The sequence below is a fragment of the Capsicum annuum genome, chromosome 9 (assembly GCF_002878395.1).
Source record: "Capsicum annuum cultivar UCD-10X-F1 chromosome 9, UCD10Xv1.1, whole genome shotgun sequence".
NCBI lineage: Eukaryota > Viridiplantae > Streptophyta > Magnoliopsida > Solanales > Solanaceae > Capsicum > Capsicum annuum.
In genome coordinates this window covers 98,750,790-98,822,878 of record NC_061119.1, presented here as the reverse complement: position 1 = coordinate 98,822,878, position 72,089 = coordinate 98,750,790, and the positions used below count along the sequence as shown (strand labels likewise).

At 33.7% G+C, this 72,089-nt stretch overlaps 1 long non-coding RNA gene across 2 annotated transcripts; it reads right to left on the bottom strand.

The window, feature by feature from the left end:
- Nucleotides 1–31,820: 31,820 nt before the first annotated feature.
- On the bottom strand, nt 31,821–56,332 carry LOC124887358. Of its 2 annotated transcripts, none has more exons than XR_007044943.1 (2): nt 55,508–56,332; nt 31,821–32,202 (listed from the first exon to the last, which is right to left on the bottom strand). It is a non-coding gene; the product is annotated as an uncharacterized LOC124887358 (long non-coding RNA). The 2 variants fall into 2 exon arrangements; XR_007044944.1 differs by having other exon boundaries at nt 31,821–32,084.
- Nucleotides 56,333–72,089: the final 15,757 nt, after the last annotated feature.

Sequence of the window (72,089 nt, the reverse complement as noted above, 5' to 3'; positions counted from 1 at the left end):
TGGAAAACTACTAATTAGATAATAATTGAGTTAAATGTTTAGTTTATTTATTATTCAAATTTAAACACATAGTTAATATTAAGTTAATAAAAAATAATTTACCTTTATTTATCATGTAGAATCTCCACATAATATATAAGTTTGGTCAAAATCCATATTTGTGGACCTCAAAAGGTGCTTAATACCTTCCTTTCAAGGTAACTTGAACCCTTATCCGAATTCATGTGAAGTAGACTAATAATAAAAATATTTGTTATTATTTTAGAATAGTTCCCTAACGCACCTTAATTCATTATGTGGTAACTCTTCTCCTTTAAACCATTCCTAAAGAGTTGTCATGCTGAATTTTGCTTTTCTCTAGAAAAATAAGGTGCGATAGCATGGGAAATCTGTTGTGGATACTTAGGTTCAAACCATTACGAGTTTGTGTGTTATGTGGGATTTTATTTTTTTATTTCTATTTTTTAAAACTTTATTTTTTATGTTTGTTTTTTATTGCCCTAGTCCTTTTTCATTTATATGTAGTTTTGGACATTTTGACTTGTCATTATTACATGTTAATCCCTTTTATTTTTCCTTTGTTTATTTCTCTTAATGGTATCCCTACATGTTAATCCCTTTCTTTTTCCTTTGTTTGTTTCTCTAAATTGTATCCCTATTTCCTTGTCTATCCATTCCCCTTCCCCTTATGCTTATCTATGTGTCCAATATCTCTTTAATTGTATATTTGCTTGTTTTTCTTATTTTTATTATTCTCCTTATATTGTTCAACTTGTTACTGCTTTTTCTTACGTGTTATGTGTTATTGCTTTATATAATTTGTATTTCGCTCATACCTTCCTCCACTTGGAATCTCTTTTATTTTTTCTTTTTAAGATCGATTTGTGGTTGCATTGATGTTCATTTTCTAAAGTTTCTTATGAGAAATGTCTCATAAATCGATCAGCGGTGCATCAACAGTCATGAGACTTTCCACGCTCAAGTTGCTCGCTTGAGGGAAACATGTCAAGAAATCACTCGTATTCCTAAATCCTAACAGATTATTCCATTACTAAGGAATATGCCTCTCAAATCCTATAATGTCTTGTTAATAAACCTTGCCCTATGTTTTAAGGGATTTGATAATCCCAAAAAGAAGTCTTCAGATTTATGTTCATTTTAAGAGATAAATATATCTAAATGTTGCCATTTGCTCCTGGGGGTAGGGTAGGGTAGGCTAGCATTTTCTTCTCCAAGTTCATTAGTACCACCAACTTAAGATCTAAGATTTAGTATAGTTTGGTGCATACCAATTTCGAGGTACCATGGGGGACAAGAGAATCAAGCAACCAAATGAGGTTGAAAAGTAGGGACAAATGTTGAGTACCTTTACTAAACATTCTATTCCATGGATGTCTGATTAGTTTCCTAGTGAGGACTTTGTGATATACAATTAGCCCTGAGTTTACTTGATTTTGATCGGACTTTATGGACTTCAACCATATGCTCCTGCGAGGGTGATGAAACACACGGGAAGGAAACAAATAATACCAAAGGTAACCAACATGGATGAACTCGGGCGAATTATCAAGATAATAGATTTTTGCATGCTACTGATATTGCTAAGACTTTGGCTAAGAAGGCTTTTTTGGACCAAGATATCATTGAACCAGGTAGGTATTAAGCAAGTTATGTAGTAGGATATATTGAGTAGTCGCACGTTGACATGAAGAATAATGTGATTTCGAGTGTTAAGAGGGGAAAATATGTTAGTCACAAAGAAGGTGAGGTGAAAGTCCTGTACCACAAGTTTAAGAAAAGATATTTGAAATTTGAGACACGACATCACCAATTACATGATGATAATGCAAAGGAGATAGTGAAAATAGGCAGGGAGTTAGAATTTTGAAGGAAATGTGCTTTAAGTGTAGAAGAAAAGATGCAAGAGCTCTGTGAGGAGTTTGACCAACAAGGAGAGAGTGTCTTGGAATGGGAATTCTAGGGGAACATAGGCATTATCATGTCTACTAACCAGCCACCACTGCTTTGACAAAGCTTTAGAGTCTTGCAAGAAAGAAGATAAAAAACAAAACATTTTTAGAATTTAGTTTATTTTTCTTTATTGTTTCTTTGTCTTTTTAATTTTTGAGAGGATTTAATGTAATGAATTTTTACTTTTGGGATTTATTTTTGAGAAAATGACATCATTTTATGACATATTTATCACTCGAACAATGATAGGCCCACCTCTGGCTCAAAAGAAACCCCCAAATTAGGAAACAACAATAATGTATCTATTGTGTGTTGTCCTTATTACTTCCCATATGCCACTAATGTACTAATTTTAGTTTTGTTGTTTTTCCTTTTTAAAGGTTGATTTGTGTACTCTGGACTATTACACGCGGTCAAAAAGGTGTCATCCTCCTCCGCCTTCTCTTCCTACAAGTCTAGGTTATGAAGGTAAAGAGAAAATGAGAGACCATAACAGTGTCAAAGGCAAAAATGGTGCTAGTACAGAAGGAGAAAGTGTCATAGGACAAAATGCTATTATTCTAAGAATGGAACAACAGATCCTCAAGCTACAAAGGGAGTTAGCGTAGGTGTGCAACTTGGCCATTCTTTCTCTTAACCTTAACACCCCCTCGAACCACAGGTTGACGGTCATACTATTAAAAAATTCCAAACCCCTAGCCCTAGTCACCAATTGCCATCTTATCAACCCTAAAATCTTCCAAATACCACTCAAAATATCTAAAATCCTCCAAATCCCACATATATTTCTTCCCAACATGTTAAAAATCCTAAATATTCAACCCTTCTACCTCCATAAAATCTTTTAAACCCTATATAGACCCCTCAAAACATCCAAAATGTATCCTACAACCAAATATCGGGCAGTCACATTTTGAACCCCATTTATATCAAAACAACACCATTTACCTACCCCTAATATTCATCTGATTCTTCAAAAAAAAGACCCTCATGATGCAATCTATGGTTGAGAGGCTAAAGTAACTTAAGGGAAGTAAGGTATTGAGGTGGCTCAAATATGAGTTTCTATGTGTACACCCTAATGTAGAGTTACCAGAGGGGTACAAACCTCCCAAGTTTGAATTGTATAGTAGAACTAGAGATACCAAGTCGCATCTACGCATATATAGTGATAAGTTAGCAAAAACTAGGAAATATGATAAAATAAGGATGAAAATGTTTATGAGAAGTCTCACGGTGGAGGCTTTAACTTGGTATATTGAGCAGGTTGTAAAGAAATAGACCGGAAGGATTGATATGGCATCTGACTTTATGGAGTGCTTTGGTTTTAACATTGACAATCTATATGCAGACTTGAAGAGGAAGCCAAATAATTCATTCAGGGACTATACTATAAGATGGAGTTCTGAGGATGCAAGAGCTAGACCCCCAATAGAAGAATCTCAAATAACAAAATATTTTATTTAGGAGCAAGAACCGCAATACCTTGAAAAAATGATAACCATCATAGATAAAAGTTTTTTTGAAATCATCAAGGAAGGAGAAATGCTAAAGGGTCTCAAGAATGGAAGCACTATCAATCTAGAAGCTTTATAGGCCACCAATAAAACCTTGTAGTCTAGGGGAATCTATGAGAACAAAAACAAGAAAGAGGTGGGAACAAAGATGGGAGCCTAGGCTTTAAAGAATATTCCTAATTATCAAGCCCCTACTACACCTCGACCACCCTATCCATAATCTCTAATACCATATTTGATATCTCCTTACCTAGTACCTCCTCTCTCCCCTCCTTTCCCGATGCCATATCAGACCTCATTTTACCAAACGCCTACTCTAAATTAAATACATTCACAATTCCAAAGTCCTTCTTATCCCGTGTACAATGCCCAACCTTCTCATGTACGAACCCCTCAACCTTCTCCTCGGGGAAATCACAAACCCAAAGCCAACTTTGTGAAAAAATAATACACCTTTCTTGTTGAACCCATAGCATATATAAATGAATGGCTCAAAGAAACTGATACCTACCATACCTGTTAATACTTAGTCTGAGTGGTAAAACCCTAACCAAGTTTGTCCCTTCCACTCTAGGATGAAAGGACATCCCATAGAGGTGTGTTTCGACTTGTAAAACAAAATTTAGAAGTTAATTAATACCAAAGCTATTCAGTTGAAAGATCCAAAATTAAATATCACCACCAATCCACTTCCATATCATTAAGTGTACAAGCTCAATTTTGATAAAGTTGAAGACTTGGAGAATTCCATCTAGTTCATTGAGAAGGAGATGGATGCATCCATCAATACACAAAAAGGATACTATTTGAAGTTAAGTTAGCACTTCCTAAGCCTCTTTTCATAGTCGTTCTGGTCTCCCCAACTTTTTATAATCCTCATACAATTCTTTGGAACTATGAGTAGAACACTCTAATAAAAGCAAAGATAGTTGAGGCAGATGTCGTACAAGGGGTCACTAGGTTAGAGAGGGTGTATACACCCAAAAATTTAATTTAATGGAGTTCTAGAAAGGGTAAATATCCCATCATAGAAATAGAGTACAATAGAATTTGGAAGAAGGTATAGTCCAAAGAATACTTTGTAGTGGATCAATTGAACAAAACCCCAGCCTAAATATCTATCTTAACACTGTTGTAGACTTCTGAGCACCATAAAAAAGCTTTAATGAGGGTCCTAAGTGAAGCCTATGTACCGACTACCATAAACAATGGAGAAATGGTCCATATGGTTGGGTAAGTGTTTGAGGCATAAGGAATATCCTTTCACGAAAATGAGTTACCACCTGAAGAAAGGTCGCACAACAAATCTTTGCATGTCACAATATAGTATGAAGAAAGATTTAAATACCTAATATTAGTTTATCCAGGTTTGATATTAAACATCTATCCTTTGGGTAAATTAGAAAGGTTGAAGTTGATTTGGCTAAGATTCAAACTTGGAAGATGAACGTGAAGGCATTTGATGGATCTTAGAGATAAACTACTGTAAAAATTATATTGAACATGTTGATAGATCCTGTTATAGCATTCCAGGTGATGGATATTCCCACTTCATACAACCTATTACTTGGACGGCTATGGATTCATATAGTTAATACAGTCCTCTCCATGTTGTACCAATGTCTCAAGTTTGAGTACATTATCAAAAGAGGGTAATACATCGTGAGAGGGTCCATCCCATATCTGTCACTAAGGGAAAGAAGAGTCTTGATGAGGAAATGTTATATACATTAGAGCTGGTTGGAAACATCAAAGAAGAGTCATAGGGGAAGGATAAGGGTGAGAGAATGTTGCTCAACTTTGGATATTAACTAGGTAAAGGTCTTGGAGCAAGGTTATATGGATAATAGAATCTATACATCCACACTCCCAAAAGACCACATTTGGTTTGGGTTATCCATACACTGCACAAGAGTACCTTGACTGGAGGCCACCTAAAGATGGTTACTATTACCCTTTTTTAGATCCCCTGTCACCGATATATTAAACTATTTGCTCTGTAGGATTTCATGACAATGGTGAAGACAAGGTTTTGGAGAACTTAAGGTCCTTATTTCTAATTGAGAAAGGACATTGCAGTGCCATCATCAGTGAGAATATAAGTCCCTAATTGAAGTAATGGACAAAAGACTACACTTAGTAACTGCACCGACACTCCATCTAAGCCATGTCGGGCACTTGGTAGACTTGGAAGATTTTGATTTGTCTTATTATTTGAAACAAATAGACTCAATTTTGATATTAGTAAGCATTTTTCATCTTTATTTTTAAAAGACATCATGTTGGGAGACATTCAACTTCATTTGAATTAATAAAAGCTTTCCTTTTGGTTTATTAATATTCTTTAGTTCTATTTCTTTCAACAAAATCACTTTTTAAAATGTTAAATTTGAGACTGTGCAACATAATATTAGTGAACTAGAAGAGTTGGAAGAAGATAAGGTCCCCAAAGAATTTGTTAGTAAGTATCACATCCAAACCCATCAAGTGTGGCACCCATGTTATTCATCCGATGAGAGAACCAACTCTCCCAAATGACAATCCCATAATACATATTTAGAAGAAATAAGATGAACCAATCCATCAATATATCATCCAATCTAAAACTAAATCATAAGTACAACTGAAGGCAAAAAAATACTTACACGAAAACTATCCTTAGGACCCAAAAGTCATTTATACCAAAATATCTAAGAATAACAAGAAGGGGATGCACCCCAAAACTGTAACAAAACATAAGTTTAGAACAAGAGAACTATCCCAACAAGAAAATATTCCAGGATAGAATCAATATGCATCTTGCTAACTCCTAAAATTACACCTCCTTGGAAGTATAAAGTGGTCACTATCAAAATATAGTAATCCAACTAGGTTGGGATCGATCCCACAGGGAATACGTCTGAAATCTTTCTCGAACTTGATTAAATCTCAGGCAGTACAGAAAAGTAAAAAAATGAATTTGTAGTAACTAGCAAGAAGTAACAAGAATTGGATGCTTTTGGTTTTAAACAATCTAAGATGAACACTCGGTTTGTGTTCCCCCTAGATTTCTAACTTCACAGATTTATCGTGCACTATTAAACTATTTTGATACCTTGTATACAGAATATGATAAGTTATATATCATCAACTATCTTTTGGACTCATAGACGGATTTCACTCTTTACCTTTTGAGTCTCGAGATGTCGTATTACTAACCTTTATCCTAGATCCCAATTAACTATCACCTTTTGAGTCTCAAGTTATTAGATAAATGATAATCGTCTTACGTAGATAATTGTTGATTAGCCTAGAGCAACAATTAATCTTCAAATTACTATTGTGATCTTCTTTTCCTACTCTCTACCTCTCTTGTGAAGCAAGTAGTGAATATAGGCAGGATCTTAATGTTGGCTACCACTATGAAATCAGTAAAGACAAAGAAAACCCAATACATGCAAGAATCTTTATCTAGAAAGACTTAGCACTTCCTCTACTTTGTTAACCTACCCGGGTTCCCATAACCCTAGCTAAAGGAATTAGCCGCTCATAGTTGCAAGTTAATTCATGGAATTCACAAACAAAATTTCATAATCAATCTCACAATAATGAAAGAAGAAATCCTAAAGTCTTAAATTGAATAACAAACCAAGAGCAAACCACGAACAATAGGAGTATATGGTAGCCACAGAAGGCCTCTCTCAGCCTCCCTAGATTAACTCCCAATTAAACAAAGTCTAAAGGGTTTTTTAGATTACAAGAAACCCTAAAAGTTAAATCCTAAGTAAAATAGGAAAACTTAACTACACGTACATAATAAGGACTACAAACATCATAAAAGGATATGTAGATTAAATGGAAACCCTAGGAAACAATTTCAATATGATCTGAAAAAATTAAAGTCGGTGACCACTTACTAAGGTCACATACGGATCGTATGTACCACATACAGACCATCTGTGGACCTAAGGAAGTGCCAGAACTCTTGTACAGCTCCTGCAACTCTCTAGACTTGGACCTCTATCACTTACCTTGGTCATATAAGGCCTATATATGCCCTTTGTAAGTGACAGATTCTTCTTTTTCTGCTTCTAATCCTCTGGACTTTAAGTTTTGATACCTACTTTGATCACCTACGCTCGATAAGTTGCACATGCGCCTAGAATTGCCTAAGAAAGTAGCCAAAATGTTTAATTCTCATCTTTTTCTTTAGTTTTGCATCCAAACCCATCTTTTTCTTCCATTTAGCATCCAAAACTTGGTTTCCTAAAAACCACTCCAAAAACACATCAAATCCAAAAAAATATCCTTAAGTACATACATATTTTCCAAGTTTAAGCATCGCAAATGCTATAAATTCATAGCAAATAAAGACCCTCAACTTAGAATGTTGCATGTACTCGGGCAACAAAAACATAACACAATGTATAACGATGCTTAACCAAGAGCATCCTAAGATACCTATGGCAGTCAATCATCAAATTTAGCTCAAAAACATTACCCTCTCCAAGTTCAATACTTTAAAACCAACTATGTGTATCTATGAAGCACAATAATTTTACAAAAAGAAATCAAGCTATGGCATTTTATTAGCAACAAATAACCATGCATATGTACAAGTTACACTACCTAAAAAGTAAGCAGCTAGCAATACAACCCATATGCCCTTACAACAAAGAAGTCCCAATTACTCATATGAAATAATATTTGTCAATGCAGGGACGGTCAAGAGACACTCACACTCACAAAGTAGTTTCAATCAATGTGCGTCAAATACCATAGGCTTGTCCTCATTTTCTCTACCATAGTTTCATATGGTCAGGTTAGGATCACTATAGGACTTTCCTCAGCTTGTAATGTAGGATTGGGGTTGGTATGATATATATATATGGATATTTAGGGTGACTAAGCCTCCTTGGTACTACACTTACTTTAGGTGTCCACTTATCAACCAATTTCTTTTATATTCCCCTTATTTCTCAATTTTTTTTATTTTATCGTACATTCAAGTTGGGTGTGGTTTTTTATTCTTTTCTCTTTTTCTTTTCTTTTTATTTTTCTCTTTCTTTTTCTACCACACGTAGCCCTACTTTTTTTTCTCTTATTTTACCCTTCTTCATACCCATTTCACATACACACCCCTATGATAGCCACCCTTAACTTAGGAGATTTACTTGAGTTGGGGTACACATTGTCTAAGGAGGACTAGCGCCAGAATAGGTTCATTGTAAAAAGAATGAGAAGGTGAAAGGTGTAACAAGAAAAATAGGTTATAAGGCTCAAAAATCAGGATCAAGGGATACTTATTCATACATGGAAGGTCATTTAGGCTAAAAGTGGACTAATATCAAAAACGTCTATAACCCTTTCCTAACCGACTATCCTACAACTTATGCAAGACTAACCGAGCAAGTTCTGAATTCAACACATAAAGGGAATTAAGTAGTATCTCACACACACATGGAACAGGGTCACATCATGAGCTACTACCTATCCATTTCATTCAATTATTAACAATGACTATCATGTCTCTAATCTTAATGTCATAAAAAGATTCACAATAGTCACATATATACACATATCACATAATTCAAAAACAAGCTATTGAAGGGGTATTATTTTCTAAAGAATCAACAAAAATATGTCAACTTCCCTAGATACTCATTTTTATCCTAGTTAAACACAAAACATCAAAAAATAAAACACAATACGCCTTAACATGCTGGCTCTACTAGGAATAGAACTCCGAGGAAAAGAGGCACGATAACAAAAACTCCAAGAGGACATCAAATCCCACAAGAAAACTCACACTCAACTTAAAATCATGCATTGTCCTTAATGCATTAGACCACTACACAACAAGAGAGTTAGAAACATACTTGTGGCATCATAGGTGCGAAGATCTTACATCAATAACAATAACACTTAAACAACAAAATACCTTGGGTTGCCTCCCAGGAAGCTCCTGTTTTAACGTCTTGGCATGATGAGGCTTGGCACGGTACTTAGACTTCCCCAACAAGCCCATGGGTACCTTGATTACTCAGACTTCATCAAGGTAGACCAAGAGTTAGCTTCCAGTTTTCTTTTTCCACTTTGAACTCATAAATTTTCCCATAATTATTTTTCTAATTTTCCATTATGCTCATAGGGGAAGGTATAAAAATAAAGGATCCAAGAAATAGATGTGGCATGTTGTGTTTCTTGACCCTTACGTGAGAAATGTAATTATTTGTTTCCGGCTCAACAAATTCAAGAATGCAACATACATATATTTCCTCCTTCTTGAACTTTTCTTCAGGTTTGGATAGCTCAATCAAGATCTGACTATCCAAACACAATGTGGAAAAATGCTTTGAATGAGGTCAAATACGTCCCAACTCAGGAATTGCATTCTTCTTTACATCCCCACATAACTCTAGTATGCTCTCCTTAAGCTGACACCGTCTATAAGAGTATGAGCAATTTTTGAATCCTCCAATTTTAGCTACTAAAGTTGTCTTCTCAACTAAGTTGTTGGGCATTAAACCCAGTAGCTTTTGCATTCAACTCTCTTGTAAGTGATAAATATCCAAGACAAACCTATTAATCTTTTTAATAAGCTCTTGATTATTGTGGACAAGGTGTGTTAATGTTTCCAACAAGATATCCTTGTGTTCACACACTATATCTGCCACACTCTTGCAATATCACATTATATCAAAAGGATAAGGATCAATAATAAAGAAGTCTTCATTACTCCATACTTTCTCTGGCCAAGTAGTCATCTCAAGAAGAGTAGGCATACACTAGCATATACCTAAAGAAGAATAGAAAATAAAGACCTAACAACTTCAACAACTCCAATTAGTCAAAACAGTATTCCCCGACAATGCGCTAAAATTTTGATGACACCCAAAAGTACACCTTCTTAGAAGTGTAAAGCGGCCGCTACCAAAATATAGTAACCTAACTAGGTTGGGGTCGATCCCACATGGAATACATTAGAAATTCTTCTCGAACTTGATGAAATCACCAGGAAGTTCAAAAAAGTAAATAAAAAAGGGGGATTACTAGTAACTAGCAAGAAGTAACAAGAATTGGATGCTTTTGGTTGTAAACTATCTAAGACGATCACTAGGCTTGTGTTCCCCCTGGATTTCTAACTCTGTAGATTTATCGTTTACTGTCGAACTATTTTGATACCTTGCATGTAGAATATAGTAAGTTATGTACCATTAACTGTTTGTGGACTCATTGATGGATTTCACCCTTTACCTTTTGAGTCTCAAGATGTCACATTACTAACCCTTATCCTAGATCCCAATTAACTATCACCTTTTGAGTCTCAAGTTATTAGATAAAGGATAATTTTCTTACAAAGATGATTGTTGAAAAGATTAGATCGACAATTAATCTTCAAATTACTGTTGTGGTCTTTTTTTCCAACTCTATATCTCTCTTATGAAGCAAGTAGTGAATATATTTTCTTGGTTCACTCATGGAACCATCAAACTCACCTGACTCTCGTATATACATGCTAAGGGATATACAACCACCCTCTATCCATGACCTGTAGGGATAATTACCATTCATGTAATAAACCCCAGACACAAGTGTCTACCAACCTTGTTCCACCAAAAGCCCGTGTGAACCGAACATTCTACATTTAGAAAGTAAGGTAGGTCAAACTCATATAACAACTGCAAATTATTTGCAAAGACCACACCAAAAAATATCCACTAACAATTCATACTACAAGGTATTTAACATGCACATAAAGCATAAACTAGATTAAAGTACAATGCCATAACGTACCTTGAACCAAGCTTGCACAACTCCTTTATGCTGGAGCTTTACCCTTCCGTGCAATTTATACTTACTTGCGGTCTAAAACATGAATATAATACATAATTAAAGATATGACCTAACATGTTGGGATTAATAACTCACACTCAATCCTAAGGTCAAATTCATGATCATTCTTTTCCCATTCTAAGGCTTTTCCACTGTAATTCACCTAAATCTATCAAATTCATGGATAAATTAGTGAATTAATAAAATGCAAAGGAAAATTAATAATAATCAAATCCCATTAAATTATTCCTTAATTTTTCCCCAACCAAAATCAACCCTAAAACCCTCCTCAAACTCTATGAATTAACAATTCTAAGGCTTAACAATTAAATACGAGTTAATGAGGAATAGGGATGAATTTCTTACCTTAAGAAAGCCAAAGAAAGAAACTTTGGTGTATCTCAACCTAAATCGCCCTTCCTTTTCCCCAGAATGATTTTTAGAAAAATAAACTATGTTGGAGAAAAATGTTAATAAATCTATGATTTTCACTGCATTAGCGGTGCCGCTATAGAAGTACCCACTACTATAGCAGTCGTTACCGCTTTTGACTGTCGTTATAGTTGAAATTCCTCTTCTACGTCTCTTTCTACTATAGAGGTGTTTTGAATGCTTTGGAGTTTACTGCTATAGTAATGTGTCGACTGCTATAGCAGCGTCGACAGGACTGAACATCCGCCCTCACTCAAAAATCCCAATTTTTGCAACACACCATAAACTTGGGATATTTCAAATAGTTCCCACCAATTTCGGGAGTTCTACTTACCCAAATTTGATTTTATACGTTTCTATGGGTTCCTTAGAGTCTTAGCTAACTAGAAATCAAGATAGATAACACTACCCAGGTTGAATCATTCCCAATTTCCCTAGGATACACCTCACCCCAAAATTAATCAAAACTAGCCTAGCCTGAAATTTGTAACTTCCAAATCGGGAAGAATTTGGACATGAGATTTTAAACATAGGGCTAATATATAATGATGGAGAGGGTCATTACAATAGATATCAATTTACCCTTTTTTTATCCTTAAATGATCAAATGAGAAATATAGGCTAAATAAGAAAGAAAAAGAGTACCTTTATCCCCTAACAATTGAGGGGACTTATCTCGCATGTCCTTCTCGATTTCCCAAGTGTCTTCCTCAATCGGATGTTTCCATTGCACCTTTACTGAAAGAATTTCCTTGATCCTCAATTTCCAAATATCTCAATGTAGAATAGCTACTAGTTCTTTCTCATAAGCCAAATCATTTTCTAGAATCACTAAATCTAACTTAATGATGTACGCTCCATCTCCATGGTATCTTTTTAGCATTGAAACATGAAATATCAAATGAACTCTTGACAACTCTAGAGGTAGAGTCAACCAATATACAACTGGACCACTTCTTCAAGAACATCAAAAAGACCTATATATCTAGAGCTGAGCTAGCCCCTTTTACTTAACATCATGACTCCCTTTATTAGAGATATCTTGAGTAAAAATTGCTCACCAACCTTGAAGTATATGTCCCACTTGTTACGGTTTGTATAGTCTTTTTGCATATTTTGAGCAGGCTATAACTTGGCTTGAATAAATCTTACCTTCTCATGAGCCTCCTAACCAAATCCATGGCCAAAGGATTAACATCTCCCATCTCAAATCACCAAATAGGTGACCTACACTTCCTTTCGCAAAGTGCCTCAAATAGTTACATATCAATACTGGAGTGATAGTGGTTATTGCATAAGAACTCACACAATGGAAGAACCTAGTCCCAATGACCGCTAAAATCAATCACACGGGCCCTCAATATGTCCTCTATTACCTGAATCATCCTCTCCCACTCCCTATCAATTTAAGGGTGAAAATTTATATTAAACATGAGCTTGGTGCACAACTCCTCATACAACCTATCCCAAAACTTGGAAGTGTACTTTGAATTTTTGTCAGAAATGATAGTAAGTGACACCCCATGAAGTCTCACAATCTCCTTGACATAAATTTTAGCTTATTGTTGAGAGCCATATTCTACCTGAATTGGAAAGAAGTGAGTTGACTTCATCAGCTGATCTACTATCACCCAAATAGAGTCATACCTCCCCAAAGAAGTGAGTTGACTTCATCAGCTGATCTACTATCCACCTCCTCTCTACACACCACTTTATTTTAGAGCACATTTAACTTCGTGTCCTCAAATTACTTAGTCTTAATCTGCTCTAAGAATATTGGATTTACCTCTACACTAGCCAACACACCACCCCTATTCGATACCTTAAATTGTATGCTAAGAGATGCTAAAGTTTGAAACTCTCTAGCTAATGGTCACCTGGATGCCCTAAAAATAATTAACTACCCATACTTACAGCTTTTTAGCTCAGTGTGTCTGCCACTATATTGGTCTTAACTAGATGATAATGAATACTCACATCATAATCCTGCAATAATTCTATCCACCTCTGCTACCTTCGGTTCAAATCATTTTGAGCAAATACGTAATGCAGGCAATGAGGATCTATGAAGACCTTATACTTGACACTACAAACATAGTATCTCCAAATCTTTAAGGAAACACCACTGCTACCAACTCTAAGTTATGGGTTTGGTAGTTCCTTTTATGAGGCTTTAACTGCCTCAAAGTATAAGCAATGACATTCTTATCCTGCATCAACACAGCACCCAAATCTAAAGTAAGGCATCACAAAATACTATAAAGTCCTTACTTTCAATCGCCAAAGAAAGAATAGGTACTATAGCTAAGAGAGTCTTGAACTTTTGGAAGATCTCTCACATTTTTCTGACTAAATAAGTGACACAACCTTTTGTGTCAACCTTTCAAGTGTATTTAAATAGATGCAAAGTTCTTGACAAATCTGCAGTAACAACTAGCAATGGAAGACAAGCAGAATTCACATTTTGAAAACTTAGTAAATAACTGCTTCTCTCTTAGAATCTCCAAACTATGTAAAGATAGACTGCATGCTCTTCCTTTCTCTTGGAGTACAAAAGAATATCATCAATAAACATAATAATAAAAGAATCCAAGAATGACTTAAAGATCCAATTCATTAAAATCATAAAGGTTGCAGGTGCATTACTTAAACTAAAAGGCATCATTAGAAACTCATAATGGCCATATCGGATTCTAAAAGTTTTCTTTGATATGTTCTTTGATCTAATTTTAAAATAATGATAACCCAACCTTAAATCAATTTTTAAAAATATTGACACACCCTATAACTGATTAAACAAGCCATTTATGCGAGGCTAGGGATTTTTGTTTCTGATAGTAACCTTATTTAGCTGTATGTAATCAATATACATCCTCAGGCTACCATCATTCTTCTTGACAAACAAGAATAGAGCACCCTAAGGTGAAGAACTAGGACAAATAAAACCCTTTTTGAGTAGCTCATGCAATTGAGTTTTGAGCTCCCTCAACTCTACTAGAGCTATTTGATAAGGTGGAATAAAAATAAAGTGAGTCTTATGCTCTAATTCAATGTAGAAATCAATATCTCTATCATGAGGCATACCCAGTAAGGCTGAGGAAAACACATCCTGAAATTTAAAGACGACCAAAACTTACTCTATAGAAGGGGACTGCACGTCTACATCTTGAAGATGAGCTAAAAGTATTGAACACCCCTTGCCTACTAGCCTCCTAGCCTAGACATACGATATAATCTTTACTGGTCTAGCCTTATACACTTCCCCCAACTTTAGTTTCTTCATCCAAGGCATATCAAGAGTCACTATTTTAGCATTATAGTTTAAAACAACATGATAAGGAGATAACCAAGTCATACCCAGAATTAAATTGAAGTCCAACATATCCAGAATAACCAAGTCTACCCAAGTCTGAAAACCCATAAATAATAAATAACAAAAATGATAAATATGGGTTACTATCACAAACTCACCCACTAGAGTAGAAAAATAAGTAGGATTACCAAGCACATCACAAACCAGATACAAACCCACACAAACTAGACAGATACATAGGAATAAGTAGACCCTGAATCAAATAAAAAAGAAGCCATCCGGTCACAGATAGAAATAGTACCTGTGATGACTGTGTTAGAATCCTCGACATTAGTCTTTACCAAAAATTCATAACATGAGCCCAACCATCAATTTGAGCTAATTCTTTTCTTAATTGTGCTCCTCCCCTGACACCACCATTTCTTAAATAACTCCAACCACCTATCTGATTTCCCTATCTTTCCTGTGGATGACCCTTGTCGCCATCTCCCTTTATTCTACCCATTGGGATTATAGCCCGACTCTATTATTATGTTTTGTCACTCACTTTCCTTATAGGATACTCCATCTTAAAGTGATAAGTCATAACAAAATGTAATATTGCTTTCCAAGAGAAGGATTACTATTAAAAGAGTAAAAAGCCCCTTGGCCCCTAACAACCTATGCCTAAGAAGAACCCTTAGTTGGAATCACAGTAGAAGCTAACAAAGCTGATTGAATAGGTTGGGTTGAATAGGCGTGATAACCATGGCCTTTAGAGTAAGACCAACTAAAATTCCTAATATTTTGAGATTTCTAAGCTAACATCTTAACCTGAACCGCTAGGATAACCCCTCTAACTTCTTCACATAATCAAAAACTTTATTGAACCCTTTTTATTACAGTCATATGTACAGATAATACCTGAAGGGCATAATTCAAAAATTTAATGTAGAGGTGAGTATCTCCTCCTAAGAAGTCAATATCTATGTAGAATAGTGACACAAGGCATGGAACTTAGCCTCATAGGACGATATCGACATGTCACCCTGCTCCAATGCCAAAAACTCATCTTTCTCACAATCAAAAAATGAAGAAGATTAGGTACCAATTTGGATCACCAGATACCAATTGGAATCAAGTTATAACACAAATGAAATAAGAATGATAGATTTCCTAAAGTCTTATATCCTTCCAAAGAAAAGTGCAAACATCTTCGTACCGTTCCGCTTGACTCTATTGGACCAATTTTGGTACGACGAGATCGATGAACCTAGAAGTTGTGGTACTAACATTGTCACTACCCATACTTCTTATGAGCGGGACACACGCTACTTATCTGGTGGGAGAACTAACTATCCTGAATAACAATCCCATAATCCATACAAATAAGCCAAATTAATACATCACTCTATCATCTAATCTATAACCAAATCATAAGTACAACTGAAGATAGAAAAGTACATATGCAAAACAACCCCTAGAACTTAAAAGTCATCTATACTAAAACATCTAAGAATGTCAAGAAGGGAATGCAGGCCAAAATTAAAATAAGATAGAAGTTCAGAATTAGAGAACTATGCCAATAAAGAAAGATTCCATGGTAGTGCAAATATGTTGCTCACCCTGAAATCTAGAATCAACCACTGGAATTGCAAGTAAGGTCTCGTAGAAGCCTCTGGAATGCACACCGCACTCACAAAAGTAAATACAGGTGTAGTATCAGCACACAAGAACAATAGTGTACTAGAAGGGTCATTTGGCCAACCTAAGATGAGAATATGAACATATAACTATTTTATAGTACAATAAGTTAATCCATGCTTAACATACACACACTTAGAATAACAAATAATAATGAATTGTTAAGAATCAAACCAGCAAGTCAACATATTATCACCGAGTTGATTTTACTCAAACCAAGCCAAAAAAATAAATTAGGACATTTATTAAGTATAAAAATATATTTCTCTTACTTATGGAACCATCAAACTTACCTGACCCTCATACATACATGGTAAGGGATATACAACCACCCTATACCCATGAACTGCAAGTGATAATTATCGTCCATGCACTAAACCCCAAACACAAGTGTCTGCCAACCTCATTTCGCCAAAAGCCCATGAGAATATTATAAATATCGAGCATTCCACATTTAGCAAGTAAGGTAGGTCAAAATCATGTAAGAACCACAAATCATTTGCAAAGACCACACCATACAAATAAAATAACAAGTCATACTACAAGGTAGTTAACATGCACATATAGCACAAATTAGATTAAACTACAATATCATCACCTGCCTCGAACCAAGCTTGCACAACTCCTCTATGTTGGAGCTTTGCCCTTTGATGAAATTTTTGCTTTCTCGTGGTCTATAACATTCATATAAATACATAATTAAAGAAATGACCTAATATTTTGGGATTTTTAACTCACACCCAACTCCCAAGGTAAAATTCATGATCATTAACTTCTCATTCTAGGGATTTTCCACTGTAATTCACCTAAAACTACCAATTTCATAGGTAAATTAGTGAATTAATAGAATGCAAGGGTAAATTAAATATTAATAATCAAATCCCATTAACTTATTCCTTAATTTTCCCCTTATACCAGTAATTATCCAAATTCATCCTAAACCCTCCTCGAACTCCATGAATGAATAATTCTAAGGGTTAATATATAAATATGAGTTAATGGAGATGAATTCCTTACCTTAGCAAAGACAAACAATGAAATTTTAGTGCATTTTTTCCTAAATCACCTTTTCTTTGGCCTAGAACGAGTTTTAGAAAAATAAATTATTTTGAAAATTACTTTAATAAAGATGTAATTTTTATCTGTAGCATTAAGTTACCAATATAGGGGTATCAACTATTGTACCAGTTGTTAACCACCTTTGGCCCCTACTATAGCGAAAATTTCTTTGTTATGGTGTTTGCTACATAGTGGTGTGCTGACTGTTATAGCAGTGCTACTGGTACTAAATGTCTTTCTTTTCCAAAAAATGTAATTTATGTAACACACCTTAAACTTGGGTCATTTTGAATAGTGCCCTTTATGCTAAGACCAGTTTTGGGAGTTCTACTTACCCAAATTCAACTCTATAAATTCCTACAAGTTTCTTATAATTTAGATAACTAGAAATCAAGATAAATACACTACCCCAGTCTATTTCCATATTTCCCTAGACCACATGTTGCTCTGAAATTTATCAAAACTAGGCTAGCTTGAAATTAAAACTTTCAAGCCACGAAAAATTTGGACATGAGATTTTAAATATAGGATTCATACATAATAGCGGAGAGGGTTGTTATAGTAAGGTTTAGTATTTTTAATATAAGCCCAAGTAAAATCTAATAGAATTAGAAATAGTATACATAGGGTATTCTAAGACAGTAAAAGAATCCTTGTCAGAATCTATTTGATTGAGCATTGAGAAAGAGGAATATGTTCAATTCTTGAAAAAACATCCAGATGTACTTGCTTAGTCATACACTAACATGACAGGACTAAGCATTTTAATAGTAGCCAACCGGTTGCCCACTGATCCATCTTGTCCCATTGTCAAGCAGAAACTTAGAAAATACAAGCCCAATCTAAGTTTAAAAATCAAAGAGGAGATCAAAAAGCAAGTTAAGGCTGGTATACTTGAAGTAACAAAGTATACAACTTGTTAGACAATATTTTTTCAATTGCTAAGAAAGATGGAAGGTATTTGTATAGGTTACCTAGATCTCAACAAGCCATTCCTAAGGATGATTTTTGAATCTCAAAGATAGATATTTTAATTGATAATTGTGCTAAGCATTAATCACCAAAATTTGTGGCTTTATTTGTTGGTTATCATCATATTAAGATGCACAAATATGACACTGAGAAACCCATTTTCATCACTCTATGGGGGGTTTACTACTATAAGTGTATGCCATTTGGGTTGAAAAATATTGGATCCATATACATGAGGGAAATATACATGTTAGACCAAACTACTCCATGACATGATCCATAAGGAAATCAAGTTTACATGGAAAACATCATCATCAAGTCTAAAGAGGGTATAAGTCATTTGGCCAATCTTGAGAAACTTTTTAAATAGACTGAGGATGTACAATTTGGCAAAGTATTTCTTAGAGGTCCCTACAAGAAATTTATAAGGATTTATTATCAGTCATTAAGGTATATAATTATATTCAACTAAGATCAAAGCCATTCAGGATCTTCCATTACACCCCTCCCCCCAAAGTAAGAAAAAGGTAATAAGTTTCTTGGGCTGCCTTAACTCATTAGCCATATCATAGCTTAGTCTATAATTATTTGTGAGCCAATTTTTAAGATGTTGAAAAAGAATGCTTCTATAGAATGGACAACATAGTGTTAACAACCATCGGTAAAACCAAGGATTATTTGCCAAATCCTCCCATTCTGGTTTCTCCCGGATCTAAAAGACCATTGTTATTGTATTTGTCTTTGATAGATAACACTTTTGGTTATATTCTTAGGAAACATAAGAAAAATATACAGGAAAAAGCAAGCAATCTATTACATAAGCAAGAAGTTTACATTGTATGAGACTCAGCATTCCTCATTGGACTACACATGTTGTGCTTTGACTTGGGTAGGCATAAAGTGAGACTCTATATCTCAACATACACTACTTACTTAATCTCCAGAATGAATCCATTGAATTAATTATTTCTAAAATAGATGTCTATTGGAAAGCTAGCTAAATGGCAAATGCTATTAAGCAAGTTTGACATAGTTTATTCACATAAAAGGCTATCAAAGAACAAGAACTAGTAGATTATTTGATCAAGAATCCAGTGGATAAAGAAAATAAGTCATTGAAGACTTATCTTCTTGATAAAGAAGTGGCATTCATGGAGGAAGATAACTTTGAAGAATATGATGGCTCGAGATTATTATTTGATGGATCGGAAAATCTATTAGCATCAATTTGGTCTTGGAGCTGGTCAATATTATCATGTGTCAACAACTCAGATTCCCTTGCACCAACAACATGGCAGAATATGAAGCTTGTATTTTAAGGCTTCGTTTGGTAATTGATTTAAATGTCCAAGAAATATTAGTGATTGGAGATTAGGATTTGATCTTTCATTAAGTACAAGGTGAGTGGGCCATTAAAAATATAAAGCTCCTATCATACTAAAGTTATGTACACGAATTATGTAAGAAGTTTTGCAAGAAAAAGCTCAAGCACGTTCCAAGGGTCCAAAAAGAGTTCATAGATGCTTTGGACACTTTGTGATCTATGATTCAAAATCCAGATAAGAATTATATTGATTTTACTCCCTTCAACATACAGAAGCAACATGCGTATTATTTTTACATTAAAGAGGAACTATATGGAAAATCATGGGATGTGGATATACATGGATATTTGAAGAATAGAGGTTATTTAATGAATACGACAAGTGTACAAAAATGCACTATTTGGAGGTTAGACAACAAATTCTTTTTAAGTGGACGAATCTTATATAGGAGGACTCCTAATTTGGGGTTGTTGAGGTGCGTTAAAGTAATAACCCTTTAGGTCATTTTCTATATTTCCCCTTATTTTCATCATTAGATCTTTCCTATTGCTTCCACAAGTCATTTATGACTTGTTGGAACTGATAGTTTGGTTATTGAACAGTTCATTTAGTTCTTAGAGTCAATTCTCTATTTTAGAGTCTTCACTGGTTCAAATTGACTACCAGCCAAAAACTTCAGTCAAACGACCTTGTGTGCTAATTTTGACTATTCCAAAATCTCTAAAATATTGATTTTAGGCTAGGAGGACTTTTGATTTGGGTACCGAGGTACCTAAGGCAATTTTAACCTATTGGTCAAAAAGTTAAGAAAATAGAATATGGGTGTGGGACCTGCTTTTAGTCGAAACAACCTCAAATGGAAATTTTGACTGCACTATTAAGTTTTAAATGTCAAATTTGGTATGGTAGCATAGTCTGTTTGCATATATGATATTCTAAATGAATCTCGAGGAGTTGGTAGAGACTTGGAAAATTCCAAGTCTCAACTATATGTGGTGTTATCGCTAATAGCGAGCCTTTGATCACTAATAGTGATCCGGTAACCTTCTAGCAAGTATGGCAATCACAATAACATTGTTGCAAATGTAAAAAATGTGATGGTCACCAGAAGCCACAATCGCGAGGTAATAGCGACTCTCGAGCACTTGGAAAGGGTATAAATACCCTATTTCTTGCCCATTTTTGCCTATTTTTCATCCATTCTCTTGAAACATAAACATAATGAGTGAAAATATTTGTATTAAATCTTGTGGGTGATTTGGAAGCTTGGGTAATGATTGTTATGCGATTTTCCTTCAGATTTGAGGTAAGATTTCTCTATTTTCATGATTAATTTCCCCTTTTCTTCCCTAAGATCCCAAAACCTTGGAGGCTTGATTTTAGCACCAAAATAGCTTGAATTTCACCCATTCTTGAGGAGGAGTACCTCAATTGTTGGACATTATGGACACTCATCCAGTAGATATATCCCATACTAAGATGGTCCAATATTGACTATGCCCGAGCGTCGGGCTCAGAATGATGAGATCACAGCCCGAATGTATGGGTTACGGCTACTACTATTGAGGATAGGGGGAAGCCCAGCGATACAATAAGTGATTCGAGTTGTTGTGCTTAACTATTCTCTTGGTCTATATACGAGGATAGTGATGTGGCTTGGTCCAGACTTTCTAGAGCCAATAGATGATGATGTACCTACTGGCAAAGAGCATCGGCTGTATGATTCATATATAGAGTCGGGGGGAGGATGCCGATGACCCAGACATAGGATTTGAAGCCTATGGTCTAGAATCTAATGATGACATGGATGAGATGTGACCAGGGAGTTACTCTCCACCTCATACTTGGTTTACTTTGCAAGCACTGGGATATTACTTCATTTTAAGTGTGGGTGGTAGTATCTCATTCATTGTACTCTTATTATTTTATTTTTTGAATATTTTTATTCTATTGGATGTTTTTCTTTTTGTATGTTGGATTTAGTCATTCTAACTATTTGGAATGATACGATCTGTAATAGTTAGTATTTAGTAGTAGTTTGCTTATTAATTGTGTGAATAATAGGAACAAAATTTTTGTTTTTGCCCTCAAGTTAATTCTCAATAAGTCGTTATAGTTAGGTGCACTCCCCTATGATGAATGGATGACGACCGTCTTAAGGGAGGTTAGTCATAGAAAATTAAGAAGTGATAAGAACTGAAGTACAACTTTAAGGAGAAATGCTTTGTATTGGGCCAAGTGGTATCTTAATTTGGAATAGAATTGTGTTGAAATAGAAGCATGTCATAACTTAAAAAGGGAGCTAATGTAGACACTTACTCTCAATGGGTTAAATGTTTAGTTTGTGGGCTTAAATTTGAATTTGACACGTGCAAGATCGGAAACTATAGGGATCCGTCTTAAATCTAGCATGCACCAAGAGTGAGAGAGGTGTTTAATCATTTTACATGCATAGTGATATCTATAACTTGCCTGGTGTGTTTACGAAGCGAAATAAAGGATTTTGGGATTAGGAAATAATGTAGGCATTTTGTTGATAGTCGAATTTGTAGACCATATTTACCTAACCTTGTGTATATCCCTAGTTAGACCAGTTAAGCCTATAGCTTAATTTCTTTGGTAGCCTCATAAGTAGCCTATTCTTCTTTTGTTCTTGAACATTTATAAAAAAATCCTAAGAACTTTAGCTGAAATTATAAGAGTAAGGAGTAGAAATTTGAATAAGGATGCTGGTGAAATTGAAGCCCTTAAAAGATTTCTATTGAGATAGGAAGTTAATATCTGTGGTGGGTAAGAGTATGAAATAATTAGAAGAAAAATAAGGGAATGTTAAAAGAGAAGAAAAAAAGTGGTGAATAGATGACACTCCCACCATAGTGTGTAATAAGTTTAAAATACAGGGCTAAAGCAAGAGAAAATGGTAAGGTGTGAGGAGAGAATTTGGTTGTTAATCTGATGATACAAATGTTTATGTAATGTGCTAAAGCTCTTAGGGAGATTGGTCACTATTTACCTAAATAGTTCCTACGGGTCCCTTAACCTGCATTACAACCTTCGAAGACCTAGTTGATCCTTCATTCCAACATTCAACTATTAGTAGAGTAGAACACTAAGGGAAAGCTTATGGTTCATTGTCTATCATGTATGAATCCCTTGTTGAGAGTGAACACTTTATTTTTGATATTCCACTTCCATTATGTATTGTAAGATTGTGAATGAATGTGGGAAACTTTCTTGTTGTGAGGGTGCATGTGGATGATAGTCAGGTGACTTATAAGGTTCTTGATCGAGTAACTTGATTGAATTTGCCTGTGAATTGAAAGTTCACCTTTGAGGTAAGGATGTTTTGAAAATAACAATCTCATGCTCATGCAAGTTAATTGGCATGTTTTGAAGAAAAAGTCGTTGTTCGATTCATGAGTGCCCAACACAAGTATTTTGCCTAGGTTGTGATGTTAAGGTAAATTGACTATAGTGTTGCGTGAAGTTGTTCGAGGATGAACAAGGTTCTAAGTGTACAATATGCACAAGCCTTCTACCTACTCTGAGTTTCCCTCAACCTATCCTGAATGACCCTAACTCTATCAAACAACACTTAAAGCAAGTTAGTATAGCGTGGTCTAATTTCGTAGGTCTCAGACCAACCAATCAAAGAATGACATCATCTACCATATAATGCCTCAAAAGGCGCCATCTCAATACTCAAATAGTAGCTGTTGTTACATGCAAACTCTACCAAAGCCAAGTGTTTCTCCTACTGACCTCCAAAATCCATAACATTAGCTAGAAGCATATCCTTAAGAACCTAAATAGTCCACTCTGATTACCCATCAGTCTGAGGGTGGTAGGTTGTGATAAGATCCACTTGAGTACCCAACTCCTCCTGAAAAGCTCTTAATAATCTCTATGTAAACACTGAGCTCTAGTGTAAAAATATAGACATAGGCATACTTTGCAAACGGACTATCTCAGAAACATAGATACGAGTTAAGGTCTCGGTACTAAAAGACATCTGAATAGTAATGAAATGTGCCAACTTGGACAACCAATCCTTAATGACCCAAATACCATTAGAACCACGGTAAGTACAAGGAAAACCACTCACTAAGTCCATGGTAATCTTCTCCTACTTGTATTCAGGGATGTGCAATCTCTCAGTCAAGCAACCAGATCTTCGATTCTCAACCTTCACATGTTTACAACATAGGCAACGAGCTACAAAGTTTGCCACATCTCTCTTCATACCCCTCCACCAATAATGTTACCTCAAATCTTTATACATCTTAGTTGTACCTGAGTGAATAGAATATTTGGAGCAGTAAGCCTCATACAAAATTGAATAAATCAAGTCTCCAACCCTCAGAACACAAATTCATCCATCGAATCTCAACACACCCTTAAAATCCATGGTGGCCCTATTGGACTCACCACTCAACACCAGATTATGAATGATGCAAAGTCCCATATTCTCCAACTGACGACTATGAATCTGCAGAAATTAAGTAGACATTGCCTCAACACTAGCAAGAATTCTTCTAGGGTCTAAAAAATTGAGTCGCATCATCAAATTGGCTAAGGACCAGATGTCTTGTGCTAACAGGATCTAAGAAACTAAGATAAAATCCAAGCTACCCATACTCATCGCTTTTTAGCTCAAGGCATCTGATACTACGTTTGTCTTGCCTGGATGATACAAAATAGAGATGTCATAATCCTTAAGCAACTCCAACCATCTATGTTTCCTAAAATTAAGCTCTCTATGGATCATAAGATGCTAAAGACTTGTTGATTCATCAACATCTCACAATGCACTCCATAAAGATAATGCCTCAAAATCTTAAGAGCAAACTCTATTATTGCCAAATATAAATTATCAGTGGGGTAGTTTCACTCATACACCTTTAACTGTCTCGATACATAAGCAAATAATTTAACATTGTTATATCAATACACAACCCAAACAAACACCAAAAGTATCACAATACACTGTAATCCCTCACCCTCAATAACAAGAGCCAATATAGAAGATGAAGTGAGAAATCCCATAAGCTTTCCATAACTCGACTCACACTCCTTGAACCACCATAAAGGAACCTCCTTCTGGGTCAATCTAGTTATTGGTGCTGCAATAGTAATGAAATCCTCAATTAACAGCCTATAATAATTGGACAAAATAATAAATCAGCGAACCTTAGACGGAGATGTATGCCTAGCCTAATCATGAATAGCCTCAATCTTTGCAGGATCTACTATAATCATATCCTTAGACACCACATATCCTAGCAATGTCATCGACTCAATCCAAACTTCATACTTAGAGAATTTGGTAAAAGCAAATGATCTCTCAAAGTCTGAAACATAATCCTCAAATACTGCATATGCACCTCTCTACTCCTCAAATACACAAAGATATTATTATCAATGAGCACAATCATGAAGGAATACAAATAAGGCCTAACACTCGATTCATCAAATCCATAAACACGGCTAGGTCATTGGTCAACCCAAAAGACATCACCAAAAATTCATAATGACCTTAACGGATCCTAAAGGCTGTCTTTGGGATATCCTCAACCCAAATCCTTACATATGGTAACCAAACCTTAAATCAATATTAGAACACACTACCACACCCTAAAGCTAGTTAAACAAATCATCAATTTGAGGTATAGGATATCGATTCTTCACCATCACCATATTAAGCTGCCTATAATTAATACACATACTCATGGAGCCATTCTTCTTTTTCATGAACAATACAAAAGATCCCCAAGAAGACACACAGAGTCTAATAAAACCCTTACCCAGAAGATCCTAAAGCTGAGAATTCAACTTCTTAAGCTCAGCAAGATCCATACAGTAAGGTACCATAGAAATAGGTAGAGTGCCCAGCTCAAGAATAATAAAAATTCAATATCACGCTCATGAGGAAGACCAGGTAGATTGGTAAAGAAAATATTAGAAAACTCACAGACTCTAGGAATAGAGTCAAGCAAGGGACTCTTCATACTAACATCACGAATATAAATGAGATAAGACTCACAACCCCTAGAATAAGTCTTTTATCCTAAATATAAGCAATAATCCCCATCGGTTTACGGCTAATAGATCCCTGCCACATAATTAGTGATATTCCCAATATGGTCAAGGTAATGGTCTTGGCAAAACAATCCAAAATCGCATAATAGTGGGACAACTCCATGCCTAGAATCACATCAAAATTTACCATGTCTAATATAATAAGATCAGCTTGAGTATCAAACTCTCGAACAGTCACAACACATGATATATAAACCTGATCAACTACTAAAGAATCACCCACGAGAGTAGATACACATAACAACATAGATAAAAAATCCCAAGATAACTCTAATCATGGGGAATAATAATCAGATACATAAGAATACATGAATGATTGATCAAATAAAGCAAAAGCTAACTGATGGCACACTAAAATCATACCTATTATAAAAACATTTGAAGACTAAGCCTCAGGTTTATCATGTACGGCATACAACTGACCACGCTCGCCACCTGGCTAGGCTCCTAACCGATCTTCTATCCTACCTACCTGAGGACCTCCATAAGCACCCTAAAAAATACCTCAATGACCATGCATACCACCTCTAGCTGGGTAATATATTTCCCTAGTTGGTTGAACACTCTGACCTGAAGGAGTTATTACACTATGATTGGGGCACTCTCTCGAGAAATGACCATAGGCCCGACAACCATAATATTCCTTAAGCATTGTATGAAAACCAAAATATCTCACTGACCCAGAATAACCACCATAGCTCAAATAACCAAAAGATGAACCCCTCCGAGGCTGACCGCAACTCTAGACAGAGTAACCACTGAAATAAGACTGGAACCATTGGTGATCTGAAGAGCAGCATAAATAGTCCTACTAGACTGACCCAGATACTAATAAGACAGACATGGAGGGCACCTATCCTAAGAACCACTACCTATGAACCGTGAGCCACTACGGCTCTAACTGAAACCATCCTAATATTGCGGCCTCTTATTGTTACCCCCTAGGGAATCATGATACATCTCTTCCATACCTTGAGTATGATCAAAAACCTCAGAAAAAGATCTACCAGCAAAAACCAACCTCAGTGTTGCTACACAGAGAGGGAGTCTCAATACCCTAACAATCCATCAAACCCTACTCGATAGTTAAAATGGATGTGGCATACCTAGCCAACTCATGACAATGAGCCTCATACTCAATAAATGTCATAGAGCCTTGCTCCAACCTCAAGAATATTTGCTAGAGATGATCTCTAAGTCTATGAGGCATATATTTCTCCTAGAAGACCTTGGAGAGTTGAGTCCATATCATAAGAGGTGATCCAGATAGCCTAGAATCAAGATAACCTCTCCACCAATGTTGAGCCACTAAATCCAACTGAAAAGTAGTTTTATCTACACCACGAGTCTCAACTAGGCTTAATTATCGAGCCTATCCTTGTAAGTAATCAAGAACTCATAAGCATCCTTGCTAGGTGCACTAGAAAACCTAGGCGAAGCCATTATCAAGAATCTACCCAGCATCTTCTACTTCTTAAAAGACAAAGAATATTGGGAAACCACCAGCTGAGCAACTACCAACTGAGCAACTATTGGCTGATCAACTGCTGGTAAAGGAGGGACCTAAACTCTAGTAGCTACTTCTACAGGATGCGCTTTAGTCTCAGTACCACTCTAATTCAAAGATTGTGCACCATTAGATGGTGCAGTACAAACTAATCCCAAGATCTAAACTAATGCATCCCTAGTGAAGAAGAAATAAACCTTGATGAACCTGGGTTGGTCCCTGACCTACCACTGGCTATAGAGCAGGAATAGGGTCTGGTGAAGGTCCCCTATTCTCGACCCTGGCTGGGGTTATATCTATATGTTGACCTCAACCTCTATTTTATCTATGGACAGCGATAGGATCCCTAGTCGCAGGCTCAAGGTACTTGTCTCGTATAGCGGTAGCACATGTCCTAGCTATTTGTAAAAGAGTAAAACCAAAGAAATTTTTAGAAACCAACTCATACTATTAGCACCAAGTGAGTAAAAGAAGCGAAGAGCTCATAAAAATATCTAATGGCCTCTCAAAGGTAAGAAATAGACGTCATCATTATCTGCGGGACTTTACTAGATCTTTCTTTCTACCAACAATATTGGTGAACCTAGATGTCTAATACTAATTCGTCATGACCTGATTTATAATTCATGATAGCACCTACTTTATTCCACTAGAAGCTAAGCCAAACTGTAGCTTGGGAGCTATGTGCAATGGGCTAAGAAAGGCATAAAAGCCATGAAATTGCAAGTAAAGACATACAATAATAATTTATGTAATAATAATAGTCTGAAAGATAGATAAGATAGAAATAATATCCCACAACCTAGTAGTATAGGTACAAGAGCCACTAACAAAAAGGAACATGAATACTATAATATTCAAAAACAAATCAATCTCAAATAATGAAAGACTAGATATAGATAGTAGAAGGAAAAAGAAAAACTCTGACTCCGAAATCTCACCCTATCTATGAACCCAACTCAGCATGATCTCAGCTTCAATGCCAGCTACTAGTACTCAAATTTGCATTAAAAAGGTACAAAGGTGTAGTATGAGTACCAAAACCATGGGTACTCGGTAGGCATCATCGGTAAACTAAGCTAAACCATAATATAAATACAAGAATATGCAAGACACATATGCTAAGTCAAGGTAAAGCGGAAAACCCAAAATGGTTCTCTAATACTATAAATAAATAACCAATACAGATATAAAATATAAGAAAGTATAATTAATACTACAAGACTACCCTCATAAGCTAGTACGTGTAGAAAAGTAAATAACCAAACGGGGCCCCTAATAATCTTAGATGGTGCAATAAAAGATAAAAAGTAACCAAAAATATATGAAATAACTTCATTTAAAGACATAACCAAGAATCCTTGCATATCATAAACCTCGTATTAGAACCAACTATATAACCATCATAAATAATCCATAAATGTCGGACTTGAACCAAAACTCGTATAACCAACTGTTAGAATTAAACTGGAACTCATATAATCAAATGTCGTACTTAAACCAAAACTCATATTATGAATAATACCAAACGGTCTTAAGGTCATAAATTGTTGGACCAAAATCGAAATCAGTATCAACTCCCAAGAACCAAACTAGCATAAGTACCATGTAACCAACATCTTAAGCTACCAAAAGTACAATTCTAAATATACAATCCACCTATAAAGTTACAAGGAACTAATAATAATCTTGGCCTAAGGTGGGCTGGAGGGGCCACTTCTAATTACTGAAATCCATTCTAAGGTAAACTCTACCCCAAACAAGGTTAAGTTATCTAAACTCACTTTTAGCTATTAAAAGAGTCATAATAATCCCTACAATAGAAATTCTACCCTAAACATAATCCATTAAGTCAATTACACCTAAATTATGGTTACCTAATTGGCTAAAGGCCCCAATTTATACTAGTTACACCTCCAAGACCTAATTCCCAACTCATATCTAACATATTATCATAAATATACTATGATTAATCTCAATATATAAGAAAGGTAAAACTATCCTACATCAACACCAAAGAATTCTTGATGAAATTTGTTTATTCGATGAATTTTCCTTTCGAAGTGCTTCCACAAGATGCCACTCTATCAAATTCATAATCAACCATCAGAATAAGAACAACATTACCCATATTGCATTTTTGTTATTCGATCCAAAATTATGTAAAAATATCATGTGGGGACCGCTTGTAGAATCGCACTTTCAAAACTATCAACGCGTCCTAATCTTTGGTGAGTTTATGCACCTAAGGCTTGTTATCCGATCTTAATGAGCCTTATTTTGAGAACTTCTTGTGTAATTAATGAGTCATTAATGATATATTTTATCATATAAGTGCTAAAATACTTTATTATGATGTTTAAGGTGTGTTTTGAACAAGTTTGGAATCAATTTGGCCACTTAGAGTTTAGACGAGAAAACTATTGTTACTAGCTTGAGTAATGTGTTGTTCTAGTTGATCTCGATGGATTATAGTGTATGTAATGGGTTAATAATGGTATTATTGAGTAATTATATGTGTAATAACTTGTTTATAATGTTTAAGGTTCAATTGAAACAAGCCAAGAGACAAAACACTAAGTTAAAGATCAAAAGGATAGAACTAGTACTCTTAGCTTAAGTTACTAGTTCGTCGTCTTGGATTGTATATTGTTTTGAGATTTAATGTGTGGTTTTTGATGTTTTAGTAATATTTTTGAGTTGATAATTATGATATATAGTTGATTTAAGTGGTGTAAATTAAGTTTAAACAACACCACAAGGATTGGAAAGGATGGACAAACACTCGGAACAAGAGTTGACCAAAAATGGATGTTTTGGAGTCATAGGCATGTCACAGACCTTAGGCACCACGTTAGGGACATGAAATGGAATTGGGAGCATCCTAAAAGACCAATTAAAGTATATAACCTCTATTATGGCATTCCATGGACCTTATTCACCATGATAAGGGCGTGGCACGCCCCCTAGTGAAAATCGGCAGCTTATGTCCAAGTATAAATAAGACACTTAGTTGTTATGTTTCATATCTTGAAAAACCTAGGGACTTTAAGGGAGGATTTATAACACTTAAATTAGGGTTTTTATCCTATTACTTTGTTTTTAGTATGGCTTATAACATGTATTCATTCATTGTGATTACGGTTATGAACATGAGTGGCTAAACTCCCTTTTTTGGTGTTAAGGCAAAGAACATGAGTATTATTGTTATGAATTGACTTGGTTATTGTTGTTTATAATTATTTGTTGTTTATGTATCCTTTTTATTACTATTTTTAGACCCTTATAATACATACATAATCATCTTGTGAACCCAGAAGAAGGAGCAAGAGGATAGAACGTGGGATAAATAGAATAGGATTGTAATCTTCTAATTGAATGAAGTTATAATTTACATCTAGGATAGGAACATGCCTTAGTTCCCTATTTGGTTCAATTATGGGATGAAATATGAATGTATTTAACTTAGTTCTCACATTCCCACTCAATAATATAGTTGTGGGGCTAAGTTAGATAAGTGATTAGTAGTTCGGAAGACCGTAGTCAAAATATCAAACTCGTGAACCAATAACCAAGATAATTAACCTACCCAATAAAGTTATATAGTGTAGTATGATTTTTCACAGTGCCTTGGCCTTGGGATTTTCCCCATTGATTGTTTAACCTTTAATTACCATATTTTTTAGTTTAAGGTTACTTATAACTTTCACACTCTCATGGTTACGTTTGCACTAATTGAATCTTAGTAGTTGAACTAAAATTAGATAGTTTCTTAACACTAGTCCCTGTGGGATCGATACTTGTCTTTGTTAAGGCCACTATATTAGTTGGGTGGACCATGTACACTTGCGTGTATGCTTGGGCGTAACAGGCTTTTGGCACCAGTGCCAGGGACTTGTATTTTGGCAACCATCGTAGTTCTTTTTTATTTCTTTAGTGCTTTTCACTTGATCTTGTTTTTTGAATTTGCTGTTTCATGACCGAAAATTGATAAGTCATGATAGCACTTGTTGCGGCAAACCTTAACAAGTAATCTTATCACACAAATTGATACACAAAGGTAAAAAGATAGACATAACCCTAAGGTAAGGATTCTAGAATGAAGTCGAACCATACAAGTATAGTTAATGTAAAAAGAACATAACAATGCAGCCATAACTCTCAAAACTAGGTGTCAACAGTATAAGAATATATCTAGTACAACTCGAATCCAAGGAAATACATAAGATATCTAAATACAAGAGAAAATCTATCTCTGAAATGAAATCAAGACATAGTCTATAAAGAAAGGTAGCAGTAGACATCCGGATGCCTGAAAATCATCAACTACCTTGAAAGCTCCAATAATCGCCTGAGTTAAACAGCAATGTAGGGTGTACTCAAACTTGAATCTGCACTAGAAGGATATAGTAGGAGTGAGTACGGTCCACTTGTACTCAATAGGTATCATAGGCCGACCAAGCAAACCAAAACATAAGGTACACAAAAGACACACTACGGACATATCACCTGCAATCAAAAAAATGTCCCATAACGGTAGTCTACACCACTTGCACTAACAGTTCTAATATATATATCACAAATACAACAACAATATAAAAAGTATAACACAACCATACATTATATCACATGCAAGTATATATAGAGAAAAACATGCATATACAGGAGGGTCAAGTATAAGTAACAGTATCTAGAGCAAGTAGACATATAACAAGTCAATCGTAAATTCAATCACAACATCAACCCAATAAAGAAAATGAAATGTATTACTTTACTTCAAAAATATGTTCCCCATACTTTTAGAAACCTATAGCTGAAAACCCAAGTCAAATCGAGTTAAAATGAGGTCCAAATTAAAGAAAAACCATTTTTGAGCTTTATCGGGTAAAACCTTTAAAATTCATGTTAAAATCAGGAATCAAAGTTTTTTTGAATGTTAAATTGATGAAAACTAGTAATTATAAGATTAGGAGCATTATGCAAGTGAAAAGGAGTGAAATTTGGGGATAAATCAAGTAATAAGGTTTTTAGGGTTTTGAATAATTAAATCAAGAATTAAAGTAAGAAAAGGATGAAATCTCACCTTAAATCCGTAAGAGAATCAAGAAATCGATGATAATCTAGCTTCCCAAGCACCGATAAGCTGCACTTTTTAGCTCTCACACTATTTTAGGATTTAACTCTCAAGAGGCGAGGTGAAAGAATGAGCAAAATTAGGAAAACTGGGCTATTTATACTCAGCCCAGTTACAAGGCATTAAAAGCATAAATCGGCCTCCCTAAATGAGATTTACCCTTTATTTTCCAGGTTGCACCCGCAACCTGGTACACCAGATTTTTAAGTCCCAAAATGGACTTCATTCAAGATTTGTTTGGAGTCTGATATACATAAATGGACTATGTAACCATACTAAATTCGATGCTTCGAACTCAATGAAAATATCAAAATTTTAAAAAGTATCATTTTCACAAAGTTGACCCCCAAAATCCAAAATCATAATTTTTCAATCGAGGGTTGAAATAATATTTAAAAGCCACAAAATCATAACAAATATGTTACCACCCTAAAATTGACGTTCTGAATCTGGTGGCATAGTCTATTCAGTCATCTATCTCACAAATCAAAAGATAATCACAGAAGTCCAAAATAAGGCTCTCAGACCCTCCAAAAATCACAATATCGCACAAATGGTACCAAAATACATCGAGAATTATGTCAATCATCCTCATACCCCAAAAATACCAAAAGCAACTATGGTAAGGGGTAAATAGTCAAATCACGCAAAAACACATAATTTATCAAATTTTTAGGTCACCACATACTGGCACATGTTAAAAGAACTAGTAAGCTAGCTAGGGATAGGGAGTTGGTTGAATCAGACCTCGAGTCCAAGCAATGCTTTCACCAATAAAGAAGAAAAGAAGCCCTTCTCTACCATATCCCATAAATTCATAAGGAATAAGATATTCCTACTCCAGTGGCTGAGGATCCACCAGCCCATAGGATAATTTATGATGTGGCAATCCTACTTGTGACTAATATGACCTCCGTATTCATTGACTAGCCATTGGAGGTAGATTTGAACTAAAGAAGAACATGGTGCAACTTTTGCACAGCAGTGGACAGTTTACTGGGCTTTCACATAAAGATCCACAAGTCAACCAACAAAACTTACTAGAAATAAGTGACACATTTATCCCGACAGGTGTGTCAACTGATTATGTAAGGTTGACACTCTTCCCTTTTTCACTTCTGGGGAAAGAAAAAAATAGTTGAATGCTGAGCGGGCAGGTTCAATCACAACTTGGGATGACTTAGCCCAAAAGTTCCTCATTTATTTTTTTCTACCTTGCAAGACCACAAGACTATGCACTAGATTTTAAACTTCAAGCTGAGGCGAGAACCTATATCATACTTGGGAGAGATTTAAGTCTCTTCTTAGGGATTGTCCATATCATCAGTAGTCTAATGAGGTATTAGCTCACATTTGTAGAAGATCTTGACTTTACACAAAATTTTTCTAGATTCATCTATAGGTGGTTAGGGTATGGAGAAAACTTATAATGAGTTTTATACTTTGTTGAATCGCATTGCTCAAAGGAATTCCAACTGGCATGGTGACATGTGTAGAAGCTTAGTGAAAAATGTTGCGGGCATAATTGAAGTTGATAGTATCACTGCCTTAGCCACTCAATTGTCAGCCATGCAGAATAAGATGATGACCCAAATCAACCTATTGGGTGTGAATCAAACTCTGGATCAGTTGAATACAGAATAGCAGACCCCAGGTTGGTATGAGATTTTTGGCAATAGTGGCCACTCTACAGACTTGTGTGGTGTAAATCCTGTATCCATCAATTTTGTGGGCAATGCACATAAGCCAACTTATACAAATCCCTACAACCAAAAGTGACAGTATCCTTGGGGTAACAAACAACAATAGCAATTTTAGCAGCAACAATATAATACTCAGTCCATTAAGAGTAAAGAGACTCTAAAAAAGAATTTGGCCAACCAAGAATAGATGGTTGGTGAATCAAAAATAAGCAAGTAGCTCAAAAGCAGTAAGAGCAGCAGTTAGGGAAATTACAGCAAGCATAGAATACCAGGCCTCAAGGTAGGTTTCCAGGTGAAAATAAGGATCAGAAGCAAGTTATGGCAATCACTTTGAGGAGTAGTAAGTATCTTAGTGACACACCTTTGAAGAAAGCTAAGGAGGTAGATGCAGAGTTAGTTCCATAATAGGTTGCAGAAAAAGTTGTTAATAATTCAGGGAATCTGAGTACCTGAAAATAAAGATTTTTATGCAAGTGAATGATAAACCACTACCACCATTCCCATAGAGATTCAAGAAAGCCATAGAGGATGCCTATTTCAAGAAGTTCTTTGACACGTTCAGAGAACTCCATATTAATTTACCTCTTTTAGATATTTTATGGGGAATGCCCAAGTACACCAAGTACATCAAGGATGTGGTGACTAACAAGGTGAATCTATAGAATATTAAGATGGTGGCATTGATAGAGGAGTGCAGATCTATGGTAATAAAAAAATGCCCAAGAAGCTTAAGGCCCAGGGAGTTTAACCCTCCACTTACAAATTAGTGATAGTGAAGTGGTCCACACCTTGATTGATTTAGGGGTAAGTATAAATTTGATTCATTTGTCTATGTTCAATACTGTTGGATTAGGTAAGCCGAGACGATGTTATTTGATATTGTAATTGGTGGATACGACTATAGTGGAGCCCAACGGAATAATTGAGGACGTCCTCATAAGGTTTGGAAAGTTTATAATTCCTACTGATTTTATTATTTTGGATTATGATGCAGATAATAGGGTACCAATCATTTTGGGACGTCTATTCTTAGCCATAAGATAAGTGTTGATAGATGTGAGAGAGGGCACTCTCACAATGTGATTAGATAACAAAAAGGTTCCACTTAATATACCTTACTACTATAAGTATTTGTGTATGATTACAGTGATAGAAGTGGATAAGTGTGGGGTGATAGCAAGTGCACTACCAAATACCTCTTCGAACAGTCTCATTGAGTTGTCCGAGCCACCACCTAAGCCTAAAGTAATGATGATCGATAAGCCTAAAAAAGATATTATAGATAAAGCTATTGACCTGGAGAGTACACACTCTAGAGGTCAAAAACAAAAAAGAAGATGGCCTCTAAGTATGAGGAAGAAGATGAAGGAATTCGGCTGAGTAGTGATGTTGGGTCGTGCCGCGACACTAAATTAGGTGTTACTTGGGAGGCAACCCAATTTAAGGTAGGTATTTTATTTTCAAAATATTTTATTTTTTCATTCACATAGTGTTTTTTTTATTGATTCACAGGCTGATGGGAAGTCTGAGTATCAGAAACCTGAGCTAAGAAGCATGGCAGAGACTAAGTATGGGGTCCCCTGACCCTCTTGATGTTAAAAATAAAACTAGCTAGGACTAGAGGCCTCAAGGAGTATTTTGATCTCTACTTTTAAGTTTACTTTGGGGACAAAGTAAGTTTTAGGTGTGTGGTGGGGAAATTCCCATGGTTTTGGGTGAAGTGATATTGTAGGGTCTTAGTTTTAGTTGTAGTCTTAGTGTTTTTTTGGGTTAAATTTGAAAATTTTAAAAAATTACAAAAATAATTTGCTTTTTAGTTTTTAGTTTGTGGGTGTAAGTTAAGTAGGTGCACACTTTACCCACCTGGTGGTTTGTTTTATTCTTTTACATGGGGGCGCCCTTTGAACCTAGTATCTATTTTATTTTTAGGAGTAAATTTTAAATTTTTGTGTTAGGATAAGTGAGATATTCTAGTTTGTGTTGTGCATGATTGTACGATGCAAGTGGGTTTTGTGAGTAAAAGCAAGTTCTTTCTGTGAATTACTACTTTTGAGACTCCTAGGCTCTAGTTTATAACTCTTAAACATTATTGGATTAGTATTTAACTGATTTTATTGTTTGGTTGAGGGTTTATGATGATCCTACTTGAGTTGAGCATGTGCTATGTGTGAACTGAAGTTTTTTGTATTTCTTGTTGCATTTGATTCCTAGAACTTGACTGGTGTGTGTGCAAAGTGAAATAAAGAGTGTGGGTTTAGAAGATGATATAGGTATTTCTTTGATAGCCATGTTTCATACCCTTTGATACCTACCCTTGTTTATAATTCTAGTTAGCCCCATTGGACCTTTAGCCTACTCTTTGGTAGCCTCATATGTAGTCTATTTCCATTTTTTGTTTGACCTAAAATTGATCCAAAGCTCCTAAGTGCTTTAGTGAAAACTTACTGAGTTAAGGATGTGAAATACAAGAACAAAAGAGGTGAAAGTGAGACCCCAAAAAGTAGCTATTGGTGTAGTAAATTGGTTTGTTGTGATTGGAAGTTATGAGATAAAAAAAAGTGTTCAAAATTGAATAAGATGTGAATGGAAAATACTCCCACTGCATTGTACGTGAACTAGCTTAATGAGATGAGGCAAATAAAAAGATCTGTGCGAAGGTATATGAGGTGGAATGTTGGTTGGTAAAGGTGAATTGAATGACAAATGTGATGCTGCTCTCAAGGAAGATAGTCACTATTACTGGCCAGAATAGTTCCTACCCATCCCTGAGCCTACATTACAGCCCTCAAAGACTTATTTGATTCTAAGCCTTAACATTCTGATATTAGTAGAGTACTACACTAAGGGAAATCCTATGGTTCATCATGTGTAACTTGTGAATTCTTTGTGAGAGTGAGCATAAATTGATTCTTATACTCGTTCTTGCAATAATTGTATCTTTGTGAGTAAGTATGGGTAACTCTTGTTATGAGGGAATATTTTAATGGTAGTATGTGATTTGTATGATCTATTTGATTGAGTAATATGCATTAGTTAGCCAACTTGGTGAGTCAATTCTTGAGGTTAGGATGTTTTGAAGTAGCATTCTTGAGCTTTCACTTGTACAAGACATGTTTAAGGTAAAATCTTGCTCTCTATGTAGTCATTGTAGTATTAGCTTGAATATCTTTCTTGTAATAGAAGTATGGAGTCTTCTATTATTACGATTCTTATAGTAAAGAGTTGTTTGAGGACTAACAAGGCTTTAAGTGTGGGGTGATGATCTTAGGTGAGTTTATGCACCTAAGACTTATTATCCGACTTTAATTAGCTTTGTTTTGAGGACTTCTTATATGAGTAATGAGTTGTTAATAATATAATTTAACATCTAAGTGTCAAACTACGTGATTATAATGTTTAAGGTGTGTTTCAAACAAGTTTGGAATCAATTTGGCCACTTAGAGTTTAAACGAGAAAACTAGTGTTACTTGCTTGAGCTATGTATTGTTCCAGTTAATCTCGATGGATTCTAGTGTGTGTAATGGTTTAATTAAGGTATTTGACTAATTATGTGTGTAATAACTTTTTTATAGTGTTTAAGGTTCAATTTAAACAATCCAAGAGACAAAACACCAAGTTAAAGATCAAAAGGATAAAATTAGTACTCTTAGCATAAGTTACTAGCTCATCGTCTTGGATTGTATGTTGTTTTGCGCTATAATGTGCGGTGTTTGATAATTTAGGAAGCTTTTTGAGTTTTTAATTATGATATATAGTTGATTTAAAAGCTGTAAATCAAGTGGAAACAACACCACAAGGCTTGGAACTGATGGACAAATACTTGGGACAAGACTTGACCAAAAGTGGACGTTTTAGAGTCATTGGCATGCCACGGACCTTAGACACTGTGTTAGGGCCATGACACAGCCTTGGTAGCATCCCAAATGACCAATTTCAGTATCTAAATATGATTACGGCATTCCATAAACCCTAGCCACCGTGATAAAGGCATGACACTCCCCTAAGTCAAAATCGGCAGCTTGTGTCCAAGTATAAATAGGACACTTAGTTGTTATGTTTCACACCTTGGATGACCTTGGGACTTGAAGGGAGACTATATAACACTTAAATTAGGTTTTTTATTCCATTAATTTGGTTTTTTTATGGATTTTAATATGTATTCATTCATTGTGATTACAATTATGTCCATGAGTGGTTAAATACCCTTTTTTCGGGGTTAAGGCCAAAAGCACGAGTATTATTGTTATGAATTGACTTGGATCTTGTTTTTTATCATTATTTGTTGTTTAATTATCCTTTTTATTAATATTTTAAGGATTCTCGACCCTTATAATACACACATAATCATCCTGTGAACCCAAAAGGAGGAGCAAAAGGATAGAACATGGAACAGATAGAATAGGATTGCAATCTTCTAATAAGATGAAGTTATAATTTGAATCGAGGATAGGAATATACCTAAGTGAACTATTTGGTTCAATTACAGGATGAATTTAACTTATTTCTCACATACCCACTCAATGGTGTGGCGATAAGTTAGCTAGGTAATTAGAGGTTGGGAAGACTGTAGTCATAATATCAACCTCGTAAACCAACAACCAAGATAATTAACCTAACCAAAGAAATTCTATAGTGTAGCATGATTGTTCGCAATGCCATAGCCCTGGGCTTTTCCCTGTTGATTTTTCAAACCTTTAATTTATTTTATTGTTGAGTTTACGGTTACTTATAGCTTTCAAACTCTCATGTTTATGTTTATACTAATTGAATCTTAATAGTTGAACTAAAATTAGATAGTTTCTTAACACTAGTCCCTGCGGGATTGATACTTGGATTTCTTAAGGACACTATATTACTTGGGTGTACCACATACACTTGCATGTACGCTTGGGTGCAACACATTCCTCTATACTCAAGAAATATTTATCCTCAAGAATGGGTAAATTTTGAGCTCAAACGGTGCTACAATCAACCCACCAATATTCTAGGGATTTTGAGATAAAAAAGGAATTTAACTATGGAATTGATGAAAACTCACCAAGAATTCGGAGAAGCAACATGAAATCCACATTCACAAACATCCCAAAATCACCTACTAATGTTTCTCTTAAGTTTTCATGCCTTCTAGGGTTCTACACTCTTGAAAATGGAGGAAAATGGGTGAAACGGGCTAGTTGGGGAATATATGTGTACCAGGTGTCGCTTTAAGTGACTAGACCACTTAAGTGACCATGTGACGCTTTCGCAACATTGGCTAATACTTCATGTTTTACTTAAGTGTCCATCGCTTAAGCGACAAAGGCATCATTTAAGTGACACCAGCTGGGCAAGCCAAGTCGCTTAAGCGACTGACTGGCTGCTTAAGCAGCCTTCACTTAAATGACCCAATGGGCGCTTAAGTGAATGCACTAGCTGAGTCCACTAGCTGAAAGCTTAAAATTTTTTGAGTCTCCACCAACCCCTCAAAATTTATCTGGAATCCCATATATGTTAACAAACTATGCTACCCTATCAAATTTGATATTTCGAACTCAAATGAACCATCAAAATTTTCATCCAAGGTCATTTCAATGAAACGTAAGTCCTACAGCCATATGTCATTTCTCTTAACTTCTTTCCAATAGCCCAAAATGAGTATGGAAGCCACGGGACCCAAACCAAGGGTCCTCCTAGCCTAAAATCAACATTCTGAAGTGTTGTAACTGTCAAATTGGCATACAAGATTGTTTCACTGAAGTTTCTACCTAGTAGTCAATTTTAACCAATGAAGAATTTAAAATAAAGAATTAGCTCTAAAAACCAAACGAACTACCCGGTAATTGAATTGTCAGCTCCAGTAAGTCATAAATGACTTGGAGCAAAAAGATATAAATGGTAAAAGTAAGCAGAAATATAGAAATGGCCTGGAGGGTCCTTACATTTATCTCCCCTAAGACTGGATATACAAGGTACGCCCTCCCTATAATAGAATATATCGGGTTTGTTCGTCCTATAATAGAATATATCGGGTTCGTTCATCCTAAAATAGGATATATCAGGTTCGTCTGCCCTATCATAGGATATACCGGGATTGTCTGTCCTAAGATAAGAATAATTGATTTTACAGGCATACAGTCATTATGATCATTCTCCTTAAAAGATTAACTGGGTAGATTTATTAGTTTCCTGAAAAATTCTAGTCAATAAGTGCAACGTCAAACATATATGCTTCCTTATCTCCTCTTATTATTATTGTTATCTATTACTATTATTTTTCTCCATATTATTTAATCTTTTCTATGCTATGATCTAATCATTTTATCTAGTTGGTAGAAGCTGTAGTTATGCTCTTAAAAGCATAAAGAAAGATGTTTGAGAATTATTCTCCTCTCACTTTTGAAACATAATTCTTTAGACCTATATCTCAGAACAAGATCAAAATATTAACCTTCCATCTTTTATTAGACTCTTACTCTAATCTTGTCAACTCAAGCTATCTTCATCCAAAATCAATATTCATAAATTTCTGTAGGGATCTTGTTCGTTCCTAAATCTAGAACTATACACAACCTAATTTTGTAAAATCAGATATATGTAGGCAACTTAAAACTAAAGTCTCGGTCACATTATTTTAACAATTTCCGCTTGCTTCTCCCGATTATGAATATTCATCCTTTCGATCAAAGAAAATTTGCTACTACGTCAACATTCTTTACCCAATTATTCATCCTTCATTCTCGAGCAAAGAAGGGGTAGTTATTACCACCCAATTTTGACCCTCCTTTTTGACATTTTGCTCATTCGAGCATCTAGTTTGTTCACAAGGACAAAATCGTTATTTTTACATGTTTTCATCAAAATTTTTGATAATAGATATTATTCACATTATTTAAGTATTATTATTATTTACTTATTTATTTATATATTTATAATTATTATATATATTTTTTACTTGCAAAAATTTGTTTAATTTATTCTTTTCATGTATCTTCTAGTTTATTTCATAAGTAGTTGATCAAGCATTTTTAGAGTTATTATTCTTTTATTGTGACTTTCTTATATATTATAAAATATAATGATTGATTCAATAATTTGGTATTATTTTTCTTCACTTAGTAATTTAGAAGTTATCCAATTTATTTATTTTTTTGATATAAATTTATTTTGTCCTAAACTAGCTCAAATTCAAATTTTATCAAATATATTCATAAGTAGAAAAATCCTTCTCACTATCTTTCTTTTCTCATGAAGAATATTTTATTCTCAAAATCTGCAATGCCCCAATATTTAATATCAGGTAATTAAGTTAGTAAAAAATAGAGAGCGATAATATTTTAAGAAGGAAGAAATCAAAAAGGGAGTTGAAAAAAAAATTAAGTCATGGGCTTAACCCATTTGTGATCTGGCAGAACCATAAAAAAAAGGGGCAAAGACCCATACTCCCTAACGATTCAACTCCATCAATTTCACGAATACTTTGAGCAGCAAAACAAAAATAGGAAATTTGGTTAAGGAAATCACGAGTTAATTTCTCAAGTTGCTGGAAGTTTTAAAAAGGGAGTTTTAACATCTTTGATTTGAACCACCATTACTAATATTTAAGGTAAATCTTCTTCTATGACTTTTCATAATTTCTAATTAGATAAATATCTTGGGATACTGGTACGGAACTATATGAATAAGCTAAATAAACTAGTCGACGCTAATTTAATTCTACAAATTAAATTACTCATAGCAGGGGTGATATATATTGGCAAAATCAAAGGCAAGGGTGATACTTCAGGAATGAGTATTTTGAATTAGTTAGAAATTAATCTAGACAAAAGAATTAACATGAGTTAAATATGATGTTATTATAGATTAACTTAAGAAATTCGTACAGAGTGCATGAGGTGGTGAGTTTCGTATTCCGACACGAGTATTGTGATAGTAACCTTACCGCAATTTATGTTTTCATAAATTGCATAGTTTATACATGATTTTAAAGAAAAGGTGTTACCTAATGCTTTGAAATTGTACGTGGGAAAAGTCTTCAATTGATATGATACTAAAATGGTTATTAGAGATGTTCACACTATTATAAGACATATTTATTGCTATATGAGATATGATTACTGCTATTGTGAAAGTTCATTCACTGACTTGAGAAATAAGTTTTTTGACATATTTTGTTCAAGTTTATATACAATATGATTTGATATGACCGTAAATGCCCTAAACTATTTTGAAATGCTTCCAAATGAGTACCTATTATTTACAAAGAAAGTATAAATAGGATTAGACCTTGATTTGGATCCCGTAGCTAAATGCAGGTTTGTTAGACCTAGTGTACCTTTTATTTAGAGATTATTGTTATAGCCCTCGCTAGTGGGAAGGTAGAAGTAGCATACTGTTACTGATCTCCCTCGAGTAAGGACCTACTAATAAGATACCTGACTCTTTTATAAGGGGTTCACTGTTAATGGCTATTTTTTGAAGTAGAATACCACACAAATTACATGCTTCATTCTTGAAAACCTCACAAAGGATAAAACTTGATATGATAGTATTTATTGGCTGTTATTAAATTGTTGAATTGATTTCCTGGATAATGGTTATAACTTTCTAAAACGGTATTGTTTCATGATATTTTCTAATTTTCATGCTATTATGTTTTATGACTTATCTTCATCAAACAGTTATGGTTAAGTGTTATTACTCACTGAGCTAACATCTAATGAAACCCTTTAGGGTTGCTCTACACAATAAGGGACCAGGTCCCTTAGAATCAATCACAGGTAATCAAACAATAGAGTGCAAAAAAACTAAAGAGAGTGCATAAAGAGTAAAAGACACAAGGATTATTTACATGGAAACTCAGGATGGGAAAAACCATAGCTTGCCCTCAAAAGCACCAACTAAATCCACTATAATACCAACTAAATCCACTATAATCAACCTCTTGATTGCAGTCTAGATTTCAGCCTAACTCTAGGCTCCTTGCTCTAGCAGCAACTCTACTACCAGCTTATTTTGGCAACTCTACCAAGGACTCTCTCTACACTGATTAGCTCTAATCATACTCAAGCTCAGGAAACTCTACCTAAGCAGAACTTAAACAAGAAAACGCTACTCTTTTAACATGAGTAGTTCTTTTAAAAATCAGCACTCAAGAACATTCACTCACTCTTTAAGTATATTTCAAAGATAGAAACATGAGCAATACTTGAATTGTCTTGAAAATGGAGTTTTTGTTGCCTCTCTTTTCACTCTTTAGAATGTGAAAAAACATCATTTGATAAAGAGGAGTCTCTTTTATTTTATAGTTAAGTGATTATTAAGGATGGAATATCATTGGACCAGTTATCCAAGTCGATATAAAATAGCACCTGTAAGTTTGTTACATAAGAGGAAAAAATTGTGTAGATACCGTCTGCCAGCTGTACAGTACTTTGTATATTCAAGGACCTGGTCCCTTACAGCTTAGCTGCTCATCATCAAAACTCCATATAGCAATTTTTACCTTTTTTAATAATGACAAACCAAACCATACAATTTGAGCATCAGTGCATATTCATCATATTTAATCAAACTGATTACCACCTAAGGATGAATGTTCCTCTTATCATCATGTTTCCTCTATCATACAACACAAGGACCTGGTCCCTTGTTGTGATTTTGCATAAAAAAACTTCCCCCTGTCATTATGCACCTTTCAAGTCTACATCTCAATTTACCTGGTGCCATGAACTCAATATCCCCCCTTTTGGCACAACAAAAAATAATTAACAGTAAACAAAGAGTAAGGATAAGCACAAATTAGTTAACTCATGGCCATTAGGGAAACACTATCATGAAGAATAACTTTGCAATTTAAAGAGAACAGATGTAATGCACAAAGCAAAGATTCATTTATAAGTAGAGTAAGTATCAAGCATTGCATAAATTAAATGTTCTTTACGGAAAAAACCACAAAAATCAAGAATAATTAACAAGAGAAGGACTGGGAACAAGAGTTTGAAGGAGTAGGGTCAGATTGTTATTGAGATGCCTTATCTCTGCATTTGACTTAAGGATTTCATCAGTTAATATTGACACCCTCTTCTTCAGTTTAGCATTCTCAGTTTTGAGTATTTTATTGTCACATGGAATTTCTTTGGAGAGATGCTTAATTGTCTCTCGAAGCTTGTTGATTTCTTCATCCTTGGCAACTAATTGCCCTTTAGTTCCTCTATTACCTTTCTAAGATCCCTTTGATAAATGTTGTCTGACTTGGCACATTCATTCTTGATTAATGTCTTCATGCCAAGAATTTGAAGCATAGTCCCTTTGGTTCCATTTTCACAGACAATACTATACTGATCAAATACTTTGTTAAACCAATATCCATATGGCATGCCATCTTTCCCTTTTTTCCAAGAACTTCTTTGTAAATATGTGCCATCATCAATGCAGGTAGATTAATGAATTCAAAGCTGCTGAGGTATTTCATTACAAACAAATCAGTGAATGAGGCAATGATTTTCTTTTTTGACCTAGGTAGAATCACCTTGTTCAAAAAGTCAAAAACTAATTGAAACTCACTTTTGAATGATTTCCTATTCACTATCGCCACAGATTTCCCATTAATTTTGGATGTATTTGCTAAGAATTCTATTAAAGGCATCTGCTTTGTGCCAGTTCTCACCCCATATATAGAACCTTCTGAAATCTTTTCTAGTGTTTCCTCATTCAGTTTTATCTTTTTTTCTTGAACTTGTGTAGTCAGACGCTTTTTATTTTTTGAGAATTCCAGAGTGAGATAGAATTTCCTGACTATCTCATCAAAAATAGTGGGAATAGTTCCTTCCATAAGATGCATCTAACCTTGATGTTTAACTAGCTCAACAAGTTCCGCCATATTTGCTAGCACATTTGTATCAAAAATCCTTACAGTTAGAATATTTTGCTTCTTCAAGAACCTGTTTCTTTCTTTCTTAGATATATTATAATACCTCGTACTATTCTTATCTCAATTCAGTTTCTATTTGCATGTATAAGGGGCTTAAGTCCTGAAAATTTCACTAAGTATTGGGGACTTAGTCATATTTATGGCTTCTAAACTTGGAGGATTCTTAACTTGGTCTTATCGACCTTGAGATATTGGTTTTGAGTTAATTCATGTTCAGGGATGTAAGGAGCATGTCTCAGAGAAGTTTTGGATTTTTCAAATGGGGTTTGGGTCATTTTTGGATCCAAAACTAGTGGGTTACCGTGATAATCCTGTGACGCTGCATTAGTCCCGATGGCATACACATCGAGTTGTGGTGGGGGAAATGCACTACCCTAATAAGACCGTATCGTGGTAAGCTTGTTACGTCTAGTTTTAAATTTAAATAACTAAGGGGAAATTAGGCCTTTTTCTCCTCAACCCAATCATTTATAACATAAATTGGGCTTCAGTTAAGGCATAATTTTGCCTTTTTTCTCCAATTTTCCTCTCAAAAAAACCCTCTCTTTCCCTCAAGAACAAGAATTCAATTCCTTTCTCCCTAAAAAATCAATAATTCAAGTTTGGTAAGTTTAAGAACCTTCAAGAAAGCATCAAGATTGGTGTTTCTCATTCAAGTTAAAAGCTTAAGGTAGTGGGGTGTTCATCCATGGGTCCCTTTCACCCATGGAGCCCAAAAACCCTCTTTTCAATTAAAGAACGGATTTTTCTATCATTATTGTATTTTATATTGCTTAAGATGGGTTAAATTCATGTTTCCATGGTAATTTAAATGCAATTAAGTCCATGTATGATTCCATGAAAGATTTGAATTCCTCATGCTACGAATTTCAGTTTCCCATGTCTTAGCCAAGTGAACTTCATGTTGTTGAATTCTCATGTTTAAAATACCCACATTTACATGTCCATGCTTTCCACATGTTTGATGAAATACCTATGTTTTGAGTTGAACCATGATTCAATGTTATAGTTTAAGTTTAAACATCATATTTTTAATGATCACTTAGTGCTGGTGGGTTATGTATACCCGATACCTACGTGTCTTGCATGATTTTCAAATTTTTAAGTGTGATTCAGTTAATATATGAATATCCTTACTTATCAGTTATTATGATTAAGATGAGTACTATCAAAAATAATATTCAGTTAAACTTAATACAGTTCAGTACCAGTGTCAGTTCAGTTGGCAGTAGGATTTAGCACCAAGCAAACCTAGGGATGAGGGCTCACCCGCCAGTTAGGACTGGGTCCTTAATAGCAGTCCATAAGTTTTAGAACTATGTAGCTAGCATAGGATTATGAGATATCACCTGCCATTTTAAGACTGACACTCTCTTAGGGGCCACCTGCCAGTTAGGACTGACTCCCTAGTCCTACGAGACATCAGCCTTTTAGAATACACATCGTCAGCCAATGTTAGTACCCGTGGCACAGTACTGACATTCTTCAAACTAGGGTTATAGGTTAGACCCCAATTAGCTCATATTGGAGAATGTCAGTTATATGATACCTCCCACAGTCTCAGTACAGTATTCTATGTATATTTAGTTCAGGTTTTCTTGACCAAAGCATACAGACTTATAGTTATTCAATTATATAGATTTTAGTCTCTTAGTTTACAGATTATTTCATAAATATGTATATGCTTGGTATTGCATTCTCAGATATTATAGTTTTCATGCATTCATGCATAATTATTTATGTTGCTCAGTTATTCCTTATCTCATTTGTATAGTACCCCATCCATTTCAGCTAGATCTCATCTCATATACTAGTACATCCAAAGCACTGATTGCATACTCTTATTTGTGCTATGATGTCTTATATCATAGGTTTAGATGCTCAGTTTTCTAACCATGCTTAGACAGTTCAGTGTACTCAGTAGCAGTAGTGGTGAGTCCTCATCCATCGAGGGAAGGATTGATTATTTTAATTATTTCAGTAGCTCAGTACATTCAATTAGTCGAAGTTAATTAGAGGCTTGTCCCATCAAATCCTCAGTCAGTCTTAGAGGCTTTTCACACAATTAGACAGTCAGTTAGATAGTTTTTAGCTTGTCAGTCTTTTCAGTATTCGCATGTGTTTTAAATAGACAGTTAGATTTTTAGAATTTTCATTAGACTTATTATTGAACCTTATTTTTAGTATTCGAATTACTATTACATTCAGCAGACTATTTTATGCACATATGTACTATTATCATTTTATTCAGTGCTCACAGCAGGTACCAGCTCATGGGTTAGCTTGTGGTCATTTGTGACTGTAAGCACCCTTGTCACGATAAGGGAGTAGCCTTGAGTCATGACAAAACTTAGTATTAGATCCTAAGGTTTTGCAGTTTCCTAGGGTATTTAAAAGCCGCATTGAGTAGAGTCTTATGCATGGGTATAAAGTGTGCCACACTTCTGGACAAGAGGATATGAGATGCTTTAGGAAAAAGTTTCCTTTATTTCGGTATTCATTCCGTATTAATGAGCATGAGATCTATTTAAACTCTCTTTCTAATTCATCCTTCATTCCATTTATAGACCATGCCTCCCAAAAGAAACAACGAAAGAAGGAATGAGGATCAACCCACATTTTTGCCTGTTTAGAAAGATTCCTTGAATGAGCATGTCTTTTATACTGAATTCAGAGATGCTTTCACTACCTTAGCTCATTCAGTAGTGGCTCAAAACAACTAGCAAGTTATTTCCCCATCTAATCCAGTGGCAAATATAGTTACAGCTAGGATTCGAGATTTTACCCAAATGAATCCCTCTTTGTTTATGGGATCCAAGTCTGAAGAGAATTCGCAGGAATTTCTTGATATGGTTCAAAAGGTGATAGATATTATAGGCATCACTTTGAGTGAGAGTACAGAGTTGGCTGTATATCATTTGCAGGATATAGCTTACACCTGGTTTAAGCAGTGGAAAGAGGGTCGTAGTGTTGTTGCAGGGCCTCTTGAGTGAGAGCTATTTGTCATGACTTTCTTAGACAAGTTCTTTCCATTATAGTTAAGGGAAGCTAAGGAATAGGAGTTCATCAATTTGAAGCAAGGTAATATGAGTGTTAAAGAGTACTCTCTTAAGTTTACTCAGTTGGCAAGGTATGCTCCTAATGTGGTTGCAGACAATAGGTGTAGAATGAGTAAGTTTGTGTCAGGTGTAGATAATAGTGTGGTTAAGGAATGTAGGACTGCCTAGTTGATTAATGAGATGGACTTATCTAGACTTATGGTTCATGCTCAGCAGATAGAGGAAGAGAAACATAAGGAAAAAGAAAAACAAATAAGAGTGCCAGAACAGGTAGTTTTAACTTTCTCAGCCAATGTCAAAAGGTGGTAATAGTTCCTAATTACGGCAAAAATTTTTAGCCCCAACTCCCTCTTCAGCCAGTGCCTAAGTTGAGGCAAGACAGTCAGGGTAGGGTGCCAGGCTCTAAGTCCTAGGGTAGAGTGAACAGTGGTCGCACTAATCTGCTTTGCCAAAGATATAGTAGAAATCATCAGGGTGAGTGTAGAGCTGGTAGTGATGTGTGCTTTGAATGTGGCAAGCTAGGCCATAGGATTCGAGAATATTAATTAGTTGCTTAGTGAGGAAAGAATTCACGCCATCATGGTCAGTCTAATCTTTTATCAACTCTAATAGGTCATCCGACTCAGTAGAGAGCCACCTCCAACACAACCAGTGGGTAGCGTAAGAATAAGTTGTATGCTCTCCAGACCTGGCACGATCAAGAAAGTTCTCTGAACGTAGTTACGGGTACATTAAAGGTCTTTCATCTCCATGTTTATGTTTTATTAGACCCCAAAACTTTACTCTCCTTTGTAACTCCCTATATAGTTGTCAACTTCGGTGTTAGTCCCGAATATTTAGTAGAACCTTTTTCAGTGTCTACCCAGTGGGTAAATCTATTATAGCCAGATGGGTATACAAAAATCGCCCAATTATAATTTCTCAAAACATTCACCTCAGTTGATCTTGTGGAGTTAGAGATGACTGATTTTAATGTCATTCTAGGCATGGATAGGATCCACTCATGTTATGCCTCAGTTGATTGTAGAAATAAAGTCATTCAGTTTTGGTTTCCCAATGAACCTGTCATTGAATGGAGGGGCAGTACCTCTGTGCTTAAGGGTCGGATTATTTCTTACCTTAAGGCAAGAAAAATAATATCTAAAGGGTATGTTTACCATCTTGTTCGAGTCAAGGACTCTAGTTCTAAAACTCCAAGTTTCGAGTCAGTTTTAGTAGTAAGGTAATTTCTAGATATGCTCACTAAAGACCTTTCCGAAGTTCCTCCCAAAAGGGAAACTGACTTTGAAATAGATCTCCTTCTAGATACCTAGCCTATCTCTATTTTGTCCTACCAAATAGCTCTATCTGAGCTTAGGGAATTGAAGGAACAATTGAAGGATCTCTTAGATAAGAGATTCATCAGGCCTAGTATTTCCCCATGGGGCACTCCAGTCTTGTTCGTGTGTAATAAAGATGGTTCTCCCAGAATGTGCATCGATTACCGTCAGTTAAACAAAGTCACAATCAAGAATAAGTATCCACTCCCCAGGATTAATGACTTTTTTGACCAACTTTAGGGTGCTAGTTATTTCTCTATGATAGACCTCAGATCCAGCTATTATCAGCTCAAATTCAGAGAATGTGACCTTCTAAAGACAGCTTTTAGAACTCGATATGGTCACTTCAAATTCCTAGTTATGTCTTTTGGACTAACAAATGCCCCTTTAGCTTTATGGATTTGATGAACAGAGTGTTCAAGCAGTACTTGGACATGTTTATCATAGTCTTCATTGATGGTATTCTTATCTATTCCTATAGTGAGAATGATCATACAGACCATCTCAGAATTGTATAGTAGACTCTTAGAGCCCATTAGTTGTTCGCCAAAGTCAAAAAGTGCAAATTTCGAATAAGATCAGTAGATTTTCTTAGCCATATTATTTCAAGTGATGGCATTAGAGTTGACCCTTAAAATATCAAAGCGGTGAGAAACTGGTCTAGACCCATCTCTCCATCAGATATCAGGAGTTTCTTGGGTTTGGCTGGCTATTACAGATGGTTTGTTAAAGGGTTTTCTTCTATTGTATCCCCTATGTATCGATTGACTCAGAAGAAAGTCAAATTTCAGTGGTCAAATTTATGTGAGAAGAGTTTTCAGGAGTTGAATACTCGAGTCACTTTATCCCCAGTATTGACTTTACCAGATGGTTCAGATGGATTTGTAGTTTACTGTAATACTTCTAGAGTTGGTCTTGGTTGTGTATTGATGTAGAGAGATAAGGTCATAGCATATGCCTCTAGACAGCTTAAGCCCATGAAAAGAATTATCCTACCCATGATCTTGACTTGGCAGCTATTGTTTTTTCCTTGAAAATTTAGAGGCACAATCTTTATAGGGTTCTTGTTGATATGTTCATGGATCATAAAAGTTTGCAGTATGTATTCTTGTAGAAAGATTTGAATCTTCAACAGAGAAGGTGGCTAGAGTTGCTATAAGATTATGATATGAGTATGTTGTATCATCTGGGCAAGGCCAATGTGGTGACAGATGCCCTTAGCTATAGATAGTGTTGCCCATGTTGAGGATGATAGGAAGAAGTTGGTCAGGATGGTTCATCAGTTTGCTAGATTGGGTGTCCGATTGGTTGATTTAGCTGAAGGTAGTATATGGGTTTAGAATTTTCTTTAGTTGCCGAAATGAAGGAATATCAAGATAGGGATCCCAGTTTAGTTAGATTGAAGGAATCATTCAGAGATCAGAAAGTAGAGGTTTTTTCCCAAGGGGGAGATAGTGCATTGCCAGGGTAGGTTATGTGTTCCATGTGTTGATGACTTCAGCCAGTGAATTTTGGTAGAAGCGCACAGTGTGCTATATTCCATTCATCCAGGAGCCACAAGGATGTACCGTAACTTACAGGAAATCTATTAGTGGAATGGTATAAAGAAGGATATTGCAAAGTTTGTGGCTAAGTGTTCAAATTGTCAACAAGTTAAAGTTGAGCACCATAGGCCTAGTGGTTCGTTGCAAGAGTTTAGCATCCCCACTTGGAATTGGGAAGTGGTGAACATGGATTTTGTGATGTGTTTGCCTTGTACACATTGATAGCATGATTCGATATGGGTCATTGTGGATATAATGACTAAATCAACTCATTTCTTGCCAGTTCATACTTTGTACTCAGCTGAGGATTAGGCTAGGCTTTATATTAGAGAGTTGGTTAAGTTGCATGGAGTTTATTTATCTATTATTTCAGATAGAGGTACTAAATTTACCTCTCACTTTTGGAAGGCTTTTCAGAAGGGTCTTGGTACCCAAGTTTATCTCGATATAACTTTTCATCCTCAGACAGATGATCAGGCAGAGAGGACCATTCAAACCTTATAAGACATGTTAAAAGCATGTGCTATTGATTTTAAAGGTATTTGGGATGACCATATACCTTTGATTAAGTTTGCCTACAACAGTAGTTATCACTCCAATATTCAGATGGCTCCATTTGAGGCTCTCTATGGGAGAAGATGTAGGTCTCCTATTGGTTGGTTTGAAGTAGGTGAGGCTACTTTGATAGTGCTAGATTCAGTGTTTGATGCGATGGAGAAAGTTTAGTTAATTAGGGAGAGGTTTAAGACAGCCCAAAGCTGTCAAAAATCTTATGCAGATGTGAGGAGAAGAGATCTTGAGTTTGATATTAGTGATTAAGTCTATTTTAAAATATCCCCCATGAAAGGGGTGAAGAGATTTGATAAGAAGGGGAGTCCCTGATTTACTGGTCCTTATAGAATCTTGAACCATTTTAGGAAGATAGATTATGAGCTAGAGTTGCCTACAGATTTGGCATCAATTCATCCGGTATTTCATATTTCTTTGTTAAAGAAATGTATTGGCGATTCAGCTGATGTTGTTCCTTTAGACAGTATAGATGTTTAGAATAGTCTTTCCTAATATGAAGTCCCAGTTGAGACCCTTGATCGTCAGATTCGTAGACTAGGGAACAAAGAAGTTCTCTTGGTTAAAATCCTATGGCAGAATCAGTCCATTAAGGGAGATACTTGGGAAGCAGAAGCAGATATGCATACCAAGTACCCTTATCTTTTCTTCGCAAACTCAAGCTTAGCTTGAGGTAACTATTTTCCTTAGATTGAGTTTTTTCCATTCTCAATTCCAGCTATTTAAACATCCTCGTGTATTGCATGCATTCACGACATCAGCTCAGTTCACGTATCATGCTTCAGATTCAGTTATGTAATCATGTTTCCAGTCATGCATGTTTAGTATGTGATCTTATTTACCTTAGTTCAGTACTCTCAATCTAACCAGTCTCATTCGAGGATGAATGTTCCCAAGAGGGAGATATTGTAATACCCCATATTATTCTTAGCTTAGTTCAACTTCTAGTTGCATGCATAAGGGGATTAAGGCCTGCAAATTTCAACAAGTGTTGGGGACTTGGTTATTTTTAAGGCTTCTAAACTTGAAGGATTTTTAACTTAGTCTTCCTAACCCCGAAATGTTGGTTTTTGAGTTAATTAATGTTCAGGGATGTGAGAAACATGTCTTAGAGAAGTTTTGGGTTTTTCAAACGGGGTTTAGGTCATGTTTGGATCCAAAACAAGTGGGTTACCACGATAATACCATGATGCCACATTAGTCCCGATGGCATACAGACCGCGTCGCATTGAGGGAAATGCACTACCACGATAAACCGCATCATGGTAAGCTTGTTACATCCAGTTTTGTATTTAAATGACTGGGGGCAATTAGGTTTTTTCCTCCTCAACCCAATCATTCATAACACAACTTGGGCATCAGTTAGGGCATAATTTTGCCTTTCTTCTCCAATTTTCCTCTCAAGAAAACCCTCTTCTTCCCCCAAAAATAAGAATTCAATTCCTTTCTCCCCAAGAAATCAATAATTCAAGTTCCCCAAGTTTAAGAACCTTCAAAAAGTATCAATATTGGTGTTTCTTGTTCAAGTTAAAAGCTTAAGGTATTTGGGGTGTTCATCCACATGTCCCCTTCACCCATGGAGCCCAAAAACCTTTTTTTCAATTAAAGAATGGACTTTTCTATCATTATTGTATTTTATATTGCTTAAGATGGGTTAAATTCATGTTTCCATGGTAATTTAAATGCAATTAAGTCCATGTATAATTCCATGCAAGATTTGAATTCCTCATGCTATGAATTTCAGTTTCCCATGTCTTAGTCAAGTGAACTTCATGTTTAAAATATCCCCATGTACAAGCAAGTCCATGCTTTCCAAATGTTTAGTAAAATGCCAATGTTTTGAGTTGAACCATGATGTAATATTACAGTTTAAGTTTAAACGTTATATTTTTAATGATCACTTAGTGTTGTGGGTTATGAATACCCAATACCTACGTGTCTTGTATGATTTTCAGATTTTCAAGTATGATTCAATTAAGCCACGAATATCCTTACTTATTTAGTTATTATTATTAAGATGAACATTATCAAAAATAATATTCAGTTAAACTTAATACAGTTCAGTACCAGTGTCAGTTCAGTTGGGAGTAGGATTTAGCACAGAGCGAACCTAGGGATGGGGGCTCACCCGCCAGTTAGGACTGGGTCATTAGTAGCAGTCCCTAAGTTCCAAAACTATGTAGATAGTATAGGATTATGAGATGTCACCTGCCAGTTTAGGACTGACACTCTCTTAGGGTTCACCCACCAATTAGGACTGACTCCCTAGTCCTACGAGACATCAGCCTTCTGGAATCCACATCGCCAGCCAGTGTTAGTACCCGTGGCATAGTACTGACACATTTCCAACTAGGGTTATAGGTTGGACCCCAATTAGCTTAGATTGGGGCATGTTGGTTATACAATTGATACCTCCCACGGCCTCAGTATAGTATTCAGTGTATATTCAGTTCAGGTTTTCTTGACCAAAGCATACAAACTTATAGTTATTCATTTATACAGATTTCAGTCTTTCAATTTTTAGATTATTTCAGAAATATGTACATGCTTGGTCTTTCATTCTTAGACACTACATTTTTTATTGATTCATGCATAATTATTTCATGTTGTTCAGTTAGTCCTTATCTCATATGTACAGTACCCCATACATTTTAGCAAGACCTCATCTCATATACCAATATATTCAAAGTACTGATCACATACTCTTCTTTGCGCTATGATGTCTTATATCATAGGTTCGGACACTCAGTTTCCTGACCGTGCTTACACAGTTCAGCGTACTCAACAGTAGTAGTGGTGAGTCCTCATCTATCGAGGAAAGGATTAATTATTTTAGTTATTTCAGTAGCTTAGTACATTTAGTCAGTTGAAGTTAGTTGGGGGCTTGTCTCATCAACCTTTCAGTCAGTCTTAGAGGCTTTTCAGACAATTAGACAGTCAGTTAGACAGTTTTCAGCTGATTAGTCTTTTCAGTGTTCACATGTGTTTTAAATAGACAGTTAGATTTTTAATATTTTCATCAGACTTATTATTGAACCTTATTTTCAGTATTCAAATTAATATTACATTTAGCAGACTATATTCCATACACATGTACTATTCTCATTTTATTCAGTACTCACAGCAGGTACCAGCTCATGGGTTAGCTTGTGGTCATTTGTGATCATAAGCATCGTTGTCGCGACTAGGGGGTAGCCTCGGGTTATTACATATACTCTTATTTTTCTCCCTATTCTTTCTTTTGGTTTAAGTGATTACAGATTCTCTTTTAGCTACTTTTCTCTTCTCGGGACCAGGTCCCTCAAGAGTCAGTTGTTTCTCAGTAAAACTTCTAGACCATTCTCCTGAAATTTTTGGTGGATTACTTATATCAGTTTTCTTGTGATCAGCAAATCTCTTTCCTGGGCTATTTGACAACAAGATGAGATTTTCAACAACCTAGGATTCATCCATCACAACATCATCAGAATACTTTTTTCCTATTTTTTTATTTATTTTTCTATATATTAGAAAAGGAAGTTTTGACATGTGTGTTTGTTGTCATTATAAAAAAGATAAAGGGTAAATTGGTCACCAAACCTAATTTTCATAAGACGTATCTTCCCGTCGAATTTCCACCGCATAAATTTTTTGTTCAAACTCTTCTCCTTCTCTCTTTGCCAAATTGGGTCTTACCATCTCTCTAAGCCACCTCAAATCAAAATAACCAACCCGAACAAAACCAAGTTCAAACGACCTGTTTGATAACAAAACGACCCATTTTGGAGCGGCCGTAGTCGGAGTTCGAGGGATGAAGGTGAGGGTGGATTTTTCCAATGAAGAAATAGGTGGAGGAAGTGTTCTGGTAGGATCCAGAACTGGTTCAAAAGAGGAGACGATATTGGTCATTGTTCACTGAAAAATCAATGGTGGAGGGTGGTTTCAATGGTGTTTTCTGATGAGAAAATTGGAGTCGAAAGGAGTGATGTTGCTGATTGTTGTCAGTTATGGTTGTTAATTGTTGAAATTGTTAAGAATGGGTACAGTATGCTATTGTTAATGGAATCGTTTTGTGGAGAAGCTCATGGTGCATTCATGGAAGTTCCTCCCTCCTGTTTTCTTCTCCCTTTTCGTGTGTATATTATTGTTATGGGTCGTTGTCGTGTATTGTTAACGGGTGGGTCCACTTGGTTGAGGGAATATTGAGGTCACTTATTCGGTGTGGGTAGGCTACACCGATATGGTGCGATAAAGGGTGAGATTAGTTTATTTAGCTTTAGAAAAATATTCATAATTGGATAAGAATAGCAATAAATGAAAACTAAAAATATTTTTTTGGATCAATGAAATCGCAGCAAGTTGCATAATTTGATGTGTCACTAATTTTGAAATTTTGAATTCTCATATAAAGAGAAGCTAACTAAAACTAACGCAATAAAATAAATTATGAAGCTCTGGATGATCAAAATTATGTGTCTACAATTTATAATATTTTTTCTTCTATTTCAATTTAAGTGGCACTAATATAATTTTGAAAGTCAATTAAATTTTATGTATTTTAACTATTTTAAATTATTAATTATTTAGAACAATAATACTTTTACATAAATTCTTTTTAAGTATATAACAAATTAAAAAGAAAATTTACATAAATTCTTTTTAAGTATATAACAAATTAAAAAGAAAATTGGAAGCAAAGGAATGACCAATGAAATTACGTCAAGACATGTTGACCTGTCTGCTTGGGTTCAATTTCATTAACTCCTTCTTTTATAAGTAAATAGAATAGAATATACCACAAATTGTGAAATGCAAATGTATTAAATTGAAAAGGCAAGCTTATTACTTCCTCCATTTTAATTTGTTTAATTTACTTTCCTTTTTAGGTCGTTTTAAAAAGAATATTTCTTTATCTTTTTAATAATTTTTTAATTCCAACTCTTATTTGACGCGTTTAAAATCACAAAATTAAATAATATTTTAATATATTCTACATATTTAAAATTTAATATAGGTTTTTTTTACATAATTATCTTATGACTTGGCTCCTTGAAAAATATTAACTGATAGTTAATATGCTTTGTGTATTCATCTTTTACAACTTATAATTCAAATTGACATCAATCTAACTTATTGTACATAGTCAAAATATTTTAACATTGGTCCATGCTTACACAGGTCATGCTCCTCTAGTATTAATGTATAAAAACTCAAAAGTTTGAATAGGACTTCAAATTAGTAAGATATTCGGATGGAGAAAATACTTTGAAATATAGGAGGACACCTCACATCTGTGACTTGGATAAAAGGTTGAACCTTCTAAGGGTTTGTTTGGTGTGAGGTATAAGTAATCCAAGGGATACGTTATCTCGGGATAAAATAAAAGATCACTTAAATTTTTTGTTTGGTTGAAGGGATTAATCCATGGTGGGATAACTTATCCCACCATTTTTTCCATAGTGATGGGATAACTAATCCCATTTATATAGTGGGATAAGTTATCCCGAGTAATCTCGGAATAACAATTTCTCAACCAAATGACCCCTACTGGTGTTGCGGCAAAATAACGTTACTACTTTTGGGGCCAAAGGAGAAATTTACTACTTTTAACCAACTAGTCCTATCATATGTGCCTCATGCGTGACCTCGCTTCAAGGATTATATTTTACAAAATTACTTTGATATCTCAATTAGTAATTATCTATCAAAAATACATGATAATTTATTTTTATGAACATATTAAAATTTTAAAAAAATTACATCAAATCACAAGAAAATTTATCTCTGCAAACATAGCTACTATCAATACTAAGAACTTCGTAATCAGCGATTGTCTATCACAAATATATGATAATTAATTATTATAAACTTCAAGAACATATTATAATCAAAAGAAAATTTATTATTTTAATTATAGACATTATCAAGATTGTAAGCGTCAAGAACTAAAATTTTAGAAAATTTATCTCAAATCAAAAGTTGTGAACGATCATAACAAAGAAAAAACTTGTTTGAGAACTACATCGTGGACATATTGTTATATAAAAGAAAGATTATCAATTTATAAGAAATTTTAGGTTTAGTTTTACTTTCTTTCTCCCGATATTTTTGATGCTCTTTGTTGATTCAAAGTTGTATTTATTTAATTTAATAAATTAGCCTTTGTGGTCTTTTTTGATTTAAGGTTTAGTTTTTTTTTCTATTTTCTTTTTTCTTTTTTCTTTTTCTACCTCCATACGGTTTTTTTTTGTGTGTCCTTTTCAATTCAAAGTATTCTTTCCTTTTATTTAATTTAACAAATTATATATAAGGTAAAATTTTAATTGATTTAGAACTATTAAATATTATGATTTCTTTCCTAACTTAAATAAGGACTTCAATCAATTTCAAAGTCCTATTATTAGTAATAATAAAATGACAATAATTTGAGGAAAATAGTAAAAAGACGATTTTGTTTAAAGAAGAAACTTATAAAGAAGGGAAAGAAGTTTGAATCACCTTTTTAAGGTTCTTCTCACTTTTAATATATTATAGATTATAGATATATAGATATATAGGAGTCTTAAATAAGGAAAATTAAATTACAATATTAGGCCGTTTGAAAGTCTTAAATACACATATTACATATATTTTAGGAGCCAATATTAAAAAGAAAATTAAATAACAATTTGTGAAAAATAATCAAAAGACAATTTTATCTAAAGTAAATATATATATATATATATATATATAAAATCAATAATATTATATACTAAAAGTTTCAAAAATAAAATCTTTCTTTAATTAAAGTTCCGAGAGTTGCCATTTTTCTTTAACTTACTTTTAAGTCCCAAAATAATTGACTTTTCTTACCCAAGGAAAACTGCCATCTTTTACTAAGTTTTTTATTCCAAAAACAAATGATTTTTCCTATAAATGTAAACTTACAATCACTCATAACCATTAAGAAATTAATTTTTATTTAATGTAAGAAAAAATCATAATCTTTAAGAGTTTTAAATCAATTAAAGCAAATTACATAAGAAAAAAATAATATACAATTTTAGTTGGTTTCAAAGTACTAAATATTAGGAAAATAAATAAATTACTATTCTTAAAAATTTAAAATACCTAGTTTACGTAGATCAGAAAAAAGATTTTTTTTTAACCATATATTTTAAAGTTCCAATCCCATATATTTTAGGCGCCAATATTATAAATAAATTAAATAATAATTTAAGAAAATAGTAAAAAGACAATTTTGTCTAAAATGGGACTTTTAATGAAGGACAAAAAGTTCAAACAATATTTTTAAGGCTCTTCACACTTTAATATATTAGAGATTAGAGATTAGAGATTAGAGATTAGAGATTAGAAATTAGAGATTAGAGATAGAGATGGAGACTAGAGATTAGAGATTAGAAAATAGATAATAGATTAGAGATAGAGATAAACAAATCAAAGAAATGACAAATACAGTGTAATGAATGAGGTTGTTCTTGTATTAATAAAAAGTCTTGATTTTAAGTTTAGAATATAAAAACTTTGTGGTAGAAAATGTTATCTAAAATTTTTTTGGTAGAAAATGTTACCTTGAATTGGTCCTATACAAATATTAATTCGAATTAATTATACCAGTATAAGTACTCGTGCGATGCGTAGAATATTTTAAAAGATAAATCATTAGAGATTTTATTTATTAATTTAAAAGAATAAATTAATTTTCATTTTAGCACATTAATATATTTTAAATTAATAAGAAATATTAAGTATAATTTGTAATAAATAATTCAGAAAAAAATACATAGTTGAATTAATTTAGTTGACCTAGGTACTCTCCCTTTGCCACCACCGTGCCACCCTCTCCTCCCCCCCAAACCCCACCCCTCTTTAACCCTCTCAACCTCTCATTCCATACAATCTCATAATCTAACCATATGACAAAAAAATAACAAATCATATAATTATTAAAAGATTGACCGATAATTTTCTTATTGCATTATCCACTATCTAAAATTATTTGATTATTAATATTGACTTTTAATGTTATTTGATTTATTATTTATCAAGATTTAGTTGTATGATTTTAAAAAATTTAAATGACAAATAGAATCTGTAAATATTTTTTATATATATAAATATATATTTGCAAGTAAAATCATGAAAAGAATAAGTCAATTGCAATAATTAGATGCATATAAATCTATTTTATAACCTTCTTAGGAGAGAGTAGATATATAAATGTGACAGAGAAATATATTAAGGCAAACAAAAATGATATAATAATTTTTGTGCATGTATAAATATATTTGGATTCATTCTTTATACAAATGGTCTGGTAAATCTCTTTTGTGTCTTTCGATTCTCAATAGTACTTGCTAATTTCTTAAATATTCATTTCGCATTTTGGAGAAACTTATGTGCGTAAGATTTGTGGAAACTTTAGATTCCTTAGGTATATCTGTGACAAAAGATAAATATAATATTAATTAGAAAAAAATAGTAAAATCACTATAAAATTAAATCAAGTATGAGAACATACCTTTCTAATTATTCAGAGAAATCTGATGATCATTACCCATAACTTTTTCATCCATAGTAGGTTCATCTATTTCAAAAGATAAATATAATGTTAACCATAAATATGATAATATAATTCAAAAATAAATTAACCATGAACAACATATATTTATAATTAATCAAAGAAATCTGATGAAAATTACATATAATCTTTTTATCTATGATAGATATATGTGTAACAAAAAATAGACATAATGTTAATCATAAATAACAATAAAATAATTTAAAAATTAAGTTAAGCATCAACATACTTTGACAGTTATTCAAAGAAATTTGATGAGCACTATTACCTAAAATCTTTTTATCCATTGCAGAAATTCTCTATGACAAAAAAATATATATTAAAATATATTTTGTAAAGATACTTTACTTTTATATACTGATAACATGGTAGTATTTTGAATAAAACGAATAAGGAAGGACATAAATATGACTTTATTAGTATTAAACATGAGAATAAAAACTTTATTATTGTTGCATTGGATGTATAAACAAAAATAGTTAAGCACACAAACAATAGAAAATTTGAAAGATTTGAGATAAATAAAAATTTGTAAATGATTGACTATAGAAAAAGAAGAAGAAAGCTTACACTGGTATATGTGTCGATAAATAAAAAAGTTTGTTATTATTTTGTTAGAAAAGATAGGATTCTAAAATATCATGATTATCTTATAATTTACAAATTGAATTTGAATATATTTGGAATTGATGATATCAATTAAGAGTTTTTGATAATAAAATAAATGAAATAGAAGAAGATATTTGGAATTTATAATATCGATTCTAAAATTTATTAACTTATTTTATCTTTTTTTGTACATGTTTCCCTTCTTTTTTTCCTCTCTTATCATCTTTTTCAAATTAAAAAATAAACAATTCTTCTCTATTATTATTAAAATTGTTATTACCAATATTAAAACTATTATTATTATTGCTTTTTTGGTTACTATTTTAAATTTATATTTTAAATCTTCATATTTCAATTTTTTTTGTGTGTGTGTTTGATCAAAATAATAACTCTTTTCCTAAATGTATTTTTGAATTTGAGAACTCCACCATCCCTCATTTTATGGCAACAACAAATCCTAAAAGTTAATAGAATAGACACTTAATAATTTTGTTTTGATAATTTTAAGTTTATTTAAAGTTGGATAACTAAGTAGTAGATAAAAAAAGGAACAACTATTTAAGAGCACTCACAATCAAACAACAAACTTTCAAATGAAATCAAAAAAGAAAAAAGAAACGTGTATTTTATTGCTAAAAATAGGGAAGCTGTTATGAAATATAAAGAAAGAACAAGAATAATAAATAGAGAGAGAAGAGGGAGACTTCTTTATTTCTCTTGATGGATGAGAGATCATAAGATTATTGAGAATACAATGAACAAAACTCCTTTATTTATAGGAAAAATACTCCTAGTTTCTGACTAAAAGACAGATACTTTAAATCCTGATAGATATTAGCTAGATCTTATTAGATCTTGATAGACATTCACTATCATGTAAACACATTTATAACACGCCCCCCCCATGAATGTCTAGATAGATAATGTGCCTCGTTAAAAACTTACTAAAAAAACCCAGTGGAAAAAAAATCTAGTGAAGGAAAAAGAGTACACAGCTCTAACAATACGCATATAGGCTGCCTCATTAAAAACTTTACAATAAAAACTCAATGGGACAAAACCTTGAAAGTAAAAAAGAGTACAGCGCATATTTGGTCCCCCTGATGAGAACATCAATGAACTTTTGCATCCCGATCTTGTGCACCATCTTCTTGAAAGTTGCAGTTGGAGGAGACTTGGTGATAAATCAGTCACATTGTCATTTGAACGAATCCATTTTTTTGTAGCTCATGTATGTAGAAAAACTTTGATAAGTGTGCTTCATTCTATTTCCTTTTATGAATTCTCCATTAAGATGTGCTATGCATGTTGCATTATCTATGTATAAACTGTGGGTACATTATCACATTTCAAACCACATTTTTCTCAAAAGAGATATATCATGGACCTCAACCATACACTTTCTCGGCTAGCTTCATGAATAGTTATTATCTCAACATTATTCGATGAAGTGGCTAGATAGACTGTCTTGCATATCTCCAAGATATGACAGTATCCCCACATATAAACACATTCCATGTTTATGACCGAGATTTATGTGGGTTAAATAAGTACCCAACATTAGCATGACCAATAAGATTGGGATTGCAATCTTGCTAACAAATTAACTGAAAAGGCTATATCAAGCCTTGTAGTATTTGCAAAATACATTAGTACATCAATTGTACTAAGATACGGCACTTTATAACCAATTTAATTCGGTATATTTCTCATGTCAGCAAATAATCTATTGCTTTGAAAACTCTCCAAGAGTTCCAACAATTTTCAAGCTATAAGCTTATACAATATAAGGATTCTAAATAAGTTTCCCAAAAAATTTTATATGATTCAAACATTTTGAATCCTTAGAAAGTGTTCATTTTAATTTTGTCAGTGACAATATTCAACATTTCATATGTGACATCTTCAAGTGTCTGGACTGCAAATCAAATAAGTTTTACGTTTACCAAAATGCATCCTTTCAGGTCACTTGATAAATATTTCTACGTCAGCATGCTTAAATAAATGTAGAATTCAGATCTACGTAATCTCTCACAATATTGCGTCAATATTATATCAAAGATATCATCAACGATATATCATTTTGTATCGGTTCAAAATATGACATAACATTTTGAGATCTCATCACTTTATTATTTTCAGGTACCTGAACCTCTCATAAGGTTTCATGAAGTGTTATTTCATAGGTTCTAACCACAGTGATACATTTCCACAACTACGTGAGTCAATATCCACTCATTATCTCTGTTTCATTCATGAATTTTCACGTCTCATATGCTAATAAAGTATGAATATAATCACAATAAGTCAATGGTACCACATTAAGAATCTCAAACAAAACAATTATTCATATGTATTCAAGAATATTAACATCGTATAGGACCCCACACGATCACACATATCACATAATATCTCAATTTTGATAACTACATCACATATAGGACCCACACAGGCACAACACATAGATAGCCATTTTTCATGATTAGTTCCTACCCTTGAAATGCATTTTGTATCATCATTTACTAACCAATCCAGTCTGAAAGAGTTAAGCCATAACCTACCTCAAAAGTCAAAATCAGTCCACAACACTTCGAACCCACGACCTTAATTTTCGTGAATAATTCTGAACTCTACTATAAATATAAAATATGGAATCTACACGTCAAAATAAAATCAACGACACCCATATTAACTATTTTGGTTCGAGGTCAAAATGGACCTTCGGAACGGATTTTCAAAAAAGAAGGGTATAATAGGAACTTTACTTCAAAAATATGCTTTTCATATTTTTAGAAATCTACAGATGAAAACCCAAGTCAAATTGAGTCAAAAATGAGGTTCAAATAGAAGAAAATCATTTTTAAGCTTTATCGGGTAATATTTTTGAAATTCGAGTTAAAATCAAGAATCAGAGTTGTTTTGAAGGTTAAATTGATGAAAAACTAGTAATTATAAGACAAAAATATTATTCAAGTGAAAATAAGTGAAATTGGAGTTTAAAATCAAGCCCTAAGATTTTTGGAGTTTTGAGAAATTAGTCAAGAAATTACTAAGAAAATGGTGAATTCTTACCTTAAATCCGTAATAAAACCAAGAAATGGATGTTAATCTAGCTTCCAAGCTCCCGCAAACTTTACTTTTAAGCTCCCATACTATTTTAGAGTTTAACTCTCAAGAGACAAGATGAAAAATGAGCAAAATTGTCAAAAAGAGGGGAAAATCTGCAATTTATAGCAGAAAATCTGCTATAGCAGCAGTTTGTTTTTAAAGTCAATTCGGACTTTAACGAGGTGCTCGAGATTCGTTCGGAGTTTGATATATGCAAACGAACTATTCCACCATGTAGAATTTGACGTTACGGATGCATTGGCGAAGTTAGATTTTCAAAAAAATGTCATTTTCACAAAGTTGACCTTCGAAATCCGAAATCACAATTTTTCAAATCGAAGGTCAAAATGAGATTTAAAAGTCATAAAATCACATCAAATATGTTACCACCCTAAAATTGATGTTTTGGATCTTCTAGCAAAGTCAGATTTTTCATTTGAGGTCGTTTCGACCAAATGTGAGTCTCACATCCATATTTCTAATTTTCAACTTTCTAACCAATAGGTCAAAATGAGCTCGGGTGCATGGGACCTGAATCAAAGGTCTACCAAACTAAAATCATTATTCCAGAGCTGCTGGCGCAGTCCATTCATCCATTTGTCGCACAGATAAAAATATATCCATATAAGTCCAAAATTATGCTTTCTAAGCAATCAAAAATCACAATATTGCATAAATGGTACCAAAATACATTGAAAACCATGCCAATCACCCCTCCCCCTCTCCAAAAATACCATAATGCAACTATGGAGAGGGATAAAATAGTCAAATCATACAAAATCATAAATTTCATCAAATTTTTAGATCGTTACACACCCCTACCCCCAGCCACCTTTACATACACCCTCCCCTCTAGTTTTTAAAAAATAAAAATAAAAACTTTTTTCTTCCCCTCCCCCGCTACACACACGCCTCCACCCCCACCCGGTCAATCCTCCACCTCTAACTAAATCTTTATAGAAAATAATTATGTAATTATAATAAAAAATTTATGTTCCACGTTTTTCTTTATTGTATTATTCACCGTATAAAGATATTAGATTGTTAATATCCCCCTCCCCACGTTCCCTCACCAATCCACTACATCAATTTTTAAACCACCACCACCACCACATGCCTCCACCCCTACCTACCCTTTCCTATCCAATCCTCCACCTCTAGTCAAATCTATACAAAAATATAATTATTTAATGTAAAAAAATTATGTTTCATATTTTTTATCATACTATTTATTAAATATATTATATTGTTAATATTTACCCTCTTGCCCTTCTCATCTCTAATTAATTCTATCGAAGTAGAAAAAATTATGTTTCATATTTTTTTATTATATTATTTACAGCTTAGAAGATTTTAACAAAATAATATATATAATGCCCAAATATTGACAAAATTTAGCATTTAAAAATATCAATCAGACAAAAATTTTTAGTGAAAAGTTTTATCAAAGGACAAAATTAGAATGGAAAATTACTGATTTGAATTTAGGTTTGGATATACTATGAAAAGATATCTATTAAACGATCATGATCAACAGATAAAAATAAAAATATTAAATTAAAAAAAAGTTTATAAAACATAAAAAACAGAAGAATGCAATAAATATATTATTTAACAAATAAAGTTAATGACCAATAGAACCAAAAAGAAGAAGAAGAGAAGTTTAAAAATATATATTATTGTAGGAATATATATAGGAGAGATCAAAAAACTATAGAACTTCATTTCAAATTAACTTTTATTTAAATTTAAATTTCAATACCATATCTATTTTATAAAAGAAATATAGATCAATTTATTATTCTTTCTTTTTCCATTTTTTTAAAAATGCAATGCATATTTATCTTATAACTAGAAGTGCAAGGCCCGTGTCAGCACGGGCCCAACAGTAGAACATGTGGATTGAAAATTTTAAGTTTTAGGATTTCACTTGGAGTAGAAAGTTTGAGCAGTAGAATATTTTCATTAGTATGATTGAGCTGAGGGGATCACAATTGAAATCTTTTTTTAACCTTTTTGTTGAATTTTGCGATCAGAAATATAAAGAAAGAATAAGCATAAATTTGATGAAATAGCTTAAATAAAATATCCAGTAGATTATTGATTTTCAATATCGCAAAGATTAAGAATCATGTAAACTTACCCGATAAAGAGAATACACAGCTTAGATTCGCTATTGTTTTGTTTAATTATTATTTTTAACACAGGAAAATAGTGTTGTTTTTTAATAGAGAAGGAAGAGTTGAGATTTTTTTTCTTTATTTTATTTTTAAAACAGAGAAATGTTAATTAATATTGAGAAGCTGTAAAAAGTTGAGAACGATGGCTACACATATTTGATAGAAAATTTGCTAATGTTAAGAAAGTGCAAAGTGTTTGGTTGCAAATTTGTGATAGATACACTTTTTTTGTACCTAAATTTACTTTATTTATATTTAAATTAGTTTGTAAAAATCTTTTGCAAATAATATTTATACTTCTTTTCTTTAATTTCTTTAAAATATAGTAATAAAATTTACTTATGCTTTATTCTTCTCACATTTTACTACATATATTTTATCCTCTTTAAATTTCATTATGCCATTTTACCCTTTTTAAACATCACTGTACATTAAAATCACGATTGAAGCAGCTGAAGCAAAAATTAGTTAATTTTAATTTTTTTTTGTTAATTATTGTTATTTACAGTACTTTTTATTTCATTTTCAAATAATATATGTTGTTTTATAACTTCTTCTGTCCCGTCCCAATTTATGTGGCACTAATATAATTTTGATAGTCAATCAAATATTTTATGTTGACATATCATTTTGTTATTCTTATTTTTCTAATACATAAATGACTTATAGTAAGGAGTGATATAGTAAAATCATCGTTCGAAAGATGAAAACTTAATTTAAAACATTAAGAGTTAATTTCGCATTTTACGTCTATTTTATTTTTTATTAAATATTATTTATTTTCTTAATACCTAGACGACTCGTAATAATTAATTAAGAGCGATTGATTATGTTATTACTGTAAAAATTAATATAATTTTATCATATCCAATAGTAATCATCGATAATTCACCGAAATAGTATATTAATTAAATACGGAATGCTATATTTGCATATGCAAAATATGATATTATTAAACATTATTTGCTAGTGCATTATATTTATCTTTCACAATAATAAAATTTTACTATATATTTTTCTTTATTTCTTTTCAACTTGATACATATTGACCCAACACAAATTCTAAGAAATTATTCATTAGAAATTTATTTTATTAAATTAAATTTATTAATTTTGTACTTTAAAAATTTAAAGTTAAGTTTAAATGTTAGTATTTCTATATAAGAAAAAATAATTTTAAAATTTAAATTTACTAAAATAAATAAATAAATACATAAAAAGATTAATTTTCTATATAAAAGTCAATTAAAATAATAAAATTGATTTACTTTAAATAGTTAGTTGCAATTAATTAAGATAATTTTTTATTTTGTCATGATTTATATTTTGAGAGTTGAATAGAACTTTTATCTATTTTTAAAAAAGTATTTTAACTTGTTAATTATTGTGATTTATAATAATTTTTCGTAATTATCAAATAATATATTTACTCCTTGTGTCCCAATTTATGTGGCTTCGATACAATTTTGAGAGTCAACTAAATTTTTTATATATCTTTTAAATATTTTAAGTTGTTAATTATTATGATTTGCAGTACTTTTTATTTTATCTCAATTTATGTGGCATTGCTAAAATAATGAGTCAGTAAAATTTCTATATGTCTTTTAAATATTTTAAGTTATTAATTATTGTGATTTGTGGTAACAAATTAGTTTTGAACATGATGGCCAATTAAATAAATAAAAAAAAATTACTTCCAATATGTAGTTATAGTTAATTAATATAAATTAATAGAATATATTAAATATTTAAACCATTATAATGAAATAATGAAATTATTATATATTGGGGTATGATATGTAATTAAGTGAGAGTAGAGGGGTATTTTGATAATTACATAAGAGGTGGTTTCAACCACCTCTTCTATATAATAGAATTGGATATATTTTTAATCAATTAGTTACTCTTCATTATCCTTACTGTTTCACCTTTTCTTATGTTTTCTTTTTTGTTATCCTATTTTCTTGCTTTTGTTTGTCTAAAAAAACATTTTATTTTATAAAAGTAATAGCGATTTTAAACATGCATATTGTCTTAAAATTTTAAAATAATTACATATAGGATTAATGAGGGTTTGAGAATTACAAATTTTTTTAGATATATAAAATAATTGCAAGAGAATATTGATATTATTATCATGATTATTATTATTATTATTATTGTTATTATTCTTATACTATTATTATTACTATTATTGTTGTTATTATTCTTATATTATTATAATTATTATTATTGTTGTTGTTGTTGTTGTTGTTGTTGTTGTTGTTACTACTACAACTATTATTACTACACTATTACGTACTGCTGCTACTACTACTTTTTTTTAATTATTATTATTATTATTGTTTTTTTTTTTATTATTATTATTGCCACTACTGCACACACGTGCTACTGCTACTATTACTACTTCTACACTATTAATTATTACTAGTTTTATTGCACGTGTAATCTTTAATTATTTAAAATTAGACTATTTTATTTATTGTGAAGATTTTTATTGAAGTGCAAAAAATTCAAATCACTTCTCAAAGATCGTTTATACTTTAATGTAATAATGTAAATATAACATATATTTTATTGTAAGCACATATATATATTACCACAAGAAGTTTCAAGTGGTTAATAGATCATCATTTTTACATTTGTCATGCATACCTCTCTCCCTTGTTGTTACAGGCAAAGAGAGACTCATCGATCGAACCATATTTGTAATATGATTATTTTTTTTATTTTTTCTAATATAAAAATCTTTTCTTATTTTTAAAGTTAAATCTTTAGAAAAATTCTAAAAATTTGGCACTTCTTATATTTTTATTAATCTAACACTTCCATATTTATTTGTAGATTTTTCAAATCTTCTTAGAATCAATTTTAGTTGATTTAGAATTTTTAAACTAATGAAAAAGATATAGACTTCTAATAAGGAAAAGTTTTACTACAAATATTTCATTAATTTTTAACTTTAAAAATATTAGAAAAATAGTGAAAAGATGATTTTGTCGAAAGCAGAGACTTTTAATGTAGGGGTAAAAATTCAAACAATATTTTTAAGATTCTTCAGGCTTTTAATATAGAATAGATTATTATTATTATTATTATTATAGTTTCATCTTTAATTTAGTTTTTAAATAAATTATATTCAGATATATTATTTAACTAAATTTAGAAAGAGATAAGTTTATGAAAGTGTAGAAGTCTATTTAGAACTCTTCTCCCATGAATTTCTATTTTTAAGCTAATGAAAAAAATAGTTTTTTCTAGAACAACGGTCACACGCATGCACACATCACACAATTTTTCCTCTCGGTGCATGTTAGTGGGATATTCTAACGTACGCAGCTAAGCAGGAAAAATGCCACACCGACCTCTGATCATGATGGATTCAACAACGCCGGAGACCACCACGATAACTCCGGCCAGTGGAATAATGCAGGAACTTCAACTCTTCACTTTTGAGAGCTTTTTCCCCCAAAATTTGTTTGCCAATTGCTGAGGATAAGGATGAGGAGAAGGCAGCCGATGATGAAAATAAGGGCCCTATTCGAAAAGAACTATCAGTACCCCGTTGGCTATAATTCTCTGGTCTTAGTAACACATCCATAGCTGGGGGTAGTGGAGATCTAACACCGGAGCAAACTCACGAGAATAAGGAAATTAGAGTTAAGCAGCAAAATGAACAGCGTGTGAGGACCTCTCAAAAGTTGAAGGAGCTAAACTATATTCCCCTTTCTATGTGAAATGGAAAATTTGTGGTGGAGCTCGTTGGGGAGGACCTACGCGAGTAGGAAGAATACTGGAAAATGGCTCTTATCGGGTATATAATTGGGGATACACCATATGAGAAATCTATGAAGAATTATGTGATGAATGTTTGGAACTTTATGACGAAACCTCATATCCTATACCATATTGATGGGTACTATGCATTCTAATTCAAGATTTGTAAGAATCGAGATATGGTCTTCCACTCGGGGCCTTATTCTTATCATAATAAACTATTCATTCTTAAATATTGGTGTATAGACTATGAATGGTGAAATTTCCACGACGACCATTGGGATATTGGCCAACTGAAACACTTAGTAAGCTTGCAAGTATAGTCGGAAAACCAATATATACAGACAGAATTATAGCTGATATGGAGAGGATATCCTTTCCCAGGGTTTTAATTGAGACTGATATCTCTCAACCCTTTTCTGATAGCATCAAAATCCATAAAACAATATCAGATGATTGGAGGCCAAAGTATTGCTCTGATTGTATGAGGTTTGGTCATGCTAAATCATAATGTAGATGGAAATAAAAATAAGTGAAAGCTCAAGAGAAACCAGTGGAGGCTGATCAGAAGCGTAATAGGAGGAGAAATATAAAGAAAAAAAAGGTCATTTCCCAGCAGTGGTACCCCAAGGACCAAGATCAAAGCCATAGCAAGGGACCTCTTGAGAATGAAAAGTCAGAAGATATTGTGTAGGCTGAGGCTCATCAGAAAGAAGGAGATTGTATACCAGCCTCTACTGATACACAGGTTGCAAGACATGCTAAGCTAACAATGAGTGAGTATCCTTATTTACCTCTCTCTAATAGATATGAACCATTTGATGGACCACCCCTAGGTACTATTAGAGAGGTGGGAGAACCTAGTAGATATAAACCCCCATGAGAATATGCACCTGGAATATAAGAGGGCAAAACAAGACCTTTAAATAGAAAGAGCTGATAATTTTTCTGAAGAAGAATAAAATAGATATAATGGGGTGTATAGAAACAAAGGTAAAAGAATGGAATGCAAAAAGAGTCCTATAAAAAATAGTTGGTGATTGGAAGCATTGCTGTAATTATACAGTTGAAGCACCAAATAGGAGAGTGTGGCTATTATGAAAAACTCATATTGTAATCCAAGTTTTGTCTGTGGACAGTAAATTCATCCATTGTAAGGTGGAAGACAACCAGCAACAATTAGCTATCTTCTTCACAGTAGTGTATGCATGGAATAAACAAAGCAAGAGACAGATATTATGGAGTGGGTTAGAACAGGTGGGCTCACAGATACAATTCAGCTGGCTCATAAGTGGTGATTTCAATAATGTGTTAACAGTTGATGATAGGTTGGGGCACCAGTAACAGTGGGTGAAGTACAAGGTTTTAGGGAATTGATAGACAACCTACAACTCACTCCATTGAGGAGTATGGGTGGTCAGTACACTTAGTGAAACAAGCACCAAAATGATAGTGTGATATATAGTAAAATTGACTGGGTACTGGGTAATTTTGATTGGCTACAATATTATGGGCATATTGAGGCTGAATATCTAAATCCAGGTGTATCTGATCATGCCCCAATACTCATTCAAATAAACATGAGCACTCAGTAGCACAACCTACATTCTAAGCCATTTAAACTGTTCAGTAGTGTCATGCAACAACTAAAGTTTGGAGGGCTGGAAAAGAAATCCTTGGAGCAACCAGTGGAGGGGAATGAGATGTACAAGGTATGGCAAAAGCTGAAAAAACTGAAGGGGCTAAATACTTACATGGAAACCTACCAACAGAGACTAAAATAAGCTAGAGTAGAGCTAGAAACAATAGAGACAAGGTTGGCTGCCCAACCTTTAAATCAGCAGCTTATGTCACAGGAAAAACAAATGTTGATAAAGATAGAGAAATGGAGTACAATGGAGGAACAAGTTTTGAGACAAAATTTTAG